The sequence below is a fragment of the Balaenoptera musculus genome, chromosome 18, assembly GCF_009873245.2.
Source record: "Balaenoptera musculus isolate JJ_BM4_2016_0621 chromosome 18, mBalMus1.pri.v3, whole genome shotgun sequence".
NCBI classification, from domain to species: domain Eukaryota; kingdom Metazoa; phylum Chordata; class Mammalia; order Artiodactyla; family Balaenopteridae; genus Balaenoptera; species Balaenoptera musculus.
The window spans coordinates 71,638,696-71,710,784 of record NC_045802.1 but is presented as its reverse complement, the minus strand read 5'-3'; positions in this window follow the sequence as shown (position 1 = coordinate 71,710,784).

Below are 72,089 nucleotides of genomic sequence, written 5' to 3'. Positions count from 1 at the left end.
AGCAGACGAAAATATTTTTCTCTTTAATCAACTGGTTGTAAAAAGTTCTCTGGGAGGCCATCTGAGACATTGATTTAAGTTGAGAGAGTGGTGGAATAAGAAGAAGCTCCTTGTAAACAAGAGTCACGGAAGGAACCAAGATGGCGAAGTAGAAGGACGTGCTCTCACTCCCTCTTGTGAGAACGGCAGAGTCACGGCTAGCTGCTGGACAATCATCGACAGGAGGACACTGGAGCTCAACAGAAAGGGTACCCCACATCAAAAGACAAAGGAGAAGCCACAATGAGACGGTAGAAGGGGTGCAATTACAGTAAAATCAAATCCCATAACTGCTGGGTGGGTGACTCACAGACTGGAGAACAATTATATCACAGAAGTCCACCCACTGTAGTGAAGGTTCTGAGCCCCACGTCAGGCCTCCTAACCTGGGGGTCCAGCAATGGGAAGAGGAATTCCTAGAGAATCAGACTCTGAAGCCTAGTGGGATTTGATTGCAGGACTTGGACAGGACTGGGGGAAACAGAGACTCCATTCTTGGAGGGCACACACAAAGTAGCGTGCACATCGGGACCCAGGCGAGGAGCAGTGACCCCAGGGGAGACTGAGCCAGACCTACCTGCTAGTGTTGGAGGGTCTCCTGTGGAGGCGGGGGGTGTCTGTGGCTCACCGTGGGGATGAGGACACTGGCAGCGGAGGTTCTGGGAGGTGCTCCTTGGCGTGAGCCCTCCCAGAGTCTGTCATTGGCCCCACCAAAGAGCCCAGGTAGGCTCCAGTGTTGGGTTGCCTCAGGCCAAACAACCAACAGGGAAGGAACCCAGCCCCACCCATCAGCAGACAAGCTGATTAAAGTTTTACTGAGCTCTGCCCACCACAGCAACAGCCAGCTCTACACACCACCAGTCCCTCCCACCAGGAAACTTGCTCAAGCCTCTTAGATAGCCTCATTCACCAGAGGGCAGAAGCAAGAAGAACTACAATCCTGCAGCCTGTGGAAAAAAATCCACATTCACAGAAAGATAGACAAGATGAAAAGGCAGAGGGCTATGTACCAGATAAAGGAACAAGATAAAACCCCAGGAAAACAACTAAATGGAGATAGGCAACCTTCCAGAAAAAGAATTCAGAATAATGATAGTGAAGATGATCCAGGACCTAGGAAAAAGAAGGGAGGCAAGGATACAGAAGATGCAAGAAATGTTTAACAAAGACCTAGAAGAATTAAAGAACAAACGAACAGAGATGAACAATACAATAACTGAAATGAAAACTACACTAGAAGGAATCAATAGCAGAATAACTGAGGCAGAAGAACGGATAAGTGACCTGGAAGACAGAATGGTGGAATTCACTACTGCGGAACAGAATAAAGAAAAAAGAATGAAAAGAAATGAAGACAGCCTAAGAGACCTCTGGGACAACATTAAACACAACAACATTCGCATTATAGGGGTCCCAGAAGGAGAAGGGAGAGAGAAGGGACCCGAGAAAATATTTGAAGAGACTATAGTCAAAAACTTCCCTAACATGGGAAAGGAAATAGCCACCCAAGTCCCGGAAGCGCAGAGAGTCCCATACAAGATACACCCAAGGAGAAACATGCCGAGACACATAGTAATCAAATTGGCAAAAATTAAAGACAAAGAAAAATTACTGAAAGCAGCAAGGGAAAAATGACAAATAACATACAAGGGAACTCCCATAAGGTTAACAGCTGATTTCTCAGCAGAAACTCTACAAGCCAGAAGGGAGTGGCATGATATACTTAAAGTGATGAAAGGGAAGAACCTACAACCAAGATTACTCTACCTGGCAAGGATCTCATTCAGATTCGATGGAGAAATCAAAAGCTTTACAGACAAGCAAAACCTAAGAGAATTCAGCACCACCAAACCAGCTCTACAACAAATGCTAAAGGAACTTCTCTAAGTGGGAAACACAAGAGAAGAAAAGGACCTACAAAAACATACCCAGAACAATTAAAAAAATGGTCATAGGTACATATCGATAATTACCTTGAACGTGAATGGATTAAATGCTCCAAACAAAAGACACAGGCTTGCTGAATGGATACAAAAACAAGACCCATATATATGCTGTCTACAAGAGACCCACTTCAGACCTAGGGACACATACAGACTGAAAGTGAGGGGATGGAGAAAGATATTACATGCAAAAGGAAATCAAAAGAAAGCTGGGGAAGCAATACTCATATCAGATAAAATAGCCTTTAAAATAAAGAATGTTACAGGAGACAAGGAAGGACACTACATAATGATCAAGGGATCAATCCAAGAAGAAGATATAACAATTATAAATATATATGCACCCAACATAGGAGCACCTCAATACATAAGGCAACTGCTAACAGCTATAAAAGAGGAAATCGAAAGTAACACAATAATAGTGGGGGAATTTAACACCTCACTTACACCAATGGACAGATCATCCAAACAGAAAATTAATAAGGAACACAAGCTTTAAATGACACAATAGACCAGACAGATTTGATATTTATAGGACATTCCATCCGAAAACAGCAGATTACACTTTCTTCTCAAGTGTGCACAGAACATTCTCTAGGATAGATCACATCTTGCATCACAACTCAAGCCTCAGTAAATTTAAGAAAATTGAAATTATATCAAGCATCTTTTCTGACTACAACACTATAAGATTAGAAATGAATTACAGGGAAAAAAAACGTTAAAAACACAAACACATGGAGGCTAAACAATACATTACTAAATAACCAAGAGATCACTGAAGAAATCAAAGAGGAAATCAGAAAATACCTAGAGACAAATGACAATGAAAACACGACGATCCAAAACCTGCGGGATGCAGCAAAAGCAGTTCTAAGAAGGAAGTTTATAGCTATACAAGCCTACCTCAAGAAACAAGAAAAATCTCAAATAAACAATCTAACCTTACACCTAAAGGAACTAGAGAAAGAAGAACAAACAAAACCCAAAGTTAGCAAAAGGAAAGAAATCATAAAGATCATATCAGATATAAATGAAAAAGAAATGAAAGGAACAATAGCAAAGATCAATAAAACTAAAAGCTGGTTCTTTGAGAAGATAAACAAAATTGATAAACCATTAGCCAGACTCATCAAGGAAAAAAGGGAGAAGACTCAAATCAATAGAATTAGAAATGAAACAGGAGAAGTAACAACTGACACTGCAGAAATACAAAGGATCATGAGCGATTACTACAAGCAACCCTATGCCAATAAAGTGGACAACCTGGAAGAAATGGACAAATACTTAGAAATGCACAACCTTCTGAGACTGAACCAGGAAGAAATAGAAAATATGAACACACCAATCACAAGCACTGAAATTGAAACTGTGATTAAAAATCTTCCAACAAACAAAAGCCCAGGACCAGATGGCTTCACAGGCAAATTCTATCAAACATTTAGACAAGAGCTAACACCTATCCTTCTCAAACTCCTCCAAAATGTAGCAGAGGGAGGAACACTCCCAAACTCATTCTATGAGGCCACCAGCACCCTGATACCAAAACCAGACAAAGATGTCACAAAGAAAGAAAACTACAGGCCAACATCACTGATGAACATAGATGCAAAAATCCTCAACAAAATACTAGCAAACAGAATCCAACAGCACATTAAAAGGATCATACACCATGATCAAATGGGGTTTATCCCAGGAATGCAAGGATTCTTCAATATATGCAAATCAATCAATGTGATACACCATATTAACAAATTGAAGGAGAAAAACCATGATCATCTTAATAGATGCAGAGAAGCTTTTGACAAAATTCAAACCCATTTATGATTAAAACCCTCCAGAAAGTAGGCATAGAGGGAACTTTCCTCAACATAATAAAGGCCATATATGACAAACCCACAGCCAACATCATCCTCAATGGTGAAAACTGAAACCTTTTCCACTAAGATCAGGAACAAGACAAAGATGTCCCACTCTCACCACTATTATTCAAAATAGTTTTGGAAGTTTTAGCCACAGCAATCAGAGAAGAAAAAGAAATAAAAGGAATCCAAATTGGAAAAGAAGAAGTAAAGCTGTCACTGTTTGCAGATGACATGATACTATACATAGAGAATCCTAAAGATGCCACCAGAAAACTACTAGAACTAATCAAAGAATTTGGTAAAGTAGCAGGATACAAAATTAATGCACAGAAATCTCTTGCATTCCTATACACGAATGATGAAAAATTCGAAAGTGAAATTAAGAAAACACTCCCATTTACCACTGCAACAAAAAGAATAAAATATCTAGGAATAAAACCTACCTAAGGAGACAAAAGACCTGTATGCAGAAAATTATAAGACACTGATGAAAGAAATTAAAGATGATACAAATAGATGGAGAGATATACCATGTTCTTGGATTGGAAGAGTCAACATTGTGAAAATGACTCTACTACCCAAAGCCATCTACAGATTCAATGCAATCCCCAACAAACTACCACTGGCATTTTTCACAGAACTAGAACAAGAAATTTCACAATTTGTATGGAAACATAAAAGACCCCGAATAGCCAAAGCAATCTTGACAAAGAAAAACGGAGCTGGAGGAATCAGGCTCCCTGACTTCAGACTATACTACAAAGCTACAGTAATAAAGACAGTTTGGTACTGGCACAAAAACAGACATATAGATCAATGGAACAGGATAGAAAGCCCAGAGATAAACCCACGCCTATATGGTCATCTTATCTTTGATAAAGGAGGCAAGAATATACAGTGGAGAAAAGACAGCCTCTTCAATAAGTGGTGCTGGGAAAACTGGACAGCTACATGTAAAAGAATGAAATTAGAACACTCCCTAACACCATACACAAAAATAAACTCAAAATGGATTAAAGACCTAATGTAAGGCCAGACACTATAAAACTCTTAGAGGAAAACATAGGCAGAACACTCTATGACATAAATCACAGCAAGATCCTTTTTGACCCACCTCCTAGAGAAATGGAAATAAAAACAAAAATAAACAAATGGGACCTAATGAAACTTCAAAGCTTTTGCACAGCAAAGGAAACCATAAACAAGACGAAAAGACTACCCTCAGAATGGGAGAAAACATTTGCAAATGAAGCAACTGACAAAGGATTAATCTCCAAGATTTATAAGCAGCTCATGCTGCTCAATATCAAAAAAATAAACAACCCAATCCAAAAATGGGCAGAAGACCTAAACAGACATTTCTGCAAAGAAGATATACAGATTGCCAACAAACATGTGAAAGAATGCTCAACATCATTAATCACTAGAGAAATGCAAATCCAAACTACAATGCGATATCATCTCACACCGGTCAGAATGGCCATCATCAAAGAATCTACAAACAATAAATGTTAGAGAGGGTGTGGAGAAAAGGGAACCCTCTTGCACTGTTGGTGGGAATGTAAATTGATACAGCCACAATGGAGAACAATATGGAGGTTCCTTAAAAAACTAAAAATAGAACTACCATATGACCCAGCAATCCCCCTACTGGGCATATACCCTGAGAAAACCATAATTCAAAAAGAGTCAGGTACCAAAATGTTCATTGCAGCTCTATTTATAATAGCCAGGACATGGAAGCAACCTAAGTGTCCATCGACAGATGAATGGATAAAGAAGATGTGGCACATATATACAATGGAATATTACTCAGCCATAAAAAGAAACAAAATGGAGGTATTTGTAATGAGGTGGATGGAGTTAGAGTCTGTCATACAGAGTGAAGTAAGTCAGAAAGAGAAAAGCAAATACAGTATGCTAACACATATATATGGAATCTAAAAAAAAAAAAAAAAAATGGTCATGAAGAACCCAGAACCCAGGGGCAAGACGGGAATAAATACACAGACCTACTAGAGAATGGACTTGAGGGTATGGGGAGGGGGAATGGTAAGCTGTGACAAAGTGAGAGAGTGGCATGGACATATATACACTACCAAACGTAAAATAGATAGCTAGTGGGAAGCAGCTGCATAGCACAGGGAGATCAGCTTGGTGCTTTGGGACCACCTAGAAGGGTGGGATAGGGAGCGTGGGAGGGAGGGAGACGCAAGAGGAAAGAGATATGGGAACATATGTATATGTATAACTGATTCACTTTTTTATAAAGCAGAAACTAACACACCATTGTAAAGCAATTATACTCCAATAAAGATGTTAAAAATTTAAAAAAAGAGTGAAAAACAAATAAATAAATAAATAAATGAAAATAAAAACAATCCATCGTTAGAGAATCATACATGTGCAAGTTGTATATAAATGCACTTATGTTCAGGCTTTTAAAAAAATTTCATGGGAAAGCATCTTTCTAGACATTTTTTCAAAGAATCTGTTGCACTAGACTTTGTCAAATATATGATTGAAACAAGTAATATTTCTATTCAACATATAGAATGCATGCAGTGTTATTTCCCTTCAGTGGTGGTCATCATATCTGACATTTGTGAATGTATTTTATTCTCTAAATGTGCAACTGATTGTCCATGAAGGATTTCAGCCAAACAGAACGTAGCAAAGTCCTCATCTCTCTCTGGCTACACATGGAGTTGTTTGTATCAGATATTTAAACTTGGTATCTAACTGTCATATTATGGAATTCAAGATCAAATAAGTGATTAATTATTCTTGATGAATGTACAAAAATAAAATAGCCAGATGCTGTCCCTGATAAAATGTTCATAAGTGGAAAAACATAAAAGGTGTAAAATTTGAATCAGATTATTCAAAACACACACCTAAACACATGTTCATGCACATGCTCACAGTTGATCTTGCAAGTTGCAATTTTCCTTATTTGTGACTATTCCTCCCACCCTAACTAGCTCTAGATGTGATTCTGGTTTAAAAAAAAAAAAAAGAAGTATACTTATTTTTAGGATGATTCGTAGGAACAAAATATACATGCATACTTGACTTTGACTTTTCAAGGACAGTGGAATATAAGAAGAAAGAAGGGAACGCATATTAATTCATTGTCTGGTAGTGTAACAGAAGCAAGCCTCTGAGATTTCAAACAAACAAACAAAGAAAAAAAAAAATCTGTCTCTGCTAAGCAATCTCAAAATACATACAGTCATCCCTCGGTATTGGTGCGGTATTGATTCCAAGACCCCTGCAGACACCGAAATTCAGGGACGCTCAATCCCCTCATGTGAAATGGCAGAGTACAGTCAGCCCTCAGTATCCCAGGGTCCCGGATTCAACCTTCTGTAGAACTCACTGAATCCCAGTGGAATCCCAAGGATACTGAGGGCCAACTGTATTCTGAAAAAAATCACCACCACCAGTCAAACCAAGACTGGGAAATCACCAGGTACCCCAAATCTAAGATGTGTTCCCAGGGAGCCGTATAAAGCTGCAGTATACTCGGTCACACAGATCAAACATGTCAAGGAAACAAATAACACTGCATGCTTTAGAGCACCCACTTTTCCAACAGACGCTTTCACTCCCTTTCTGTTCTTGAGTATGTGTAAGACATAAGAAAAAAGAAATATGTCTTCGTTCTCCTCTTCACATAGATAAGTGTACCTAAAGTATCTGTAACTCCATAAAAGTTTGCTTCTCCTGTGACTAAATTTGAATTCTGGCTTAATTTATCCCAAATCCATTCCATCCAATGATATTCATAGCCTGGCATTTGTACAACCAGATATAGTACAGCGGACATTAAGAATAGTTTCTAAATTAGATTATTTTTAATTTTGTATTTTGCCTGAGGATCCCTATAAAAATTTATAATTGTTATCATAGCAGACCAACATTCAAAAATAAATATTTAATAAAATCATCAACCTGAAAACAACTGAACAAAAATAACGACATAAAAATTGGCACCATGAAATCCTTTGTTTTAGAAGAGGTAAAAATAAGAATGAAAATGTTTCTCAATTTTTTTTTATTCAGGGTATTTTAAAATGTAAATGTAGTACAAGAGCTAGTTATCAAACTAGTTACCAAAAACATTTAGGAAAAGAACAGCAAACTGTTAAAGTAATCAGTGGAACAGTAGAGTATATGTTACAATTTAAATATATTTATACATTTTTATAATACAAATAATTTCCAAAGATATATAATTATATATAGTACATATTCTAACTATATATAATTGAATGTTTGGACGTTTAAGAAAAGGGAAGCAGAGTGATCAAAGCTAGTCCAAGTGCCAAATCTCAGCATGAACATTCTCTACCCCATTCAGTCTGGCATGGGTCACTGGATGTGAAAGGAAATATTTAGTTGAAGATAGAGCTATAAATCTGGGTAGGTAAAGACGACGGTTACTTTCGAATGCTAGTCTGAAAATTTCTGATTTTGTTAGTTAATATGTGGGTACCTATTTTATACACTATTAAAAGAAGTCAATCCTTACAAAATTTAGTTCTGTTTACTGGGGGTTTCACAAGTTAGATAAATATATGTGATCTAATTTTAGCAGTCAAAGGACACAAAAATTCATGTATATTAGTTATTTTGCTGTATCAAATCACAACATTTTCTCTCTGTACCATATTATACAACTTAATTATTCATGCTTCCTCTATCTTCAGTTAGCACCAGTTGACATGAATTAAAAGAATGAAGAATAGAAAATGAAAATATGTGATTTTGGAAATAATTTTCTAAACATATTGTGAGAGAATGAGACAATTCTTCATAAGGTTGTTAAATTATCCCTGAAGACAATTTCAAAAGAAAAGTAGTGGTAGACACAAAACTGGCAACCAAACACCATTCCCAAATTCCTCTTATGTTGCACCTTCTCACTAAATTAGGGGCTTAAAGAAGAATGCTTAACTTTCTTAGCCTCGTTTTCTGCTTAAGTATACATGAGACTGATTCCAACCCATAAAATGTAAAAGGACTTTTTCTAGGGGTGCTTCTGGGAAAACAAATAAAAAAGGATAGACAGATAAATGTAAGTATAAGAACCATACACACACTGCTCAGGATATGATACCTGGAGCTGCAGCAGCCATCTAGTGCCCATGAGATAAATGCCAACTAAAGTACAGTATCATTTGCCCTAAGAGTGTTTAGCCACTGCACCAATACCAGTAAAAGTCTGATGAACTGCTTATGTGGCAAAAATGAATCTCAGTTACTTCAGCCACGGTAAGTTAAGTGTCGCACGCTTTTTGTTTTGTTTTTGCTACTCCATTTGTTGTTGTTATTGTTACTTGGCCTTGAATTCAGTTCTGATCACTATAAAGTGTTTTTTGTTTCTTTTTTCTGCAAAGGTGCATCACTGAATAAAAGCAGAGTCTAGCATGAAGGATAACTGTAAAGAATAACACTCTTTCAGATCTATGAGCTCTGTACGCTTCTTATACTTATGTTTTCAACTTGTTTATTAACAATCCTTAGAATCAAATAAATAAAATATATAGTTATCCAGTGAAGGTTTCAATCCAGTACAATAACACAAAATTCAGAGATTACTTATGACATGAACAGCCATTGATTTTTAAGGTTTATGATCCAATTTATTGAGATGAGTTTGAGATTGTCACACATTTGAGACAAGACAAAGTCTGGCTCTTTTTGTTGCAAAACAAAAATAAAGACACAAATGTCTTAAAAATAATATCTTTTCAGACAAATAGGAGCTATTTCATATAGTTTAAAGGTTAAAACCACTAGTGTTGATGGTAACTCCTAGCTACATAAAGAATTTTGCTTTGAAGGCACCATAATGTCTAATGACACATATCTTTTGTAACTACAGAGAGACCTTTCAATGAGAATAAGAAGACGGCAAAATATCTCTAGATCTTTTCAAAAGAACCTTTGATAATTACTATTAAAAATTTTAAAGTGTCAAAAATTTTTTTAAAGTAAGACATTTTAGCATACACTCTTCTATTTGCTCATGTTATGTACAATTTTAGCAATTAACAGCTATACTCTAGCTGGTGTATGCCATCCTCTTTCATTTTAAATGAGTTTAAAATAATATCTACAAGCTACATCTTCTCCATCTTTGTAATCTTACACACTAGAGCCTGGCTGTTGGTGATGAAATTAAAAATACTGAATGTCTCTAAATGCATCTTTAGACATTAAAGAGAATGGAAAAAGCTCTTTAGTATGTAGTAATTCTTTAATATAATCAGGCTAAACTTCCTGAAAATTGTGGAGAAATGTAGCTCGATGTGAATGCAACTTTTCAGGTATACTAAAGGAAAAAATCGTTTGTGACTTGCCCCAAAAAGTATGATAGTTAGTGAAGAATAAAAAGTTCAAAATCTAAAGAGTAGTTTGTTCTGGAAGATTACACTTCTCGTTGGTGTTTTAAGGGAAAGACTCCATCATTCAGTAGTGCCACACTGATTAAACAGACTTCAAAAAGCAAGATGCGTTAAAAGGAATCTGTCGTTGCCATGCACTTTTTATAAGCAATTCAACTACTTAAAACTGTTTTCCAAAGTGAAGAATGCAGTGAGTAGAATTTCGTATGTCTGCGCTTTGAGTCTATTCTCTGTTAACCTCTCTCTGAAAAGACATGCCAGACATTATTTTCAGACAATTGTTCTGTTCAGAGGAACACTAAGAACAAATAAGCATTTGCACTTGAAGTGTGAAGAACATTTTAACAGCGTTAGAAATAATTTTTGCTTTGCTAGCTGCAGGGCTAACACAAATAACTAAAGAAAAACAGTCCAAAAACGTGGTGAAAAGATATTTAGATTTATCACTGAACTTTGTCTGCTGTTTCTCAGACCTTTTCTTTCACCAGCTGATAATAAATGTCATGTATCCTTCATAGTCAGGCCACAAAAGAGAAAGCATCTCGTCACTGAGGTGTAAGGCTCTTCATCTTTTCAAAAATGACAGACATTCCAAATAAAAGATTAAAGGTCTAAGTTGTTAATCCTTCTAAGTTGAAGAAAAGTTTCTAAAATTTAGATGTTTTCTCACAATGACAAATGATTGTAATATCACCAAGATGGATGTATTTTAGCTTCTTAAGTAGTAAGTGAAATTATAAATAATCTATATTAGGTAATATTAATTCATCCTAGTAACGATATGTTGAAAATCTACTAAATAGCTCAGTATTTTTTTAATTTAAGGATACCTGCTATTAAATTTAAATTTTGTAATTGATAAGACAAGTATACAAGCATAAGACAGTAATGCCCAAAGCAGAATATAATTAAATGCCTCACTCCACAAAGGGGGCCTCATATAATGCAATGATACAGAATAAGAGTTCTATGCTGATATATTCTAGGTTCCAATATTTCCATATTTCCTCTCTTGTCTGATTCTGACCTTTGGAAATTGACCTTATCTCTATGAACCTCAGTTGCATAAAATCTATTTTCTTGTCATTTGTTTATATGTGTTTCCTGAGAGATGCACCACAATAGTTTATGTCCCTGCCAGAAATCTTCCTTCCCCTTCCTTCCCTCCCATCATTTATTTTTCTTCTTTCCCTTCCTCTACCTTTTTTAGGGAAGACAGATGTCTGGAGTAGTATATCTGCACTCTTTTCCACTTAGCCTGAACAGCTTAAAAAAGAACTCCTTTAATTCTTGTTTTGTGTCCATTTTTAAATGAACACCTGTGCTTTGTTCCTCTGTCCTCTTGTTTCCTAACTGTATTCTCACACCCCATCCCAACCCCAGCCATTAAGGGCTCCAAAATTAAAGAGATTTCCCAAACAGGAGTGCTACAGAGTTTTCATTCATTGGGTGGATCTTCATTCCTAACTAAAAGCTTTCTAGAAATCCTGAAGTACACCTGAGTAAAAGGTCTCTCAGGAGTGCACGCTTCCACTCCAAAAGAACACCCTAAAAAGCAAAGGTTTGAGGGGAGATGGTGATGGACGTATATACACTTTGTGGTAACTCATTGAAATGAGCGCTTAAAACAAAATACATCAAATTTAAAACATGTAAAATCTAACTCAATCTCTTGCCCTACCAACCATCTTCCCAGATGTTCAAGACAGAAATCTGAAAACCACTTTGCCTCCTGCACGGACCTTGCTTCAAATCCTGTGTTCCCCTGTGCCTACGAAATGTCTCGTCTCCTACACAGGGGCCAACTCTACCCCCTCCCTCATGGTCGGGCCTGCATAATCCCTTGAGCATCTGATTTTAATGTTCTACCAACTAACCACACCCTCTGTTGTTCACTTTTCTAATTCATCCTGCAAATTACCATTTGAATCATCTTCCCTCACCCCACCCCCAACTATGACCTTTCTGTGCCTCGGCTTTCCCATTGCCAAAAATCCAGAGTAAGTAAGAAGGTGCTTTATAGACAGACTTCCGTTCACTCTGCAGTCTCTTCCTATGCTACCTCCCTTCCAATTTCCCCAAACACCCCCAATGCTTACCCCACGCAGCCCAAACTCCAGTCAAGTGAAACTACTTCTTAGTTCTGTCCATTCACATCTAGGCATCATTGCTCATGGTTGAAACGCACCCTGGGTGGCATAGGTTCCTAAGGTGCTTGACCATCCCAGTAAAGTTATTTGTTACTTCATTGTGCGGTTCCACACGACATCAATACTCCTTATGTGCATACATGTTTAACCATTTTACATGTCAGTCTCCCCATTAAGCTATAAGATCCTTGAGAGCAAGGCTGTATCTTACCTGCCTTAATATCTAGCACAAGACATAGCTTTGAGTTTCATTTGAGACATCTGTCCTATTGCCCCAAGAAAAGGATACCCATCTATCTTAAAGCAACAGTTTCCATGTCTGTCCCTCTTTCTCTCCCAGATACGCTTTATCTCCTTGACCTTAAGTTTTCTTTTCTAGTATTTCTAGCAGACTGTCTCCTTTCCCTCTTTCTCTTCATCCATCCTGATGATAAAGGCCACTGGGAAAGTTCATTTATATTATTTCGTGTTCAAAGTGATGATGATGATGACAGTGGTGACATTAGTATTAATGTTAATTCTTGGTTGTTCATTATTGGCTGAATTTAAGTACTATGTAAATAAACAAATCCCAGGGGCAAAAAATAAGTTTTCTTTTCTATATTAAAATCTGCTGGAGCTCTCCACCCTCCCCCAGGGCCCTTTCCAGTCACTCTGAGCCAGGAATCTAAATGTCCTGCCTGACAGAAAGAGGCTCAGAAAGCTTGTCCAGTCCGACGTCCTCCTCCTGCTTTGCCCCTCTTTGTCTGCCCTTTTGTTTGTTAGGATAATTTTCTTTCTAGCATATGCTCATTTTTACTTCATTACAAAAGAGTTAAGGCACACTAAAGATACCAAGAGTGACCCAATAAATAGGCTGGTACTCAGCACTCCGTGTGGGAAATATAGCCTTCCCAGGCTGCATGAAATCCCTCCCCTGATCTGATCCGATTCCCACCCCTCACTGAGTCTCTGTCCTAACTCTGATGATTATTCCTCCCAGGCATTTCTTTAAGCTTTTACAGCTTGTGTTTGTATACATAATTCCTCTAAGTATTCCGTTATGTTTTTAAATTATATATAAACGTTATCATGTAGCAGGTCTTCTGCCAACTCTCTCTTGCTGGATGTTGTTACTAAGATTCATTCTGTTCATGTGTGTAGCTCAAGTTAGTTTACTATCATTGTCATATGCAACTTCAATGTATTAATATATCATACTTTATTCTCATTTTGATGAACCTATTTGCAGTTTCTTTTATTTATTGTTATTATTTTTACAACGATTCTGCTAAGAATACTCTTGTATGTATCTCTTTGAGTACATCTGTAAAAGTTTCTCTAGGCTACAAGAGAAACTTGTATATACTTGTACGTATAATCGGTATTTTGGGAGGTAGATATTCTTACAATTTTCTCCACCACACAAAACTTTTCTACCAGGATTTTTATTTTAATTGTGTTGCTTACATAGTACATTCAAGAAAATGGGCATCTCTACTATATTAATATTAGGTGTTTCGTAATATGTTCCAATAAAATGCTGTATTTTTCTTCACACTGACTGTGTACAGCTTGGTTAAATCAAGTGAGTCCTAAGTACCAGATTTTTGTTGATTTTTAAAATCAACATCTTTATATAAAATTACATTTTATATTTTATATATATTTTAATTTCTGAGATATAGTGATAAATTTATGTTTCATATTGGTCATGTATCTAGCAGACTTCATCAACTTATTGATTATATTAACATTATTGGTCACTCTGATTAGTTGATTAGATTTTCTAAGTCAAATTACATCATCTGTGAGGATAGACTCTGTTTTCTCTTTCTTGCCAAGTCTTCTACATTTTACTTTATGTTTTCTTTCGCTCCGGTTAAGGTCTGCACGATCATATTGAAGAGAAATGGTAATGTCAGTCATCCATGTCTCGATCCCAGGTTTCACCAAAATACTTCCTACTTTTAACTCTATGTTTTAACTTTAAATATCATCTAGCTCTAGTTTCTGAGTAGGCACTAGTTAGCAGCTTAAGAAATATTTCTTTAATTTCTAGTTAATTCAGATTTGTTTTGATTTTTTTGAAACCATAAATATATGACAGATTTTTATGGAATCTATTGACTTGATCAAATGTTTTTATCCTTTAATTTATAAATGTTGTAGAATACATTAATGACCTCCTAATGTTAATCCACCCTTGAATCTCCGGAGCAAACAAGTTATTCATGAAATATTATGTGTTTCATATACTGCCAGGTTTTGATTGTTAAAATTTATTTCCCCTTTTTAATTTTTTTATCAGTGAATAAGAGTGCCCTATAATTACTTTTAAAAAGTCATCTTCTGATTTGGTGCATGAAATAAATTTGGAATAGTTCCCCTCTTTTTACTAATCTGTAAAAGCTTATGTGATAGGAACAACATGTATCTTAAATGTATCTAATAATTTACTGTGAAAACAATCCATTTTTCATTTTGAAGTTTACAACTTTAAAAATTGCAGTAAAATAAATATAACATAAAATTTAACATTTTAATCATTTTAAGTGTACAGTTTCAGAGTGTTAAGTACACGTTGTGCAACCATCCCATCATCCATTTCCAAAACTTTTTTATCTTCTCCATCTGAAACTCTGTACCAATGAACACTAATCGAAGGTAATGTTTTAAAAATACTGATTTTCTATTGGTTTTAGAGTATTGGTTTTAAACAAGAGAAACCTGCTGGACATGAAGAAATCATGAGGGAAAAGAATGGAGAGTATTTTATTTCTAATCATTTTATGTGTAAAGGAGGACATTTTACTTGCACAGTGTCAGGAAGGTCACCAGAATCCAGAAGGTTTCCTCCATAAGTAACTATTTTGCTTACCTAAGATACAGAAATCACTGTCAAACCCTGAGGAAGAGAGGGTTTCCCCAAAAGGGGCAGCTCCCCAGAAAGCCTTCTATAAGATATTCTACCAGAGTCATCAGTGGAATAGCGTCTATGACTTGGAAAGTAATTTGAGTTGGGAAAAAAAAATGTTTCATGTCGACCTAATTTAGAATGTTAAGATTTATACCCACTTCATATAAATTCTAAATATGGATTTCTTCTGATAAGATTTATCCCAACATCTGAGACAGAACTCTCTCCCTATATGGAAATTGCTGCTAGAAATCATAACAGGAATCTTGGGCCAGGAAAGGAGCTATTAATCTTGCATCAGCTTACAGTGGGAATATTTTTCTAAAGCCAATTCACAACCTAGCTACTTTGACACCCAAAAGGCAGCCCCTCAGTGTTGGGAACTTTAATATTATAAGTACTCATGTCAATCACACCAAGTCTCCAAAAGTATTATTCTTATGTACCTATTAATGTCCTCAGACTAGCTTAATTTTTTCTGGAGTACAATCTTGCCTCTACGTATGTACTCTACTTGAAATTCCAGACAGTTCTTAGGGTGGCAGTTAGGGACCGGAACCAGAAACTTGTTCTGTTCAAGCTGATACTGAAGCTGAAATGGAATCCAGTCTATTTCCAGGTTCAAGGGAAGAGATTTAGCTCAGAGATGTGTGGTGGAAATAGGGATTTACTGCAGAATTTTAGGTCTTTTCATCTTTCCTGGTACATCTTCACCATGGGGCTTTAATCTCTTCTTTGAAGTGAATTTGCAGAGAATTGGGCATACCTGTATCTGTATATTAGTCCAGGGTACATTCTAAAGACAAAATCATGTTTAGTATGACACATCGGTACTGTCGTTAATACAGATGCTTTGAAGAACACACACTTTAGTGCTAGGTTGGGAAACTATTTTTGTAAAGATCCAGATAGTAAATATTTGGGGCTTTGTGGGCCATGTGGTTCTGTTGCAACTACTCAGTTCTGCTGTTATAGCCCAAAAAGAGCCATAGAAAATATGTAAGTGAATGATCAGGGCTGGGTTCCAGTGAAACTTTATTTGCAAAGTGGACAGAGGGTCGGATTCGGCTCAACAGCCATACTTTGCCAACCTTTGTTTCCATATGAACTTCATCCTCACATCCTTACCTACTTGTATAAGGAAGCGAACTGGGAACCCACATATGTCTGTTAACCTCCAAATATTCCAGCATCCTTCCCAGGTTTACAATTTGAGTTTGACTTCGTTATCGCTGAATAAGATAATGTTTGAGATCTATCTCCTCCAAGCGACTTATTTAAAAGGGAGATTTTTTTATATCTAAGTGTAGGCTTTGAGGGATTGTTTCTGTTTTGATCTTTATTCTTTGACTATCTATCTATCTATCTATCTATCTATCTATCTATCTATCTATCTATCTATCTATTTATTTATTTGAGTTTTACCTCAAATACATCCACAGGGAGAAACACATTGTTGTAGAAGGCTCTAGTCATCCTGGCATGTTTTCTCCCTTGAAGATATCATAGCACTGCACGTGTGAAGACTGGGCATCATTGCATACTTTCTAGGTGCCTGCGTTGGGTGATATCTAGATCTTATTATATAACTTTTCCACAAGTGGTAAAATGGCACTGGTAGTGTTTTTTAAAAGTACACTCACAACCTGGATATCAAATCCAGATGACTTGGCCTGCAACCTTGTAAGGTCACGGTTCTCAAGCAGTGTTCCCACGGGCCCTGGCATGCTGCAGTAAACTCACAGGGGTGCCAAGGAATATTTAAATTTTCAGAGAAAGAACAGTGATACTCAATATCTCTTTATTTTTCTATCTATAACTCTACATTCCTGACATGTTCTTTTGAACCCTTTCACACCAGTCTTTCTTGAATTCAGTAAACTTTATTTATCAAATTCTAGGTTTTCTGTTATAGATCCTTTTTTTGTAATTCTAGAATTTCTATTATTCAGGTATTAACTTTTCTAAAGCTATCCATACTATCTCTTAATTTTTTTTCTCTCATCATTTCCATCTCTTCATCTTTTTGCTCTCTCTGAAATAAGTCATTGGGTTACTCCTCTAAATAATTTAAATTAGTTTTAGTATAGCCTAGTTGTTATTAGATTTATTTCAGCAAGCATCTTTGACTCTGGGAACTTAAGAACAGCCTTTCCCAGAACCAGACCTTCAGTTTTCTTCTAGGGCCAGAACTTCTGTATGAAGGCAGAATTCCTTGCCAAGGTGGGGAATAATCCTTTGGAAGTAATGGCTGGAAATTATATGATTTCACACTACACCATCTATCCTACACTCAACTGCTAGAACAGTCTTCATAAACCACCATTAATTCCACCATTACCCTGTTCAATAGGTAGTTTGCAACTCATTGTAAAAACGTTCAGATTAACTTTTATCCACGTTCCTGACTGTGATTCTTTTAACACCACCTGATTAAACATTTTTTCTTTCAAATCCATTTGCAAAATGAACCAGTTTGCAAGGCAGAAATAGAGACATAGATGTAGAGAACAAACGTATGGACGCCAAGGGGGGAAAGCAGGGGTCGGGGGGGCATGGTGGGGGGATGAACTGGGAGATTGGGATTGACATAGATGCACTAATATGCATAAAATAGATAACGAATAAGAACCTGCTGTATAAAACAAATAAAATTCACAAAAAAGAAAGAAAACTAAACTACATCATACCAACAAAAAAGGCTCTACACACAAAACATATGAATAAAAACCGAATAAAAATGTGTCCTTCCTCATACAGAATCTATTTTGTAGAAAACAACATAACTTGCAAACCTGGTTTTCAACCTATGAATTACTATATCTATCAAGATATAAAGCTGTCAGCAACAGAAAAGAGAAGGGCACATTCCAAATTTTTTCTTAATTATAGAAGTATGGTATCAGTTGTGGAGGCAAGAATTCATGTTAACACTCTAGGATCTGCCTAATTGATAAATCTTTTTACTCTTGTAGCTAGAAACTTTAGGGATTTTCCCTAATGAAATGGTTCGTCTTCGAGAAAGTATCCTTTCCAAACAGTATTGAGAAAAATGTGATGTTATAAATTCCCAGAAGAATAAACTAGCTCAGGTCCTGGCCAGTTTTGTTTCAGGACGAAAGTATGTAGAGGGGAAAGAATTTTGTTAAACTTTTCAGTTTCATATCAAACTACTGTCTTGAATGCCTTTACTGTGTAACATGGTATAGATCTACTTCAGTATTCAAGAAGCATAAATCCTCCATCTGGATTATATTGTAGGTGTGAAAGTTGAAAGACATGTACTTGGCAAAAACTTAAAATTACAGGAAGCTTTTTGAGTAAGTGAAAGGTGAGAAATTACTACAGTCAGAAGATCTGAATATCTGATTTCTTCATTTTGAATTTTACAGTTTTCTTTGTAGTGCTTGGAAGTTTAAATGAGTCTAAAATCACTATCATTTTATATTTATTTTTCAAAAAAAATCTTCAAAAACATTTTGCTTGCTAATGTAGAAGACTATTTCTTTATAAACATGTTATAAAATATACAGAAAAACTTGTATTGTATAACCTGCAGCATACTGAAGGTCAAAACTTAAAAGAAGAAAAAAATGGAAAACATAAGAAAAAGCAGACTTTAACAGGAATGTATGTCCCCAAAGCTACTTTCTTTAAATTTCAAAACTTTAAAGCAGAATGGCTAAGGCAACACCATCCTTAAAGCCAGAACTGAAGTGTCAACCCAAAGACAAGCTTCTTTGAGGTCCTTCTACTCCTCCATCACCACATATAATTACTTTTTTTTCTTGTGATGAGAACTTTTCAGAATTACTCTCTTAGCATCTTTCAAATATATGATATGGTATTAGGAACCATAGTCACCAAGCTGTACATTACATCCCTAGGACTTATTTATCTTATAACTGGAGGTTTGGTTTCCTTTTCTATACCCATAGTTGCCTCAGTGTTGTACAACTTTAAACAAAAAATCCAATTATGTCAAATATTTTTAAAATCCCTGCAGTGGGTCCCCAATGACCACAAGATTAAAGAGAAATTTATGACAAATAACTAGAAGAGCTTATGTGGATGACGTTTATATTATTGTAAATAATATAAACAAAACCTGATTGTGTATGACAATAATAACCTTATCTAATTCGTGCATGGAACACAAAACATAGTATAAACCAAAAATACTTGAAAATAGTTTATGATCAGAGAAAAACTGAGGAGGCATGTGCTGAGGAAGCTCTCCCAAGAGAAGGGGCCATAGGTGTATGGCTACCATACACCGCAGGCGCCTGCTGGGAGGAGCTCTCCAGAACCAGAAAGAAGAGCTCTTCTCCTTCAGGGTCCTTCCATGCTTCCACTACTGTCACTTAACACCATGCAATTTGCTAAGAGAAAAATGTCGTAGGACCGCAAACGGGGCTCCAGGTGTGGATTTGGAGCGAAGAGGCAATAGTTTACAACTGGCGCAACAATCAAAAAAGCCTGACCTAGTGACTACATGAATGAAAATACACCCAAGGAGGACACGCTTACTTTTGACTCTCAATGGAACATTTCTGAAAATTTAGTTACACACGTTTTATAGACTTGGACACTCAAGGAAAATATTTCTAAGACACTCATGAGTCAAAGAGGAAGTTATGGTGGACAGTTAAAAATATTTAAAATGGACAGATAATGGAAATATCACACATTGAAAATTCAGAATGCAGTTAAAACAGGTCTTAAAAAGAGATTAATGGCTTAGTTTTGAAAAGAAGAAAGCCTCAAAAGTAATGAGTTATGCATTTAAGTTATAAAGTTAGAAAAAAAAAAGTAGAAAAGATAGAAAATAATAAAGATAAAGGCAGAAATGGATGAAAATTTAAAAGTTAAATGGACAATGAAATAGAAAACAACGCATGGTTCAAGAAAGCCAAATGTTGGTTCTTCAACATACAAGCCTTTGGCAAGCTATTAAAATATATATTTTAAAGAGTGACAGAGATTAAGTAAGTTAGGGGTGACACTGGAGGAGGAGGAAAGGAGGGGAGAGAAAGATATGAAAGAGAAAGGGAAGGAAAAGAAGGGGGAGAGGAGGAGAAGAAGAAAAGGAGATGGAGGAGGATGGAAAAAATAAAGAGGAAAACAGCACTTCGGTGGATTTACCTTTTTTGGCATCAATAGTTACTAGAAAATTGAAGCACTTTGGATAATTTGGAAATGGCACTGGGGATGGACAAATAACTTAATGGAATGGACTAAAAGAGTCCAGAGGTTGATTAAATATATGTAGAAACTTTATTTATGAGTATCATTTGCAAATTAATGGGAAAATGATAGGTTAATAAGTATTGATGGACAGTTTTCTATGGACAAAGATAGGTTCATTAGTTTGTGTTATTATAAGGAATACTAAGAAACTTATATGAACTTTGTTTTCTTTGTATTTGTGGGTATATTTCTTCTTTTTTAGAAAAATAATTGTATTGAGGTATAATTTACATACAACAAAAGATATCCATTTTTAAAGAACAGTTTGAGAAATTTTGAGAAATGAATATACTCCGGTAACCACCACTGAAATCAAGGTATAGAATATTTCCAACAGCCCAGGTAGATTTCTCAGGCCGTCCGGCAATCAGTCTTGCCCTCACCACTGGCAACCTATATTCTTCTTGTCACTGAAGAGTAGTTGGCTTTTTAAAAAATTCATATGAGTGTAACCATATACGCATACTTGTTTCTCTCAGTATAATACTTTTTATGTTTATGTTGATGGGAGTATCACTAGTTTATTCCACCTGTGTAGACCACAAGTTGTTTATCCATGGATACATTAATGATCATATAAACTGTCCAGTATTTGGCTGATACAAAAAGAAATGCTACCAATATTTGTGTATTAGTCTTTGTGTGGTTATATGCTTTCATCTTCTGGGGGGAAATACGTGAAGCTAGAATTCCTGGGTTGTGTGGTGAGTGGATGCTTAACTTTATAAGAAACAGTTTTCTAAAGGACTTGTACAATTTTACACTCTTACAGGCAGAATATGAGAGTTCCAGTTGCCAGACATACTCACCAAAATTTGACATTATCAGTAATTACAATTTTGGGCAATCAAATGGATATTGAAAGATATCTTATTGTGGTTTTAACTTGCTTTATATGATGACTAATGGTAAATCAGCAAACATGAGCTTTCTGAATCTACTGAATAAAAATAAGAAGGTATTGCATGAAAAATGTACACCAAGCCAAATATCTGATATTGGGGAAAAAATATAAAGCTTAAAAAATCTTTTTAAACTAATAAAACAATTTCTTTTTCCGGAATAGAAGTCTTAATTCAAAAATGAGACTTGATTATTGCTAATGATGTAAATGTGGGGTGAAAATTCTGTCTAAAGTTGTATTAAAGCAAAGTGTGAGAAACCTATTTCTTTAAAGATGACGATCATGTTTTGTTTATTTCATAGTTCAACCAACAGTAATAATTAATGTGAAACAATTTAATGTTATAAATTATATAAAAATAAAGCATTTGGAATATTAAAATTAACCCCCCAAATCATGAAAACAACAAAACAGAAGCCAATTTGGAGGCTCTCATACTCATAAAATTGGGACAAGTTGAACATAAAATAATATTGATGACAATGAATTACATCACACTGAATTAAAAAGAAATCTATGAGTATATAGTAATATTCATTCAAAAAAAAGAAAAGAGAGAAAACAGAATGCCAACTAATAAATGTACAGGGAAAATTACAATTAGAATATCACTACATCGCAAACTCGGACCAAGATTATTCACTGAGGCTAATGCTACTGGGTGAAAAATAGTTGTGTAATCTAGAACATTCACATGGTCTCAAATTATCACCCCAAAAATAAATCACTAATTACAAAGGATAATGGGGAAAATACAGCCTTATGATGGCTACTTCCATGGTCATCCATTTAATCAAGTGGTCAAACTTTGCATCACTGATAGATACAATCATTAAGATGATGCCATAACTATATCACCTATATTTTTATTTTGTCATTAATGTTTAACATGTTTCTATCATGAAGAAATTCTCAGATAAATCCAGGACATTTTGCCTTGTCAGATTATGGGAACTTGACTGGGATTTAAAAAAATTCAGGGTAAAGAAAAACAGAAAAATTTGAGCAGACTGCTTTTAACCCAAAGTGAATAAAGAGAAATAACAATCAAATGTAATATGCAAATCCTAATTAGATCTGGATAGAAAATAAAGTTTCCATAGATATTCTGGGGATAATTCAGGGAATTTGAATATGGATGGCATATTACGTGATTTTTTCAAATTAATGTTGATAGTCTAATGTATAATATATTCTAGCTATGTAGGAGGATGTCATTATTCTTAAAGAGATGCGTCAGTTGAAAATATGCCTGTGTGTGTGTGTGTGTGTGTAAAAGAAACAGAGAAGAGAAAAAAGTAACAAAAGTTTCAAACTGTGACATTTCTTATTTCCTTAAGAAACTAGAAATAGAGCTACCATATATGATCCTGCTATCCCACTCCTGGGCATATACCCAGAGAAAAATATGGTCCGAAACGATACATGCACCCCAATGTTCATTGCAGCGCTGTTTACAATAGCCAAGACATAGAAGCAACCTCAATGTCCACTGACAGAAGAATGGATAAAGAAGATGTGGTACATATATAGAGTGGAATATTACTCAGCCATTAAAAGAATGAAATAATGCCATTTGCAGCAAAGTGGATGGACCTAGAAATTGTCATACTAAGTGAAGTAAGTCAGGCAGAGAAAGAGAAATATCGTATGATATCGCTTATTTGCGGAATCTGAAAAAAAATGATACAAATGAACTTATTTACAAGCAGAGACAGACTCACAGAGAATGAACTTATGGTTACCAGGGGGGAAGTGTAGGGGGGAGGCATAGTTAGGGAGTTTGACACATACACACTGCTATATTTAAAATGGATAACCAACAAGGACCTACTGTATTGCACAGGGAACTCTGCTCAATATTCTGTAACAACCTAATTGGGAAAGGAATTTGAAAAAGAATAGATACATGCATATATATATAACTGAATCACTTTGTTGTACACCTGAAACTAACACAACAGTGTTAATCAACTGTGCTCCAATATAAAATAAAAAGTTAATAAATAAATAAATAAAAATTATATTTGTTTTACTATTCTTTCTATATTCCTGTCAGTTTGAAATTTCTCAAAGTTAAAAATATTTCAAATAAATAGATAAACTATGCTGGTAAAATAAAGACTATAAAATTCTATCAGAATGTTAACACTATATTTAACAGCATAAATCAAGACGAACATTTGAAATAACTTAAAATAATATTGCCATAGTTCTATTACTGCCATGTTAATTTATGGTTGCACTAGCTAACATACTTCATTAATGTATGGCTGTACTGGTTGCAAAATATCTCCTGAAACTCCAAAACAAGTTTTTGGAAAACAAACAATGCAGTAAAAAGTTCATGCAATATTTATGAAGATTTAACTCATTTACATAAAATTTTAAAACACAAAATGTAAGAGTTTTGAGGATATTTTAAAATGTTTTTGTTTGTTAATCTAAGGTAACTAAAGAAAATATCTGAGATGATGTATGAAAATTTATTAGTAGTATTTGAGGAAAATTACCTTAATGAGACATATTGATATTACAGTTTGTCAGATTTTGTAAAGATTGCAGTCAGTGCATTGTTAATGAGGAAGTCTAAAATCTTAGCAAAAAAAATTTTTTTAAATCTCATTTTACTTGGCAGTATCTTAATCAGTATATGCAACTCTCTCCTAAGGATGCAGTAACAGGTAAAAAAAAAAAAAATCATCGACAAAATCTCTTCCAAAATTTTCTTGATAAACTTTATATTTTCTATTATACATCAAATAATCTATTACAGAGAATAAAATAACACTTCTGATGAGCTGGTAATTGATGTAATACAATTTGGGGGAACATTTGCACTCTGACAGACATCCTACAGTACCACAGCTCAGATATATATACAGGCAGACCTGTATATATACGATATTGCGGGTTTAGTTCCAGGCCACCACAATAAAGCAAATATTGCAATAAAGTGAGTCACTCAAGCTTTTTGGTTTCCCAGTGAATATAAAAGTTATGCTTACACTATACTGTAGTTTATTAAGTGTGCAATAATATTTTATCTATAAAAACAATGTACATACCTTAATTTAAAAATATGTTATTGTTAAAAACTGCTAACCATCATCTGAGTCTTAAGCCAGTCATAATCTTTTTGCAGTAGTAACATCAAAAATCACCGATCACAGATCACCATAACAAATATAATAATGATGAAAAAAGACTGAAATATTGTGAGAATTACCAAAATGTGACATAGAGACAGGAAGTGAGTGAATGCTGTTGGAAAACTGGCACCGACAGGGTTGACTCATCACAGGATTGCCACAAATTTTCAATTTGTAAGAAAAACAATATCTATGAAGCACAATAAGGCGAAGTGCAGTAAAACAAGGTGAGCCTGTATACTCTCAGAAATTATAGAATGGCAATAAACACTTGGGAAAAAATACAGTTCAGCTTCAACAAATGATCTCCAACCAAGGTTTTATTTTTCTTGGCTTTATAAGAAAGACATATTTCATTCTTACAGCCGATAGATAATTCAACTGCTAAGAGTGTTTGAACACATAAAATTAAAAGGAAACTGCAGAGGAAGTAATGACTATGGTAGAAAACAAAGAAATGAGCTCATAATTTAATTGAGCTGTGGTCACCTATGTGGCCTTTCTTTTATTTCATGGCATAATATTATACCTTAATCTTCTAAATTTAAGATACATTAATTCAGCCAAAGGTAGTGGACTTCATTTCAAACAAACGAAAATAATGCAATCTGATTTCACTTTAAACTTAACCTAAAACAACCCAGGTTTAGAGGTAAAAGACATCAAATTGGTATGCAAAAAGGTCTTTGAGATAAATTTAATATATCAAGCTCTGGGAAACACGGGTATTAAACACGAAAAAACATTTTTTAAAATCTCATTAAATATTTCTCACTGTGGATCAGAATTTGTTTCTTTTTTATTCTACCTTGAGGTCCTGAAAGAGTGAGCAAGCTAATATATGAATGACGGGATAATGATAACATTTTTATATCTCCCATCTCCAAGGAACTCAAATTCTTTATAGGAATGATCTCATTAATCCTCACAGCATCCCTGCAAGGTACGTAGGCGAAAACTATAATAACCACTTTATAAATGAAAATAGTGGGAAATTTTGCAGTTTCATATAAATGAAAAAGAAAAGTGGTACCTTTTAACATTGAGTATAGTAGTTATATATATAAGCTGGACTGCTACTTTATTAACTTTGAACATTCAGTTGCATTTTGAAATTATTTAACTCATTAAACAAAGTCTTACAAAAATAAAATCCATCTACATGCCACAAAGTTTATACTCTTCAATTGTCATTATATTTAACAAGAATATTTGAATTGTCACTGTGAGATTTCTCACCAGGCAATAATGTGAAAAATTAACAAAGACATAAAAGTGTGCAACTTTACACCATATACACAATGGACCATCAAAAATAAATGTTAAGTAAAAGAATATTCCAATGGATGGGACACTTTACTTCATGAGAAACCCAGGTATAATCACTACATACATAAATTTTCATCTCAGAGTAAATGAGATAACCATTTATAAGGTATGTCAAAATATTAAAATATATCAGATATCTTTAGATATACTTTTTAGTGTTGATTATTAAAATAATAAATCTCATAATGAAAAGCTTGGGAAATAAAAACATTATATAAAGAAATTTATAATTAGGAAAAGCATAAAAGTCACTCTTCATAATCCATTAATATAGAATAAACCACTGTAAAATACTGACATATTAAATTTCAGGCCCATACTCACACACACATTTTAGCACATATATAAAGTATATATTTTGCAATCATACTGAACATTTAATTTTGAAAACACATTTAACCTAACATTGCACGTATTTTTCAACTCCTTAAAAAATCAATTCTAACATCTGTATGGTAGTATGTCATACATGTGGAATATTTATGCATTAATATTAAATGTTTCCCTGGGCAGATAATAGGTTACATCTACTCTTTGTATTATAAGCAATGCAAGGATGAGTCTCTACAAGCATCAGTCCCTTATTTGCATTTCATGTTATTTCTGTAGATTGTTTCCTAAAGTGAATTGCATAGATAAAAGATGTAAACTCACCGGACCTTTTGGAATTCAAATCTCCAGACTGTTCTTGGAAGGCTGTATAGTTTACGTTCCCAATACACATTTGACTTTGTCTTCACGGGCATTTATTACTGTGGTTTTTCCTTTGAAGATATTCTGAAATGAGAAAATACAATCTCTCACTTTTAAAATTTTAGTTAGTTGGTTAGTTAGTTAGTTGTCATTGAGGTTAAACCTCCCACACACCACCCCTTATTTTTATTAAGCACTTGTGATTTCACATTTCTCCATGGTCTGTTTATTTCTTTTCCTCATTCTTCCATCAGGGTGTGTTTTTAATACATTTTTAAAAGAGTGTGTTGATTTATTAAGATAATATACTCTATTAAAACATCAGGCTATAAAAAGGGAGACAAAAAAGCAATAAGACCCTGCCAGCTAGAAGTCATCTGTGTAAGGCTGTGGCATCCATGCTTCCATAAATAAGTACACGTGTGGGCAGGGACACGTACTGATAATGAATGAGGATGCTGAGAGCCAGAGAATGAAATAATTTCATAATTATAAGATTACATTAAACATGCTTAAAATGTATTACATCCCATTTTAATTGAATGTAAGACAAGAAATACAAACTCAAGTGACACTGAAGGGATTCTGGAATTTCATATAAATGCTTCTTTACTACAGGAGATAGTCTTCCTTTAAAAATCTCTTTGAGACTGAAAGAAGGGATTCTGATAGCTATATTGAATTTGAAGTCATTGTGGTTTTATTTAAACCACATGGTTATATTCTAAATACTGTAAGGTTGATTCCATGCTATATATATGAGATTTTTATTAGTCATATATGTGTTTCCTTCTACCTCCCTATTCCACTGGCCTATTTTTATTGGTTGCATTATTTTTTCCTTGTCATGTTTTATTGCATTTACATCCTGCTCAAATATATAATTTTTTTTATTTAGATGGGTTTAATTCTCAGCATCAGTCATTTTACCACATCTCCTCTTTGCATACTTCTTTATTTTGATTCCTTTGTGGATTGGATGAATTTCATTATGAGGTTGCTTGTTTAATTGTCAGGGAAATAATCTTATGTTTGAAGTGTCTTCTACTTGATACTGGAACACCAGATTACCCGCATGTAAGATTGTGGACATATCTCAGAGTTGGTTGAAATTAGGAACAAACTAGATTTTTAAAAATATTCTAGGTTGCATATCCCTGAGGATTTTTGGATTTGTGAGACTCTCTGTATTTTGACTTTGTATTCAAAGACTTAGTACAAAATTGGAGGTTGATAGCTTCCCCTAGAATTTTTGAGGCAAACCTCCCCTATCATCTGGCCTTGAATGTTGCTGTAGAAAATTCTAAGCGTGACTTGATATTTTCTTCTATTTGATGACTTCTCCTCCCTAAATAGTTGTAGACATTTTTTTTCAGCCATTGAATTTACTTCCTTTTTCAGCATAAATTTTGGAGTTGATTATTGTCAGTTTTTCTGGGGATCTGGAGGGTTGATTCAAACTGCAGTTTCAGGTCTACCTACACTTCAGGTATTTTTTTCTGTTTTATCTTTAAATGTTTCTTTTTCATTTATTCTGTCATATTTGTAAGGAAGATACAGCATTGACCTGCTGACTCTCTAATGTCTGCCTTCTCTATTATCCTGTATAATATACCTGTGATTTTCCAGTCTCCTTTCCTCCAGCCTGTCCATGTACATAATTGCTTTAGCTCCTGTATTGTTTTCTGTTACTTCTTATGTGCTTTTTGTGTCTATAATTTTTTTTCATTTCTTTCCTGATATCTGCCAGCTTACCTGTCATCTCATTCTGTTGTCTTATAATTCCATACTTAAGCCCTTGTATTTATTACAATTCGATTTTTTCTCTCTCCTTTCTCACTTAAAGAGGAATTGTTGGAAAGTTCTCAGATAGAATGGAGAACAATTTTTGGAAATCTTATGTTTCTTTGAAAATTTATTTTCTTATATAGATCCTTTGGAAAATGTCTGCTGTTTCTCTTCCCTTTTTACATTTTCACCACTATTTATACATAGGCCCATATTTCTTCTTCTTTCACTCTTTTAGTTTTCAGTGTGATCATGAGGGACCATAAACTAAATATACCTCACCTTACTATTTTGAAATAGAAGTATTTTAGTGTTTTCTTTTCTTTGGTTGAATGTTATCTGGGTTTTATTTTCTCATTGTACTTCATTTTATATTTTATTGAATTGGAATCACCTTTATGTGAAAAGTAATTTTTAAGTTGTCAAACAACTCTTCAGGAACATTAAATATTTCATAAATTTTCCAAAAAGGTTGAGAAATTCAACATATAAAAGAAATACATTTCTATTACAGTCCTTCTGAAAATGATTTTAGAGTCCATTTCCCTTTAACCTTTGTTTCCTGTAGCATCTAGTAAAATTTATCTAAAATTTTTAACTAAAAAATCCTGTTGACATTTTATTATAAGTACTATAAACCAAAAAAGAAATGATTACTGATATACAAAGATCTTCACTGCATGAAAATCATGTGTGATATATAACTATTTAAATTCAACAATGAAAATAAAATAGATCAGTGTGAATGAACTAACTCGTATGGAAGAACTGTACTAATGACATTGGAGTACTTTTTTGATTAGATATTTTGTATCAATATTTATCATCAAAACAAAATACCAGAAAAGATAAGCTCTTCGCATTATTAGATCCCTTAACTACAATGTTAGAGCATCATTAAAAATAAAGATATTTAGCATAAATAGAATGTAACTATCATGTATATTTTATAATGAAAATAGTGCTGTTTTTAAAAAAAATTAGCTTTGATAAATTCCTTTTATTTGTTTAAGGTTTTTGTTGCAGTAGACATATCTTAGATTTTTTTTCCTAAAATCTGCTTTAATTTATATTTTCTGCCTCACTGAAGTTCTTTTTAGAAATCTGAAATTAATTTTCTTGAACTTATTTTCAACAAAATTTTCTTAAAACTTCAAAATATTCTCAGAATTTTAATTTGTAAATAAAATAATGCAAAAATCATGTCTACATTTAAATGCTTTTTTTATTTCTATAGATCTGGAGGGAAGACAACGATTATAACAGTTCTCCTTTAACTCAGCATTATTTTGGACATCCAACAGCTAAGTTTCAGAAGAAAATGGTGATGTGTTCTACCCTGGGGATTTTGGTGCTCCACAATATAGTGAAAGAATCTGCCTCTGTGTTAATTATGGCTTTGACATTGTTCCAGATGTACATAATACATGACGTGTAAGCCAGACGCCCTGTGTGTTCAGGCCTCCACCTGGACATTGCTGCTTGAGAAAATCAGAACCCCTTCGGCTGCAGGTGGGACATGGCAAGCATCCAAGATCTATCTCAGGGTACTTTTGCTGCCCTCTGGGGAGATGTGCAAGATCGCTCTTAGAGAAACATTTATGATTTCGTTAAAGACTGAATCACCAAGAGTCAATGGAGGCCTACTAACTGGCATTTAGAGATATAAATTTATTTTAACTGTAAATGAAGGTTTTTCTGTGTCCTTCGTCCCTAACCATTTCCGAAAAGTTATACATCCTAACAAAACTTTCTTATTATGCTTTCCACTTTTAAAGCTCCCCAATGGTTTTTCAGCTTCAGAAGGATATAGATTTCTACTAAGGAATTTCTGAAAACATTTTAAGAAATGTACATATCCCTTCCAATCTTTAATTTTACATAACTTCAACTCAAACTTCACCCAATGGCTCAGTAAATTTTTCATGGTTACCCCATCCTTCAAGAGCTCCAGAATTCTGACATTTTGCAGTTTGTTCTCCACTATGTTGATTACAGCATCACGCATGCCTTTAATCCAAATGCATTTTCCTAGCTTGTATATAAGGGAAAAATAAGCTCTTTGGCTTGAAGTTTATTATTTATGTTAATTATTTCTATAGCTATTTCCCAAATAACTATAACCACTTTATAAATAATTATGCTTGAAATATTTGAAATTATCTTCATAAATATAGTTTTAATTTGGGCAGAATGAATATTTATCTGCCAGCCTCTATAAATTAATTCTCTGTTTAGAGAAAACTCAGGAACATATATTGCTTCAACTAATCTTCCCCGTGTCACTTTATAAAATTCTAGAGCTTAAAACATACAACTTTTTTTGGCTACTTAAGATTCTATAATTCTGGTGATTTTTTTCATTCTGACAAAAAATATGAGCAAACCAGTCTATAAGTCCTGCAATGAAATATCTTCTTGAAAAACAAACCTATGCTGGAAAAGACTATTTTTTCATAAAAGGTAAATGCTAGAAAAATTTCCCATTTTCTCTTTATTAAAAAATCTATTTGTATTGGAATTAATAAAATCTAGAAAAATCTTACTGATACATTTTTGATATATTATTGTACTTATTCAATTGTATTAAGCAAACATTAAGAAAGCCAAAATTTTATGCTATTGATGCCTCTAATTATTCTATGCCTTAGTGAATGCATAATGAGCTTTTTCATTCTATAAAATTGATGCACGTCACCTTTCTTACTTTTAGCTTGTGAAGAACTTCTTGTTTCCTGTTATTAAAATTACAACTTCTGTTCACACACCACCATAAATGTATGTGCTTGGAAAAATTAACCAAAAAAAAGTTTTAAGCAAAACTAAGTGTAGATACAACTTTCAAAGAAAAGGGTTATTTTTATATCAGATATACTTTGGGAAATAAGCCTCTAGTTTACTATCACTGCTAAAATATAAACACTAGCACAGTTATGAAGTTATAGAATGAACTTCAGCTAGACTCTTATTAATAACTTAGTTGCTTAAAAAAATTTGCTTTTAAAATGTAGACTCTCAACTGCTAGGTTACAATTCATTATCCTTAATATCTTCCTGAAAAGACTGACTCCACTTTACTAGGGGCAATAAAGTTTTTTTTATCATTTCTCTCTCATTATTCTTCTGAAAGAAACCTTAATCACAGGCACGTAAAGTCCAATGTCTAGAATTCTCTTTTTCCTTACCGTGCTGTACATTATATTCCCAGGATTTATTTACCTCATAAGTGAGTTTGTATGTTTTGACTACCTTCACCCATTTTTCCCATTTCATTATTTTTATTTATTCTGGGAATTGAATATACTGATTATACGAAAATTAACAGATAAGCCAAGCATAGGATATCAGAGAATTCGAAAATTATTGAATTATAGAATTACAATTAACACCAAAACTCATACAATTCAAAAGTCATTTTGGAATTCTGAAGTCTTACAAAGACACCAGTATGAACACCACTTACAGCTCTATAATTATAGATGTTATAAAGCATTGGACTAAGTTTACACTGGCTGCCTGTGTATCTTATTTTGTACAATTTTTAAGATATATTTTTTAATATCTATACGTTGGGGTGTTTCATTTTGCAAAAGTTACAGTTCAGAAAAAAAAATCAGTTTTGTTGTATTTCAACTACCATGCATGAGTTCACCAAAAAAACTTCCTTTTTCTTGCATCTCTTCATGAATTGGCTATACCTTTTTGAGAGAAGGGGATTGTGTTTTTTTGTTTGTTTTGTTTTGTTTTTAAACAGCAGGTTGGACAAAGCAGCATGCCCCTCCTGCTCTCCAGGGCTGGGAGCAAGAAAGTACTGTACTTACTTGGAGGCTGAGGTAACTGAGAGGTGCCTCCCAGGACCTGCTGCCTTACCTTATCCACTGGGATAAAAAGAAACAGCTGAGAAAAGGAGATTGTTAACACGTCCTCTAGTGAAGGGTTTATATAGTGAAAGTGCCTTTATTTAAAAGAGCCCAATTTCCATGAACTGTGCCTATTATAGGGGCAAAAAATAAATTATAGTGACCTTTATCACAGCATGTAATAATTCATGCTGATATGCCTTAATTCGATATTTTTCTTCGTCTGTGGAAAAAACTATCCATGTATATCGAAGTTCAATTTATACATTTCAAAAGCATGATTGTTACAACTTGCTTCATTGTATTCCCATATAGTTAAAGGTTCCCCTTTGGAAATTTGTGACCAAAGTGTGATAATGTTGCTTCATTCGAACCTCATTTCCATAAACTATTTTAGAAAACTGAGTTTTGTGAAAATAGCGATTCTCTATAAACTTGAAAATAGCCTAGATAAGTTATATGGCTATTTCTATGTTTATGCTTCTGAGTTCCTTTCCTAAAATTTCTTTTCCACGGTAAGCGTAAAATCATCTCTCTTTGAATCTGTTACTCACCTTTCCAAGTCAGGCCCCGGCAAGCGTTCCCAGCGTCCTTTGAGCCAACAGGATGGGCCCGAATTCGGCTCAGAAGCAAAGGAAAGTTTTATTCTTTGCTCAGAGAATGGAGAGCTGCCAGCTCTCGCTCTAGAGCACACGCTCCCCAGCAGGCCGTGAGCGGAGCTGCTTTACCGCCATCAAGTCAGCGGGGAAGGAGGAAGCGTTCTGGCGGGCGGGCGCAGGCGCATTTGCTCACAGCCCCAGATCCCGTGCCGGGGGCAGCGTCTCTGCACACGGCCCCTCCGCCGCCATCTTGGATCGAGTGCTGCGCGCGCAACTTCCGCCCACGGCCCGCCGCGCTGAGGTGCCGGCACAGCCGTTTTGCATCAGGAGCTCTGGCCTGAAGGTCCAGGTGTGAGAGTTCTGCACGCTGCCCCCTGTGAGCAACGAAACTAGACTGAGCACAAAGGAAAAAAAAGGTTAGCCTTTTATTTTATTACCCAGATTCTATTTTTATTTCCCGAGAATTGTTAATGGGCTTTGCCGGGGACAAATCGTTAATTATTAAGAGTCTCAAGGTGTTTTAAATTTTACAAATACTACATCTCCAAGGGAAGTTTTATTGTATGTTTCAAAGTGTTTGAATTTCTTTCAGCACTCACGTCAGCTCTAAAGAGTTCAAATAAGGATGTTTTAAATTATCAATGATACTGAATTTATTAGGACTTAAATAATGTACAACATTAGCTTTTGCTAGAAGGATTCCACGTGTATATACTTGTTTCTTTGTAAATACAGCTGATTTTTAAACCCTGTACTTTGTTGACTTATGTGTGTATGTGAGGTTTCTTGACCATCTGTTTTGTGCTTTACACTCTGCTATATTCTGGTATAAATGACAATATCTGTAAGAACCTGACCTTGAGAATTTCACCCAATCTGCTAAGGAATTCAGAAAGAAATATATAAATGCAATGGAATGGGCAAAAAAAAAAAAAAAGAATATCTGACTCATCACAGTGTACCTTACGTGGCTTCAATGAAAAAGTATCCTTTGATTTAGATTTTCAAGACTGAGCTGGAGTTTGACATGTAAAGAAGATGCTGCAGAAAGTCCTAGTAGAGAAAAAGCAAGTGTAAACAGGCAGAAGTATGAAGACCTTGGCCCATTATATGAACAGCAAGAGATACGGGTTGTCTGGCTTGCAAGAACATAGTTGGTCGAACATTGTGGTAGGAAGAGTCATATAGTTTTATGTTAGATGTCACACTAAAGAGTTTGCACTAGATTGTATAGGAAATGTGGTAAAACTGAACAAATTTGTTGTCAAGAAGAGAAATTACCAGGTTTTTGTTCTGGGAAACTCAGTCTGGATATGACAGCAAGATGGTTCAGAAGGAGTAAAAGAAACTAAAAGTGAGTTACCGCAGATAATTCCAGGAATCTAGGTGGAAGAGAGGATGGCTTGGAATAGTAGTTACTAATGAGATGAGAAGGCTTCTCATAGATGTGGGGAAACATCTCGGAAATAGTAGCTATTCATAAGAAGGTTTCTTGTTCTTATGTTATTAAATAAACTGGAAGATAAATTTAATTCTTGATCCAGCTAACCCAGAGACACATGTTTTGGCAAATATTTTATGAGTATTAAAATACTTTTCCAAGTTTCTTCTATAAGTATCAGTAATATTATACAGGGGTGAATAGAGGATAAAGAGAAAGGTAGAGAATCTCATCTAGTGGAACAACTTTCTACTGCAACTTTGTCTCATATTTTTATATTAGTATTAGCTCTTGCTGATTTAAGATCTTCAATATTCATCCATATTAGACATCTTTTCATGCCATGCCAAACTGCAAACATCTGAAATTATGTTTGATCTAAAGTTTTTTTTCACAAAGCGCACTGAATCACATACTGGTCCAAAAGATACATTAAACATTAGCCTGGAAGTTCAGAAACAATAGTTATTCATTCAAGGTGCCTTGTCATAAGTCACCTGTGATTCAGTCACCTGTCCTAAGTGTCCTCAAATGAAAGAAGGTAAAATTTGCCCCAATCTTCTACCTTCTGATAGTACTATTATGAAACAAGAGAAGCACCAAAATGGATTGTCCATCAGCTGTAGACGGGCTCAAGGTGGTGGGAAGCTGAGTGAAGCTGAAATTTTCTTTGTTGAGCAGCTTATAGATGATGGCACCGTGACCTCCCATTGAGATTAAATGGAAGATAATTCTTCTGGGGGCAAGCCAGTCCATTGTAGAGGTTTATTTTGAGACTCTGAGAAGCATAAAAGACATATATTTAAGTTCTTTTGTAGGTAATTGTGTAGACAGTTGGACAGATCTTATATTTTTAAGATAGTTTTATATTTGTGTCTATGACTAGTCTACACAGATGCAATTGACACTGTTGTAAGTGTCCAAGAGGGACATGCAGAAACAAGGAACAAGAATATTGAGGGTGAAACCACACACAAAAAAAGACACAGTTGAAAAGTAGTCTTATGTAAAGTCAGATGTGGGAGCAGAAGAAAAAAGGAAATGACTTAAAACGAAGAAACGAAACAATTTTAGTAAATGCCTGTTGACCTGAGTAATACTGAAAATCAAAGATTCAACATTACTCTTCTGAAGCAAATGTTGATGCTTCTGTGGATAAAAAGTAGGCTTCTATATTCTTTGATCTCATAATTAGCACACATTCATTTAATGAGATTTATATGCAGAATTCTTGAATGGTAATAAATTGAAGGCTATACGCATATATAATACTCTTAATTAATGAAATAACATTTTAACCAACCGATAGCTAACAGCCTGTTTAGGATGAAAAGGTGTGTGACTAAAAATGAATTTGTTAACTTCATCAGTAATCAAATCTGAAAGATTGTCATGATAATAATTTTTTGTAAATCAAAAAATAAATGGAATAAGCAGGATATTACTGGAACCAAGATGAGGATCTCTGTGGCATTTGATTAACTGCCAGGAAATGACTGATTTTCCAGGAATCAAAATGAAAAAGGCAATCAGGTGGGTTTATAATATATAACACCACAGGTTCTGTGATATGTGTTATTCATAATTTAACCTTCTTGTGGTTAATTAGCATTGTGAATACTCAGCATATATTAATGGTTTACAAGTAAGAATTTACAAACATGCTACAGGTTCAGAGGATCTCAAAACAGCTCAAGGGACTCACATAGAACTTGGTGGTCTTTTAAAATAGCACACCTGTTATAATTAGATGCTGTCAAAAGCAATGATTAAAAAAGAAAGTCTTCAAATCTGTTATGTTTGGGTTTGGAGGACATCACCATTAGAGGAAGTTAGGAAAAGAGATCTTGAACGCCTCTAAGTCTTTCTTCCAGACAGAAAGAAAGAGAAATAAATAAATGCATGCTTGAAACAAATAAAAATACTGAACAAAGCAACTCCCAACCCTACAGAAAGTGGAAGCCCCTTCGGAGAATGACTAGCAACCATGAGCAGACATGAGAGGGCCACTTCATGCAATTGTCTTTTTATAAGGGTCTGATATCCCAAAATTCATGATTTGGAACCTAATCAGCGTCTGTTTACAACATTCACTACTATGGACTTAAACATTAAAAGTCCAAGTTCCAGTACTTTGAGATATCTTCCACATGCATACCTTGAATGTGGACATATAATTTAGCTATTTCTTAAAAGATAGTTTTCCCCTTGTTTTTTAATTAACTAGACAAAATAGAATTTTTTAGTATTTTAATGCCATTAATTTCTATTTAAAAAATCAATGGAACTATGATGATTTAAAAATCTACCTTTTTATTTCACTTTATTTTATTGGTTACAATGCAAAAGATAGGGGAGACACAGTTTAAATTTGGTTCAGCTTGTTGTCCTCAGAAATGGAATAGTAATCATCAAACTTACTGCCTGAGCAAAATGATTTCCAGAGTTACTGGCAGATCGTTCATTTGTAACTCATCATAATTTTCAAGCTTTCTTGTTAGAAACAACTAATTCTGAAAAAGCTCCCCTACACATCGTTTTTTTCTCTCTCCATCTCACTGGCTGGATTGCCGGGAGGCCACTATGGGTTCGGCTCAGTCTTTGGGACATTAATATTGAGGTTTTCTCATGTTGGCACGTGAATAAGCAGAATGTGCCCTCTGACCCACAACTCAAGAGTCTGCTTTGGCACCATCACAACTGGCTCTCAGAGTTTTTAGGGTGACGGAAGCTGTACCAGCCAGAGCACCAGCATAAAAGCTTGATAGGCTGTCCTTGACGCCCTGGAGCCAGCTAGCCGGCCCTTTTCTGTCTGAGATAGAACTTCTGTAAAAAGAGGCTGTTCCCACATGAGGTCTTCAAAACTTAGACTGGAACCAAAACATCATTTGATGCACAAAACTGCCTAGATCAACATCTTTATTGGTATTTTTCATGTTGCTTCGAAGATAAATGTAATGAATAGCATTTGTTTCTTTCTAATATGTGTGTGTGTGAGTGTATTTGTGTTTATGTGTATGTGCGTGTTTATATGTGTGTGTATATGTTGGTACATGTATATATGATTCTATATTCACTCATAAACACACACACACACACACACACACACATTCACACATTCCAGACAAACCCTAACCAACTGTTTTTTTATTATCCCATGTTTTGTAATTTATTTATGGCAAATAGTTTATCCATCTGGCCATCAGAAGAACTTTCATAAACTTGAGCATTTGACTGTACCATTACACACATTGCATTTGTGTTCAAAAACTGCCCCCCAAACCCTCTTTTCTTAATATTTCGCGTTGTATTTTTAAAAAAGAGATTCTATAATTATCTTCTTCTTGCCCAAAAGACCCATTACTAAAGTTTCCAGGTGAGTGTAGATTTTTGAAGCAATTTTTAAATTCTAAATACACAGTATCTTTTAACTTCAATGTAGAATTTTGGTTTAACTTTCAATATAAAACAGCTATGATCAACTCTTTGAAAATAACATATAATCCTGAGTCACCCTTCATCCCTTCTGTGGCTTGATTCAGTGAGCTGTGACCACAAACTCCCAAGGCATGGGGAAGTGTTGGAGAGAGTTCAACAAATAGTAATGGAATCAGAGCTTTAGAGCTGGAAGGTACATGTGGGAGCAATGCAATCCCCTAACTGCACAGAGAAGAATAGATGAAAGATTGGAAAAAGATAATGTTTTTAAAGAAAGAATTATTTATTGTGTTGAAAAAGAAGGTGAAAAGAGTACCTTGCCATGACAAATATATAAATAAAAATAGAATATAGATATGCCTGTGCCACACACCACACACGCAGTGCACACCACACACGTGCACACACACAATCACACAAAAGGGCAACATATACCCCTTCCTGTCCAATCAAAACAAATAGTGGAAGTATACTATGCTGTCAGCTGAGACATATGCAAATAGGTAAGTAAATACCCAGTGATAGGGGCTATTGTTCAGTCTATCTAAAGAAATTTTTAGTGATGAAATCTTTCTACTTCAGTGGCAAAAAAAAATTAGTTAATATTTGTATAGCAGTTTTTGGATTTCAAAGCACTTTTTATGTCTATGTCTCTCATTAAACTGACACAATGATCCTGTGAGATAGGTAGTAATACAGACATTTGCCATATGTGGAAAATAAAGATCAGGGAAAATATAGTTTAACAAAAATCCCAGTTAGTAAAAACCCTTACTGATAGAAAGGCAAGTTTAATACCCTAAGAGATGTGCATAACAATAACCTCCTTTAAGAGAAGTTGGGTTTAGAAGGATTTTCTTACAAATTAATCATTAAAAGTTTAGGTTTTCAAACAGTAAGCTTCAGTTGTTTAGGGAATACACTCAAGCATACACAGATAATCCACAGTAAATTAGTGCTGTCTGATGGAGGGAACATGGGTTTGGGCACAGGCAGGCTCATAATCAACTCCAGGATTAACATTTTATTCTTGGGTCTCATTGCCTATATTTATTTACCATCACTGAACATCAGTTATGCCGTTCATAAATAGTGGGAAATGCCTATTTCAAAGGAATAGTGTGAGGCTCAGATAAGATTATGTGTGCAACATGCCTTCTGCCAGCCCTTCCACAAATGCCATTCTGCTGTTTTGTGTGTTTATAAACAAATCTGCCTTCCCAGACAGACAGGGCAAGGATCTGATTTAGAGTTAGTAATGCAAACATTAGGTTTAGTATAACATTATAGTTGAAGGTTAGGAAATCTTTATTTTCTCTTCTTAATTAAGACGTGAAAATACTATATGTCCTTTATGAGTGACATATAAAACTTGCATGCCTCAAACAGTGACACATCAAAGTTATTCAAAAAACATTGTATTGAATATTGCCAAGTTTGCTACCGTACAGATACTGACTAGTGCCAAAAACTACAGTGTTGTGGCTTTCGCCCAGAACTCACTCCCTCAAAGGTCAGCTACAAAATATTGCTTCTGGACTATTATTGTAGGAGGAACCATATGTGTTGGACAAGGATTTCTTTTATTTATTTCTTTCTTTAACATCTTTATTGGAGTATAATTTCTTTACAATGGTGTGTTAGTTTCTGCTGTATCACAAAGTGAATCAGCTATATGTATACATATATCCCCATAACCCCTCCCTCTTGCGTCTCCCTCCCACCCTCCCTATCCCACCCCTCTAGGTGGTCACAAAGCACCGAGCTGATCTCCCTGTGCTATGCAGCTGCTTCCCACTAGCTAGCTATTTTACATTTGGTAGTGCGTGTGTCAATGCTACTCTCTCACTTCGTCCCAGCTTACCCTTCCCCCTCCCCATGTCCTCAAGTCCATTCTCTGCGTCTGCGTCTCTATTCCTGTCCTGCCCCTAGGTTCTTCAGAACCATTTTTTTTTAGATTCCATATATATGTGTTAGCATACGGTATTTGTTTTCCTCTTTCTCACTTACTTCACTCTGTATGACAGACTCTAGGTCCATCTATCTCACTACAAATAATTTAACTTTATTCCCTTTTATGGCTGAGTAATGTTCCGTTCTATACATGTGCCACATCTTTATGCCATTCATCTGTCGATGGACACTTAGGTTGCTTCTATGTCCTGGCTATTGTAAACAGTGCTGCAGTTAACATTGTGGTACATGAGTCTTTTTGAATTATGGTTTTCACAGGGTATATGCCCAGTAGTGGGATTGCTGGGTCATATGGTAGTTCTGTTTTTAGTTTTTGTTTGTTTGTTTGTTTTGTTTTGTTTTTTTAATTTATTTATTTATTTTTGGCTGTGTTGGGTCTTCGTTTCCGTGCAAGGGCTTTCTCCAGTTGCGGCGAGCGGGGGCCACTCTTCATCGCAGTGCGCGGGCCTCTCACTGTCGTGGCCTCTCCCGTTGCGGAGCACAGGCTCCAGACGCGCAGGCTCAGTAATTGTGGCTCATGGGCCCAGTTGCTCCGTGGCATGTGGGATCTTCCCAGACCAGGGCTCGAACCCGTGTCCCCTGCATTGGCAGGCAGATTCTCAACCACTGCGCCACCAGGGAAGCCCCTGTTTTTAGTTTTTTAAGGAACTCCATACTGTTCTCCACAGTGGCTGTATCAATTTACATTCTCACCAACAGTGCGAGAGGGTTCCCTTTTCTCCACACCCTCTCCAGCATTTATTGTTTGTAGACTTTTTCATGATGGCTATTCTGACCGGTATTAGGTGATACCTCATTGCAGTTTTGATTTGCATTTCTCTAAGGATTAGTGATGTTGAGCATCCATTCATGTGTTTGTTGGCAATGTGTATATCTTCTTTGGAGAAATGTCTATTTAGGTCTTCTGCCCATTTTTAGATTGGGTTGTTTGTTTTTTTGATATTGAGCTGCATGAGCTGCTTGTATATTTTGGAGATTAATCCTTTGTCCGTTGCTTCATGTGCAAATATTTTCACCCATTCTGAGGGTTGTCTTTTTGTCTTCTTTATGGTTTCCTTTGCTGTGCAGAAGTTTTTAAGTTTCATTAGGTCCCATTTGTTTATTTTTGTTTTTATTTCCATTTCTCTAGGAGGTGGGTCAAAAAGGATCTTGCTGTGATTTATGTCATAGAGTGTTCTGCCTATGTTTTCCTCTAAGAGTTTGATAGTGTCTGGCCTTATATTTATGTCTTTAATCGATTTTGAGTCTATTTTTGTGTATGGTGTTAGGGAGTGTTCTAATTTCATTCTTTTACATGTAGCTGTCCAGTTTTCCCAGAACCACTTATTGAAGAAGCTGTCTTTTCTCCATTGTATATTCTTACCTCCTTTATCAAAAATAAGGTGACCAAAAAAAAAAATAAATAAATAAAAAATAAGGTGACCATATGTGCGTGGGTTTATCTCTGGGCTTTCTGTCCTGTTCCATTGATCTATATTTCTGTTTTTGTGCCAGTACCATACTGTCTTGATTACTGTAGCTTTTTTTTTGTTAACATCTTTATTGGTGTATAATTGCTTTACAATGGTGTGTTAGTTTCTACTTTATAACAAAGTGAATCAGTTATACATATACATATATCCCCATATCTCTTCCCTCTTGCGTCTCCCTCCCTCCCACCCTCCCTATCCCACCCTTCTAGGTGGTCACAGAGCACAGAGCTGATCTCCCTGTGCTATGCGGTTGCTTCCCACTAGCTATCTATTTTACATTTGGTAGTGTATATATGTCCATGCCACTCTCTCACTTTGTCACATCTTACCCTTCCCCCTCCCCATCCTCAAGTCCATTCTCTAGTAGGTCTGTGTCTTTATTCCCGTCTTGCCACTAGGTTCTTCATGACCTTTTTTTTTTTTTTCCCTTAGATTCCATATATATGTGTTAGCATACTGTATTTATTTTTCTCTTTCTGACTTACTTCACTTTGTATGACAGACTCTAACTCCATCCACCTCACTACAACTGTAGCTTTGTAGTATAGTCTGAAGTCAGGGAGCCTGATTCCTCCAGCTCCATTTTTCTTACTCAAGATTGCTTTGGCTATTCGGGGTCTTATGTGTTTCCATACAAATTGTGAAATTTTTTGTTCTAGTTCTGTGGAAAATACCATTGGTAGTTTGACAGGAATTGCATTGAATCTGTAGATTGCTTTGGGCAGTATAGGCATTTTCACTCTGTTGATTCTTCCAATCCAAGAACATGGTATATTTCTCCATCTGTTTGTATCATCTTTAATTTCTTTCATCAGTGTCTTATAGTTTTCTGCATACAGGTCTTTTGTCTCCTTCGGTAGGTTTATTCCTAGGCATTTTATTCTTTTTGTTCCAGTGGTAAATGGGAGTGTTTCCTTAATTTCTCTTTCTGATTTTTCATCATTAGTGTATAGGAATGCAAGAGATTTCTGTGCATTAATTTTGTATTTTGCTACTTTACCAAATTCATTGATTAGCTCTAGTAGTTTTCTGGTAGCATCTTTAGGATTCTCTATGTATAGTATCATGTCATCTGCAAACAGTGACAGCTTTACTTCTTCTTTTCCGATTTGGATTCCTTTTATTTCTTTCTCTTCTCTGATTGCTGTGGCTAAAACTTCCAAAACTATGTTGAATAATAGTGGTGAAAGTGGGCAACCTTGTCTTGTTCCTGATCTTAGTGGAAATGGTTTCAGTTTTTCACCATTGAGAACGATGTTGGCTGTGGGTTTGTCTTATATGGCCTTATGGTGAGGTAAGTTCCCTCTATGCCTACTTTCTGGAGGGTTTTAATCATAAATGGGTGTTGAATTTTGTCAAAAGCTTTTTCTGCATCTATTGAGATGATCATATGGTTTTTCTCCTTCAATTTGTTAATATGGTTTATCACATTGATTGATTTGCATATATTGAAGAATCCTTGCATTCCTGGGATAAACCCCATTTGATCATGGTGTATGATCCTTTTAATGTGCTGTTGGATTCTGTTTGCTAGTATTTTGTTGAGGATTTTTGCATCTATGTTCATCAGTGATATTGGCCTGTAGTTTTCTTTTTTTGTGGCATCTTTCTTTGATTTTGGTATCAGGGTGATGGTGGCCTCGTAGAATGAGTTTGGGAGTGTTCCTCCCTCTGCTATATTTTGGAAGCGTTTGAGAAGGATAGGTGTGAGCTCTTCTCTAAATGTTTGGTGGAATTCACCTGTGAAGCCACCTGGTCCTGGGCTTTTGTTTGTTGGAAGATGTTTAATCACAGTTTCAATTTCAGTGCTTGTGATTGGTCTGTTTTTATTTTCTATTTCTTCCTGGTTCAGTCTCAGAAGGTTGTGCTTTTCTAAGAATTTGTCCATTTCTTCCAGGTTGTCCATTTTATTGGCATATAGCTGCTTGTAGTAGTCTCTCATGATCCTTTGTACTTCTGCAGTGTCAGTTGTTACTTCTCCTTTTTCATTTCTAATTCTATTGATTTGAGTAGTTTCACTCTTTCTCTCGATGAGTCTGACTAATGGTTTATCAATTTTGTTTATCTTCTCAAAGAACCAGCTTTTAGTTTTATTGGTCTTTGCTATCATTTCTTTCATTTCATTTTCACTTATTTCTGATCTGATATTTATGATTTCTTTCCTTCTGCTAGCTTTGGGGTTTTTGTTCTTCTTTCTCTAATCGTTTTAGGTGTAAGGTTAGGTTGTTTATTTGAGATTTTTCTTGTTTCTTGAGGTAGGATTGTATTGCTATATACTTCCCTCTTAGAACTGCTTTTGCTGCATCCCGTAGGTTTTGGGTTGTCGTGTTCTCATTGTCATTTCTTTCTAGGTAATTCTTGATTTCCTCTTTGATTTCTTCAGTGTTCTCTTGGTTATTTAGTAGTGTATTGCTGAGCCTCCATGTGTTTGTATTTTTTACAATTTTTTTCCTGTAATTGATACATAGTCCTATAGCATTGTGGTCGGAAAAGATACTTGATACGATTTCAATTTTCTTAAATTTACCAAAGCTTGATTTGTGACCCAAGATATGGTCTGTCCTAGAGAATGTTCCATGAGCACTTGAGAAGAAAGTGTATTATGCTGTTTTTGGATGGAACGTCCTATAAATATCAATTAAGTCCATCTTGTTTAATGTGTCGTTTAAAGCTTGTGTTTCCTTATTTATTTTTATTTTGGATGATCTGTCCATTGGTGAAAGTGGGGTGTTATAGTCCACTACTATGGTTGTGTTACTGTCGATTTCCCCTTTTAAGGCTGTTAGCATTTGGCTTATGTATTGATGTGCTCCTAAGTTGGGTGCACAAATATTTACAATTGTTCTATCTTCTTCTTGGATTGGTCCCTTGATCATTATGTAGTGTCCTTCTTTGTCTCTTGTAATAGTCTTTATTTTAAAGTCTATTTTGTCTGATATGAAAATTGCTACTCCACCTTTCTTTTGATTTCCATTTGCGTGGAATATCTTTTTCCAAGCTAATTCTCTTAGCTTTTGCTTGTCTCTAAAGGTTTCAATTTCTCTGTCAAATCTGAACGAGATCCTTGGTGGGTAGAGTAATCTTGGTTGTAGGTTTTTCCCTTTCATCACTTTAAATATGTCCTGCCACTCCCTTCTGGCTTGCAGAGTTTCTGCTGAAAGATCAGCTGTTAACCTTATGGGGATTCCCTTGTGTGATTTTTGTTGCTTTTCCCTTGATGCTTTTAATATTTTTTCTTTGTATTTAATTTTTGATAGTTTGATTAATATGTGTCTTGGCATGTTTCTCCTTGGATTTTTCCTGTATGGGACTCTGCACTTCCTGGACTTGATTGACTATTTCCTTTCCCATATTAGGGAAGTTTTCTACTATAATCTCTTCAAATATTTTCTCAGACCCTTTCTTTTTCTGTTCTTCTTCTGAGACCCCTATAATTTGAATGTTGGTGTATTAATGTTGTCCCAGAGGTCTCTGAGACTTCTTTTCCTTCTTTTTTCTTTATTCTGTCTGTGGTAGTTATTTCCACTATTTTATCTTCCAGGTCACTTATCCATTCTTCTGCCTCAGTTACTCTGCTATTGATTCCTTCTAGAGAATTTTTAATTTCACTTATTGTGCTGTTCATCATCATTTCACTTACTGTGCTGTTCATCATCATCATTATTGTGCTCTTTAGTTCTTCTAGGTCCTTGTTAAATGTATCTTGTATTTTCTCCATTCTGTTTCCACGATTTTGGATCATCTTTACTATCATTACTCTGAATCATTTTTCAGGTTGACTGCCTATGTCCTCTTCATTTTTTTGGTCTGGTGGGTTTTTACCTTGCTCCTTCATCTGCTGTGTATTTCTGTGTCTTCTCATTTTGCTGAACTTACTGTGTTTGGGGTCTCCTTTTCACAGGCTGCAGGTTTGTAGTTCTTGTTGTTTTTGGTGTCTGCCCCCAGTGGGTAAGGTTGGTTCAGTGGGTTGTGTAGGCTTCCTGGTGGAGGGGAGTGGTGCCTGTATTCTGGTGGATGAGGCTGGATCTTGTCTTTCTGGTGGGCAGGACCACGTCTGGTGGTGTGTTTGGGGGTGTTTGTGAACTTATTATGATTTTAGGCAGCCTCTCTGCTAATGGATGGGGTTGTGTTCCTGTCTTGCTAGTTGTTTGGCATGGGGTATCCAGCACTGTAGCTTGCTGGTTGTTGAGTGGAGCTGGGTCTTAGCTTTGAGACGGAGATCTCAGGGAGAACTCTCACCAATTGATATTACGAGGGGGCGGGAGGTCTCTGGTGGGCCAATGTCCTGAACTCGGCTCTCCCACCTCAGAGACTCAGGCCTGACACCTGGCCAGAGCACCAAGACCCTGTCAGCCACACGGCTGCCTTTCCATCCTGGAGTATGTCTTCCGGAGAAATGGGCACACAGAAGCGACAAAGCCTGTAACTCCTCCCAAGGCAGATGATGTCACCGGATATCGGGGTGTTCTTTGCCCGGGTCTGCGCATCACTGCCTGAGCTCCTGGCCCTGCCGCCGTCACTCCCCTAGGGTTTCTTTTAAATCATACATAAATGAGTGAGTAATGATCCTCCCACATCCAAAAAACCTACAGAAAACATTCCAGCTCTACAGTTCCTGTGCTACTATTATTGTATAGGCAATCATGTTCTATAAATAACAGATTAACAAGAATTTGATTAGGATATGTATGCACCTTAAATATAGCCTAGATTTAGATTATTTAAATTTTATTTTTATTATTTTAAAACTATACGTTGTCAAGTACCTTATGGTCATGCCATAGACGAGAGCAGGAATTAATATTTATTGAGCATCTACTATGAATTAAATATTATGTATTTATTAGCATTGAATGCTCATTTTATCATGTTTCAGTGTTCTAAATCTTAAATAGACTTAATAATTGAACAGCTACAGCATGAGGCATGCTTACTTAATGTTTATGTAACAACCCTTGATGGGTGTTCTCAGTAGAGTAGCTATTCTCCTCCAGTCTGTCATTCAGGAAGAGCTTCCATCTTGTGGCTGCTCCATCACCTACTGCCTCATCCTTATTTGAATCCAGTTAGAAGAAGAGAGTATCTCATTTTGAAGCTTTTTATGGCCAGACCTGCAAGTGGCACATGTCACTTCCACTCACATTCTTCTGGAAAGAACCTAGTCACATGACCATACTTAGTGCAAAGGATGCTGAGAAATGCTTTCTACCTGTGTGTTCAGAGAGGTACTTTGGGCTCTTAGTCATATGACCATACCTAGTGCAAAGGATGCTGGGAAATGCTTTCTACCTGTGTGTTCAAAGAAGGAATAACTCAGGCTCTGAGTGTTAAATAATTGTGGTAATGACCAGATTTTAGACACAGGTATATCTGACTCCAAAAGTTCACATAGTTTCTGCTTCTTGGGTTTGAAAAGATTTCTGTTTTTACTATTCTCCAGCTCAGAAGTCTTTGTATTTCTTTTCTCCTTCTTTTCTATTTTGAGTTACTGAAGAAGGCAGAATGAATAACTCTCCTAAATTCAGTATCTGTAGCCATAAAAGTTTCTACTATAAGGCTCTATTTCAGATCTGGTCTTCTAAGTGTGCATGAGTGGGGTAGGAACATATATACCAGCTTCTATGTCAAACGTTAACATGAGGGTTGCCCAAGACCTGAAATGCTTTGGAGCAACTTTCTTGCCTCAGAAAAATTCCAACATGCCCTAGGAGCAGAAATGCAAATATTCTATATAAAAATAAAAATAAAAATAATCCAGTAGTTAATTGGAAGTGTGAATTGTGGAAACCATACAAATGCACTTCTCAGCTTTACTTCAAGAGAGATCTGTGTGGGTGTGTAGCTCACTGGTACCAGCAGCCACCCCTCTCTATTGACCACCACATGAAATACCAATGCTGCAGTGGTGCTCAGGCGTCTCCAGTCAGAGGTGAGCATAGATAGGGCAATAGTGAAGGTTCACAGAACTCCTCTAATGGGAAACTTTGGCTCAGGAACTCCCCATAATGATGGCCAAACTCTCTTAGAACTGCTCCAGCATCTGAGAATCTTCCCACCAAATCTCCCTTTCTTCCCTTTCTTGTTTCACAACTGCCAAGCCTGCATTACAGGGTGAAACCTCTGCAGCCTCCTCCTGCTCTGCACCCTTTATTCTTCTCATGTGTTTCCCCCACTAAGTCTTGTGCTTGTTTAATCCTTTTTGAGCATATACTTCTCAGAGGACTCAAATTGGCACAAGTATAAATTGAACTACAAATATACTGAAAAAGCACTTATATGTACATTATATATACTCATATACAGTTATGTAGGTATGCAAATACACCCACATACACACACAAATGAAGACATGGTAGATAGATAGATAAACTCAAAAGTCAGCAAAATACTTGAATCAGAAAACTTTGAAATAATCCCACTAAAGTCTGGACCAAAACAACTGCCATCATTTAACACTGTAAATGAGGAACAAGGCAAAAATAAAATGAAAAGAATTACAGTTATAAAATTCCAAAGGAAAGAAGTAAAACAATCAATCTTAGTTGATATGATGTAGGCCTGAGAAATTGAAAAAATAATAAAATATTACTTCAGACAAAAGGAAAATTCAAAAGATGACATAAAACAAAATTTATATGAAGAAATCAGTTGCTTGTATACATACAAACAAAAACTAGTTAGAAGATATAACTGAAGGGAAAGCCCTATACAAAACACAATAGAATGATAAAACACCTATAAATTTAATAAGACCCCTGCAAGATTTATACAAAAAACTTTAAAACAGCACCAAAAAACAAAGAACAAAAATGGAACCAAAGGAAAGACACACCATGTTCTTGGAGAGGAAGACTCAGTGTTGCAAGTGTTAATTTTCTGTAAGTTTATTTGCATGTTCGACAGGTACCTAATAAGATGACAAAATTTTACTTTTTAGAACTCAATCACTTGGTTATAAAGCTAATATCGAGAAATAAACATAGTGAAGATATATCTGAACAAAATAGCAATGAAAATTAACTGGTCCTACTAGATATTTAAATATAAGGCATCAATAACAATGATGTGGTATTAGTACATAAATAGACCATCAATCAGAATTCAGAATCTACATCTTTTTTTAATCTTAATAAAGAAAGAAACTTAGTACAATGGAAAGATTGCTCCTAACTTATAAAATCATTAAGGGAAAAAAGACTATTCAACAAGTGGTCATAATAGATAGACATTTGGAAAAAATATAAAGTTGGATCCACCCACCACATTATACACCGTGATAAATTTCCGATGATCAAAGATTTATATGTGAAATTAGTAAGCCATGAACAGAAAAACATGACTGAATCCCTTTACAGTACTGAAGTAGGAAAAGTCTTTTAAACTATGACTTGAAACCCAAAAGCCATAAATGATGATTTTTATAAATTTAACTATATAAAAATCAAAACTTCCTTAATGTACAAACTTCATGCAAAACAAAGTCAAGGGGTGGTGGGAGGGAGCAGTGCTCAAACTTACCACAAGTATCAAACTTGGATATTTGGAGACTGACACAAAACCCAGTTGAAAGAACATGAACAGAGAGTTCACAAAAAAGAAAATACAAATGATTCTTAAGCACATGAAAAGATGTTCAGCCTCCCATAGAATGTGTGATGTGCTTACTAAAGTTTTATTGAAATAAAAATTTTCTCCAGGCATTTAAGGAAATTTTTATATTTTGATAACTCACTCATAGTGATGAGGCTATAGGGACACAGGCACTTTCCTACATCGCTGGGGTAAGTTAGCACCATCCTTCCAGAGGGCAGTTTCACAATGTCATCACTATCAAGTTGGATCTAAAACCCAGCAACTACATTCTGGGAATTTACCTACACAAATGTGAAGTGCAAAGTTATTCACCGAAGCATCCTTTATATGAGCATAAGATTGGAAATAAATGCTCATCAATGGGAAACAACCCAAACTATTAACTCCTTATAATGGAATGTGACACATATTAAATTTCAAATGTGGAAATATTTCCAAGATACTTCAAGTAAAGAGCAAGATAGAGAGTAGTATGTGTGGTGTGTGTAGCACACACACAAAATGAAAGTATATAAAAAAAAAGAATACACAGTGTACATGTTGGTGTGTGCATGTTGGTATATGCAAAGTGAAATTTTGGAAGGAACCATAAGAAACTAATGCTTTCTTGTGATTGTAGATGTGTGGTGGGGAGACAGCTGTGCAGGTGGAGGGTGAGAATGAAAGAGAGACTTTTCCTTCTATACATTTTACTTTTGATTTTGCATTCAAATTCTTTGATTATCTATTCAATTTCTTTAATCATAAGAAGAGTATCAGAGCAAGCAAAGGTTAAAATATATATATTCATTTATTCCAGAAATGTTTATTCAACAACTACAGTGTGGTAAGAATTGCAGCAGTCAATGGAGAATAAAAGGATGACAATTCCAGTACTTAGGGAGCATACAGTCAAGTGAAAAAAGCTGACAAGCAATCATGACCTAGAATTAAACTTGAGTGATTGAGGAAAGGAAGCTGTACCAGTAGAAACAAAAGTCAAAAGGGAAAGCCACTTTAAGAAATAATATAGTTGATGGGAGATGCTCTGCAATTTGATGAAGTGAAGGATTTATGCAAATTGAAAATTCCACCAGGGAGTAAATGAAAGATTGGCATTTAGAAAAGGTTGCAAAACGATTTTGAGCATTCTCTGGAGGTGGAAAGTCTAAGAAAGTAAATAGAGAAGGGAACCCAGAAGGAATGCTGGACAATGTCCACGTTTATTGGGTTTCAGACATCTTTTCCTTTTATCAAGTTTCCATGTAAGATTTTGTTTTTTAAAAGTAGTCTCAATAAAGGTAAGATTGAAGTCTTTCTCAAATGTAGCTTCAAAAGGGCTTAAAACACTGTAACAGTCTCTGGCAAAACTTCTAGGTTTTTATGATAATAATAATTAGAAAGCTCCACAGTCAGATATGTACAGCCCACGACATGATATTCCTGAAGTTGTGTATCTGACATCTGGTGAGATGTCTAGTGCCATTGTATGATTTATGATGCAGGAAATTTGAAGATTCCTTGGATACGATATAACTCAGGTAAAAAAGACACTTTGATTCAAATCCATTTTCTTTTATTTCTGATCATTCAGAGAAATCATTTCATGTTGCATATTAATTCTTCCAAGAGCCAGCTGGTAGAACACGAGGCTAATGAGGCCAAAGTTTCTGGTTCAATCTCTGTACTGCCGACAGGCCTCACACAGGGAAAGCTTTTTTGTATGCACTTCTATTCAAGTCCAGCTGTCTTCCCAGTTTGGCGTTGGGCACAAAGGGACCCAGGTGAGAGAAGGTGAATTCCTGATGAAGAATCATCATCCACGAAAAGTAGCAGAAGTTTCTAACCTCATTAATCTTAAATCTCACAACATGGCAGACTGTGGGCTCCACTCACCTACATTTGTCCTTGAGATTTTTTTTTACATGTAAGACACGATTATTCAAATAAGTATATCACAAATGATTCACTCAACCAAGATAAAGAGAAAATCCAAGGAGATGTCTGTAAGTGCAATTGAATTCTTCCCATGTCTCCTAGGCTTTGTTATTGTCAACCAGACCATTTGTATTGCTCCTGTTTTAAATCGGAACATAACTTTGCCGTGCAGGAAAAGAAACCTACAAACAAAAAATGCATTTTCAGACTCCATCACAAGTTCTGCCAAGCATAGAGTTTATAAGTGTAACAATGGCAGCTGTTCCAACTAGTAAGAACAGCTGGGAAAAACAGCACTAGAGTCATTATCTCTCAGATTATGATCCGTTGGAACAATGCCCAAAATATCAACACTGACACTGATGACAGCATTTAGCCTCTGATAACCCCTTTTAAGTTGGTGTTTCATTTTGCCAAAAGAAATGAACTATATCACATATTCATAAACAAACAAAATATCTCAGAATTATTTCAACAATTGAGGCATAAACCTGCTTTCTTTCAGATATTTTGAGCTGCTTGTATTCAATATCAGAATAAATATTAGTCACTCCATTCTCCTGAAAAATTAAAATAGAAAACAGATACACATTTTAAGTGAGAAGTATTCAATAATAGAATTGATATCTTATTCAAGTTATCCATGAAATATAGTCCAGTTGTGGTAGTTAGATACTTTCACAGTGAAAAATAGGTACCTGCAACGTCCAGATGACTGAGAATGGAGAAACATCTTGTCAACCTTACACTCTGTGGACGTGAATTAGGATTAGAAATTCACAAAGTGAGTTAGATTTAAGGGAAATCTTAAGGAAAACTTAGAACAGAGAACAATAAATTGGATCAAGGAAAGATGTAACTCAGAGTCAAGAAGAAAAGAGTCATAATCTCAATTAGAGTAAAAGCTGGAGCATATCATATTGTCATCTTGATCTCGGCTGCCGAAATTTAATGAATAAAAGTTTACTTTTTTCTTGCTCTTATGAACATCGTAGAACAAAAAATAATCAACCCAGACATCAGGTAGCTACAGAGATTATTTTAATGCCTGGACAACTGGTATAAAAGACTAGATTCTCTAAGACTCTGATATTGAGAGAAATAAAGTCTGTCTGGAAAACAGGAGAAAAACAGGTGCCATCTGTAATCCTTATATACCCCTCTGTGCCCTTAGAATTTTATGTTTAACAAAAAACACTTTCAATCAAATCCCTAGATAACTGATGAGGTTACAACAACATAGATGACATCATGACAATAAAAAAACAAGCATGAGTTTTAGAATCAGGCAGAACCCAGATTTAGCCAGTAAATCAAAATTACTAAAGTTTATCAAGTGTTTCCTATGTGCTCAGGAATCTTCTGCGGGCTGTACATGGATTATTTTCTCATCAACTCCCAACCACCCCATAATTTTGTATTATTATTTATTCCCATTTTATAGATGAGGGACATCAGCCACAGAGAAATTGAATAATTTGGCCAAGGTCATAGAGACAGTAAATGGCAGAGCTAATCTGTAAAATATTTCATTTCCCCAAAGTATCACTATCTGAGTGACTCTAAGAAAGTCACTATACTTCTTGTCATCTCACTTTGCTTTTTTATACAATACGACTAAGACTTACTTACAAGTGTTAGCATGTGCTAGCATCAAAACCATGGATTGCTGCATAGTAGTGGTTCAAGGCTAGTTGACATCATTATGACCACCATTCAAGATTTTCTGTGGAGGACTTAAGAAAGAAGAAAGGACCAATACCCTTCCCAAATATCTAAAATGTGGAAACTTACTCGATTAGCTCTTCATTGGTAGGTGAGGGACTCTTGTAAAGTAACATGTTTACCGTAGTTTTGAAGAATAGCTACTTGCTTTGAGCTTCCAGATGTAAGCCTCATGCTGTGACTTTTTCCTCCCTACACATTAATAAAATAAACTGAGAAGTTCCGCACATCAGAGGTGCTAATGAGAGGAGACAAAAGTCAGGGATGGGGAAGAGGTTGGATGGCTACCGTTTTTTAATACTGCTGTCTGCATAGATCCGAGAGCCCTAACTTTCCTCACTAAATTTTACAAAGATTTCTTCCTGACTAATGGGCCCCTGACCTCCCTTTTCTTAGAGCATTTACTTTAGAGAACTTGCCATTGTAAATTCTTTCTATGCTCTTGGAGATGTAAATGTTCTCCCAGCCTCTTGCCAATTCTATAGCCCAGGAATGTCTTTCTCAAGGACCTGGAAGCCATCCCTTTGAAATGTAATTAGAAAAGATCACACCTCTCTCTCCAAGTCTCCGAGGGAGGGTAGAAGCACCAATTAGGAAACACAGATGCCTAATCACATTGATGAAACTCCTCCCTTCTGTCCTCAGCACATTCACACTGGCTCATGCCAGCACTTAAAAACTCTCCCATTTAGTACTTCAGTAGAGTTGAGTTCAGTCTCTCTCCTATTGCAGTAATGTTGACCTCTATTGCAGTAGTTTTGAATAAAGTCTTCCTTTCCTGATGCAATTTTCATCGACAGTGGTGGGCTTAACAATCACAGAGGTGGGCAGACACTAGACAGGAAAAGGGAAGAAGAGTGTGTAAGTGGATTTTTCTGATGAGAAACAAGAACCAAGGATGGTGCCAACACACCTCCCTGTGAGTTCTTTATGTAAAAGCATCAATACCTCCATTACATCGTGATTGGGTCATGAAAGGAGGCATTCCTAAGTATGCAGAAATCTTGGGAAGGACTGAAAAGGAAAGGGAGAAAGTATGAAAAATAAATGACAGCTTTGAAAAAGAACAATTATAAAATGTATACTCAAAAAGCATAATAATAGACTTTTATGCAAATTAAAATGCATTTAAATGCAAATTCAAGGCATATTTTTATGCAAATTCAAGTGTGGTACTCTTGCCTATTTCACATATTTGGCTGTGACCTTCTAAAGACCTTAGCAACAATTCCTATCTAATGTCTTAGAGCAGTTAGGTACAGGAGAGGTCTATTGCAAGCTAATCTCCAAGTGACTGGGTGAAGTTTCAGGAGAAAGAAAGGTAACTTCCTAATGATCTGAAATACTCAGCAGAGGGCAGATAAGAGAACTTTCCAAGGGCAGCTCCCAGGTTTGAGGGGTTAATATGGATTTCAGAGCTCTTGGGAACCATTAAAACCCAGTGTCTACCCAGAAGCATTAATGAGCCCTGGGGTGCAGACCTGACCTTCCTTGGGGCTGGAGAATCTTTGGAAGCCCCTACTTCACCTTGGAAGAATGGGCAATTGTCAAGTCTGTTCCTTCAGACATAAGAGCTTCAGGTTAGGACTCAGATAAATTTATGTTAAAAGTTTAGTTGGGGACGAAGAGAGAGAGTGGCATGGACATATATACACTACCAAATTTAAAATAGATAGCTAGTGGGAAACAGCTGCATAGCACAGGGAGATCAGCTCCGTGCTTTGTGACCACTTAGAGGGATGGGATAGGGAGGGTGGGAGAGAGACGCAAGAGGAAGGGGATATGGGGATATATGTATGCGTATAGCTGATTCACTTTGTTATACAGCAGAAATTAACACAACATTGTAAAGCAGTTATACTCCAATAAAGATGTTTAAAAAAAAAAGTTTAGCTGTGAGATCCTGGGTGAATAAAAGATTTAATTTCTCTGAGCCTCAGGTCCTCAACTATGACAGAAATAAAAATCTTTAATAAAAAGGGTATGGCAATGCTTCATATTATATCTAGTACAGAGAAGTCACTAAATATAGACAGTCACTATTGTCACTGTTATCATTATCATTATTGTGATTTTCCCACTTTTTATTCTCAACTACCAGTCTTAAAAGCCATTCCCCACTTGGCTGTAGGTTCCTGAATGTGTGTTTGTGTGTGTGTGTGTATTCTTCAGGTACCTAAAGTGTAATTATACATGTCAGGTATTAATTTCAAGTAGCTAAGTCCTGGATAAACTAATGTCCACTGCACAACATTTACTAAAATGAAGTATATACAATATTTGATCAATAATTATTTTGGACTCACTTTTCAAGTCTTGGGTTGTATTAGTTTGCTAGGGCACTGTGACAGAGTACCACAGACTAGGTGGCTCAAACCACAGAATTTATTTTCTTACAGTTCTGGAGCCTGGAAGTTCAAGATCAAGTAGTTGGCAGGGTTGGTTTCTCCTGAAGCTTCTCTCCTCGGCTTGTACCTGGCTGTCTTCTCCCTGTGTCTCCACATATTCTTGTGTGTCAGTGTCCATTCCTGTTTCAATAAGTCACATTAGATTGGGGTCCACCCTAATGACCTCATTTTCACTTAATTTCCTCTGTAAAAGATCCTATCTCCATATACACTCACATTCTATTGTGACTTTATATATAGGAACAGGGGGTTAGGACTTCAATATATGAATTTTGTAATGGACACAATCTAGCTCATAACTGCCTTGCTTTCATAAACATCTATTTTATATAGTTTTCTTACCTCATCCATTATATTTTTCCATTATTTATAATTTTTTATCTGTATTTAATTATTCAGACACCTTTTGAACCTAATCTAATATAGAAAGAATATAGTCCAGGTACTTGATTAGGAATCTCTCAGTCTCTTAGGATAGAAGAGGCTGGGATCTTGTATAAGAATACATGATAGAAAAATTAAGTTTGTAAATTCCTGGAGAGTGTGGTCCAAGTATTGTATTTCTTCGTAAATCCCACGACGCTCATGCAGTACAACAAACTCAGTGAATCAATGAGTGAGTAGGCAGGAGTCAGGTAGCAATAGCTGATGTAATCCTGCTTCTTCTCAAGGCACACAAAGTAACCATGTTGTCTACTGAAGACTCTTTAGAGCCGCCTGCCTGGGAAATCTTCAATATGAGAAATGGCCAAGGATCTCTGTTCATCTACAGAGTAACTCGAACTACATCTTGAGATTTTCCAATGTTTCCAGAGTTCTATGAGCATTCCTCCAGAGGTGGGAAGATTATTTCAGAGAAGTAATTTGACAAGGTCCTGAGCAGACTCTGGGGAGAAGAAAGACAAGAATACCACACAGTTGAAATGATTGAAAGCAAGAAATTTGATAATAAAATTTGGCAGGTCATTGCGTTTCTCCTTTACGAAGACCAATTTTGTTCACTTTGACCAAATAACAGGCTTAATCCACAGTCAAATAGGTGATCTACTTAACGCCAAAATGATTGCATCTTCAAGTAATGGAATAAATTAGCCTCTCTGATACAGGTAATCTCCCAACATACTAAGAACTGGGCTCCGTCTACAGAGAATTCGGTATAAACGTGTAATTGCCCATTTCAAAGAGAAAGCTGTCATCTATTTTTTTTTTAATCTGTAGCTCTCCTAACTCCAGAATATATACCACTTATAATTTTCAAACCCCTGTTCATTCATTTTCCACTTTTTTCCATTTTAAAACTGAGTATTTCAAAAAAATTCGATGAGATAATGATAAATAAAATTAGATATAGATATAGACAGATAAAATCATTGAAACCCTAATCTCTCTACGAAGATTATTGTTACCCACATACATCTTAGTTCACTGTTCATTATTTTGTTTTTGTTTTTAACAAAGACAAAGGAAGGAAGAGGAGACGATCATACATTTCTAAGCATTTTATCAGAGCATGAGATTGGAGGTTGTGTTACAGTCCCTAGTGGAAACTTGTTTTCATCACAAACCACCTCACAGTATGATATAATTTATCACGATTGTCATTCTAGGCCCAAGAGAGAGCAGAAATAGAATCCTAGAGACTCCGTGTTGTCATTCTAGGCCCAAGAGAGAGCAGAAATAGAATCCTAGAGACTCCGTGTGGAGAACCTAGCTGTTGAATGTAGAATGCTAGCTGTTGGCTACTTATTCTCACAAATCATTAAATGGCCCTAATTTCCCAATCTTAACCCTAAAGTTGACTGGAATGTACATCAATCTATAAATATTTAGGAAAAAATTATTCAAGTGCATAAGTATGCTTCCCAAACTGAACAACCACATACTATGTGCACTTCTAATTCTTTATATAGACTAGGCACTGTACAGTTACTTTTTTCTTTTTCCTTCCTTCTTTTTTTTTAACCTGCATTTTATTGCCCCATGAGCATTTAGACTTCTGTCAGAAATGTTGACTTGAACCAAGATTTTATCTTTAATTTGAGAAAGGGGAAGGATGTAATGTCTTAAAAAGAAGGAAATGCAGTCAGTTTCTGCAATTAGCAATATTGAAGTCAGTTAGGATGCCTTGTGGAAATCTCCAGTAGATTGGGGGTAAGTTAGGATGACAGCAGGCAGAAGAGGAAAACAGTGCTTGACAATTTGGGAATCCTTTTCATGTGACACACTATCCAGTAGGCAAGCATTTTGCCTTTCTTTAAACTCAGATAACTTGCTTTTGTTTTGTCTGATTTTGATCATTAGCACAATGACACACAGAATTGTCAGTTAAATTAACTTCAGACTGAACACAGGCCTACTTCCCACCTCATTCTAGTTAAGTACTTTCAGAAAGCCCATCTCTTCTTGGAGTAACACTGAAACAAGAATTAGAAAGAAAGATTCCCAGACTTAAACCTCTCCTCCTCTCTCACCTGCTATTAAGCACCATGCCAAGGGGGGGGGGGGGAAAGCAGGGGCGGGTGGTGGTGGGATGAACTGGGAGATTGGGATTGACATGTATACACTAATATGTATAAAATAGCTAACTAATAAGAACCTGCTGTATAAAAAAAAATAAATAAAATTCAAATCAAAAAAGAAAAAAAAAGCACCATGCAGTTAAATTTAAATCATTTGGCCACATCACTAATTACGTTTGGACCTCAAGTCTATCTCTCCAACCTCTCCAACCCATCTTTTCCTGTAGATCAGACCCTGATATTCAAGTCTCTACTGGACAGGCCATCTGGTAAAACATAAGTACATATTCACATCTCTGAATAGAAAGGCAAAGGTCTTTCCTCAAAGTATGTTTTTTTTTCTTTAAAAAAAAAAATTGTATCATTATGTACCCAGTTGTTCGGTTCATATACCTGGGCGCTAACTTTTTCTTCCTTCTCTTTTTCAACTGCAGCACTTAACCAGTTACCAAGTTTTCTGAATTCTCCCTCCACAACATCTCTCCAATCTGTCCATTTTCTCCTCCCCAGCACCTCTCAATGCAGACTTCAATCATCTCTCACCTGGATTATTGCAACAGCTGCAAAACTTGCCTTTCTAGACCACTCTTGCACATTCATCCCATGATGCAGCTAGTTATATTTCCAAAGTGCAAATCTCTTTATTTCACTTCTTTGGTTAAAACCACATGCTGACGCCACATCATCCAAGAATGTAGTCCCAATGACATGAGATGGTAACCAAGGCCTTCATGACTTGTCCCTGGTGAACCTCTCCAGCCTCATTTCCTCTTAGAAAGCACTTACTGCAATCAGGGCTAACTTCTAAATCCCATCTTCCTCTATCCTAATAGCTCCTTAAGAGCAGGCATTCTGTCTTTTTAATTATTGTTTATCACTGAATCCTGCGTATATAACGCAACACCAGGACCATTGAAAGATAGTGCTTTATAAACCGCTGAGAATGAATAAAAAGATGGCAGAGGAAGATGGCTTAGGAGTCAATATCACAAACCAGCTACTCAAAGCTGTGCTGCTGTTGCTTCAGGGAGATCCTGGGGAAATCACTTACCCTGATTGGATAGCTTTAGTGTCTTCACCTTTTGTAGTGAATATTTGGTGAGGCAAACCCCACCATCTAACTGAATGATGTTGACATGGTAACAAGAATTCTATCCAAACTTTTATTTTCCATTATTTAGATGTTACATAAATTCAGTCATTTTCAACCATAAATAGAAATGCAATTGTTACAGGAAAAAAAAATGTCACAGGAAAGGACTAAATTGTAGTAGTTCTTGGAGTTCTTCGTTCTCATTTCTAAGTTCTTGAGATGGAAAATGAATTAATGATTAGATATAAGAAATTTAGAAATCATCCTATTTGGACTTTAGAAACCATTGGTTTTCATATCTGTAAAAAAAGAAATCCTACACATCCTAAGTGGTACTTGCATTCTCAGTTAAATATGTTTTTAAAAATACACAAACATGGTTATGAGGTACATAGGTAAATTAGACTGCTGTAGTCAACATTAAGTTATAACTCTGATTTCATAATTATTTTTCTTATAACGTAATTGATAAAAGCTACTTACATGTTCAAATAGACATTGACTGTGAAAGTCTAGAGGGGCCACGATCAGACTTACATTATTTTCCCAGCCAAAAAAAATCTCCTATCAACCAAAATTAATTAATCTATTGTTTTGGAATCTGTCATGTTTATTAGATTGAAAATGTTAAGGAATTGAAAAAAATGTAATTTTCTAGAGCAAGATTTCTCTACCCCCCCACTACTGACATTTGAGACCAGATAATTCTTTGTTGTGGGCTGTCCTGTGCATTGTAAGATGTTTAGTAGCATCCCTGCCTTCCACCCGTTAGATGCCAGTAGCACCCCCTTCTCTCCCAGTTTTGACAACCAAAAATGTTTCCAGACGTTGCCAAACGCCCCCTGCTGGACAGAATAGTCCCCACTGGAGACCTCTGTTCCAATTTTTCAGTTTTCTAAGTGAAAACTAATTGGCTAATGAGCCAATTAGTAATTGTTTAAGGCACTCAATGATATTACAGAACTTAGGAAAAGAAAGGGAAAGGAATGTATGTAATGTCATACCTGATGGTCCAATAAAAATATTTCTAGAGAGGGGAATTTTTAAACAATCAAGAATATGAACCCAAACTGTGCAGAGACTCAGGCCTGGGTTAATCCTAGCAGTTCCACCTGTAAGCTCTTAGGCCAGATCTTTAACATTTTTTATCCCTCATTTCCTTCCATAAAGTATGAATAATAATAATTCTCTCATAAAGTTGATATGCAGATCAAGGGAGCTAAAACATGAAAAAGGTCAATGAAGAAACTAGCACATAATGAACATTAAGTAAATGGTGGTTTGTATTATTCATCAAACAAAACATTTTTTCCAAAAATAGTTCAAAATAATAATTTATTTTACTCTGTTGTTTACAGAGAAAATCTGTCTATCACAAATTAAACGCCGCTAAATAAAGGGAGTCAAACTCTCCCATGTCCAGGCTGCAAAACAGCCCTTACAATTTCAGGTATTTAGAATTAGCACAGTGATCTTCTTAGCCTCAGGTTTTAAGAGGTGGTGTAAGCTAATAGTTAAGAACAGGAACTTTAGAACCAGACAGATCAAGAAAAGTAAACTTTTTGTCCTGTGTGATTTCTTATGCATCGGGTGTGAATTAAACTAAGCAAATTGTTAAGTTGTACTTTTACTTTTGAATTTACTTTCTACCGATAGGGATTTGGAGGCAGCTCCATGACAAGATAAAAAGAAACTGATATTTAAGAAACATTTAGTTAATGAGGTTTTCTGGCACTTCAGAAACAGTAGAAAAGGAAAATAGTAGGATGTGATAGTTAATTTTATGTCAACTTGACTGGCCGTCGGGGTCAAGATTAAATATTATTTTTGGGTGTGTCCGTGAGGGTGTTTATGGATGAGATTAACATTAACGTTTGAATCTGCAGATTGAGTAAAGTAGATTGCCATCCCCACTGTAGGTGGGCTTCATCCAATCCCTGGAGGGCTTGAATAGAACAAAAGTCAGAGGAAGGAGGAATTTCACCCCTTTATCTGTCCCACCCTTGAGCTAAGACATTTCATCTCATGTTCTCCTGCCCTTGGACTAGGATTTGTTACCCTCAAACTCAGACTGGATTATATCACAGGCTTTGCTGGGTCTCCAGCTTGCAGATAGCAGACTGTGGGACCTCTCAGCCTTCATAATTGTGTGAGCCAATTCCTTATAATGAATACATATTATATTACACACACACACAGTTCTGTTTCTCTGAAGAACCCTGAGTAATACAGAGGAAAATGTATTATTTTAGGAAAGTAAGGAGAAGGGGGGAAATGAACATTTATCCAGTAGCAGGTGCTATACCAGCTACTTCTGCAGGGGCTCTCTCACTTAATCCTCACCATAACACGCTGTTGGCTTCATTTTACAGAAGAGCATCAGTTGGGTGCTGTAACTTGCTTGATAGCACACAGTTAGTAAATAATGGACTACGGATTAGCAGAGGAATCAGTCTGACTCCAGAACCTCTGTCTTATCTGCCACCTCGGGCACTTAGGTGTATTCTGGCCCTCAGAGCTACAGAGAGGTTCTGTATGTCCAGCTACTGCTGACTTTACACCAACAGGATACTGTATTTTATCAAGTAAGATTATTGTAAGAAAAAGCAATAGACTAGGGTTCTACTCACAAAGATCATCTAAGGCAAGTAACCATATTGTTATTTGTTCCATCAGTTGACTTGGGATACTAGCCTGTTTATGAAGACTGTATATATTATTCTATAAGAAAGATTAAGAACAAGGATGAATATTACGGTCAAGAATTTCTTTAAAAGAATAAAAAATTCTAAGATCTCAAACATTTCTAAAAATCAAAGGAAGAGCTATCTCTACAGAGAGTCAGGGTGTCAAATAAAGTGATAAATTTCTTGTGTGGTGGGGGTTGGCTTGACTTCTGAATGTTAATAGGTTTTGTTATATTGTGGAAAAACTTATGACACCATTATCTTATACAAAAGATCTACCCAATCTGTAAGATATTCTATTAAACAAAAAAGTTACCTGAATTCACAATCCAGGCAAAATGCGCTAATGCAGTCGAAAAATAGTTGAAAATGCCTAATGAATAATCTCTAGTCCTGTCCTCTGAGCATTGTATTTCACAGGTGCTCAGCATACTTTTGAAATGAGCCATGCTTTCCAAAAAATGGCATGTGCTTTGTTATATTAAAACAATTCAAGAAGCATATAGCAGCTCCTGAGACAAATTTCTTGGGAAAGAATAGAGTGAGTTTTAATATTCGTGCACAAATATATTTTCACTTTATGATATTTATTACTTAGACTTAACTAATAAAAAAAGTCAAAAAATTTAGAACCAACTGAGGCTTTGTAATTTGACTAAAAGCATGTCATTCTACGTGGTTTGTAGAATGAACTGCTTTCAGGCTGATACCCTTTAACGTTCACCTTTGTTTGATAAATTTGCCAACAAAATCCCTCAGTGAAATCTCCCTAAAGTACATTAAATAAATAAAAGTTACTCAAGGTACAAGAAACTAATAAAATCTTCTGCTCATTAGTTTAAGAGGATGTCACTAACTGACCTGGAGTAGATCATTTCATCAGCTCTGAAATCTTTAACAGACTAGTAAAGTAAATCATAAATAAGTGCATGTAGTGGAGGTATGGCTTTTTAAAAATACATTCAATGAATTTTATTTTTATTTCCTCAAATGTGCTTTGAGTACTCAGTGAGAGTAAAGATTGTCTTCTGAGGTGTAGGTAAATTTTAACAGTACCTATATGCTTAACATTTTCATGGCAGTACCCTGTCCTGAATCTGGCCTTAGTTTTACATGCTAAAAATCATGTTTGGTGTGAAAAGTTTTACAAAACACAACTCAGGGTTTGTTTCATGTGAATGCATGAGGAATTTTATAAACAAGGATTCTGTTTGATATGGCATTTTAAAAATATGGTCCTGCATTTATTTGAAGGTCTTCCCATTTAGAAGTGGGTATATGTTCCCTCTTCTTGAACCTGGGTTTGGGGACGGCTTGAGCCACAGAAGACGGCAGAAGTGATGCTGTACTGGCTTCTCTGTCCACATCTCAAGACATTGGCAGTCCTTGATCACAACAACTGCTACGTGTGAGAAGCAGCTCTGGGGAAGGCCCCACCTGGAGGGGACCTGAGAGCAGCCCTAACTCACCGAGCACGTGAAGGAACCTCCTGGACGCCGGTCTCCGTGCACTGAGCCACCTGCCGAGGCTGACGCGAGTGGCACACAGGTGAGCTGTCCCCACCACACCCTCGCGAAAATGCTGATTTGATAGCATACTAAATTAACAATGCTGCTTTAAAGATGAGTTTGGGGATAATTTGTTACCCAGCAGTAGTTAATCAGAACACGTATAAAGACCAACAGGAGACCAACAGGTGCTCTGAGCAATTATTTTCTAGAGAAGGGCAATAAACTCAGACTGTCACGGCCAAAGCCGGGGGAATTTCTTACTTTTGTCACAAATTCTGTCTCCATAACTATCCATGGTCCAGGAGAAAACCAGAAACCCCTGACCCTGAACCACAACACTTGATGGTACATTTGGGATGTATATACTAATGGATATGCACATATATGACTTGGGAAGGATAGATAGTAAGTTCCAGAAAATTTACTGCATTTCCTTTTCTGCTTAAAAAGTAGATATAGACCATCTGCGACATAGATTAGGTAATCTAGCCACGTGAGGGAATCTGAATCACACCTTGAAAACAGCAGCACATCATCTACCTACAGAGAAGAATGTGGTAGATCTACACCAATCCCCCAGCCCCATGTCCTGATAAATTGACCGTCTGAGCCGCTGAGCAGAAACCGGAAGAATAAATGGACCTCCCAAAATATACTTCTCAACACCAGCTGCACATGAGAAGTAAGAAAAAAAAAATTTCTGTGGCTCTACCCCAGAACAATTAACGTATTGTAATAACAATTAACAATTAACATATCTGAGGTGTGGCCAGATACCAGTACTAAAACACAGCTAAACAAACCCAAAAGGCTAAGCAATTCTAATAGGTATCCAAAGCTAATGATCACTAGTCCAGCGTCTCTACTTACAAGTTCTTTCTTCTATTTCCCAAACATGCCTTGAAGTGAAGGGAAGTGGCAGTGAGGCTGGAGAATGCACTGAGTTTCTTCTTTCTCCCTCACCTTTCCCTAAGCCTGAACGACCCTCTGCCTTAGAGAAGACAGTCGGGCAAATGGAAGGAAAACAAGGAAAAAAGTAAAATGAAGAAAAAATGGTAAATGATAAAGACATGAAAAAAACAGTGCATCTACTAATAGGTATACAAAAAAGAAACCCCGTAAACTGATCTACTGTCAAAAGACTTGAAAAATAAAGAAGCCAAAAGTAACCAGAAGTTGTCCCTTTCTACATATCAGATTGGGAAATTTTAAAAGAATGGATTATATTTAGTATTGGTGAGGGAACGGGGAAATAAACTCAAACACTATTAGTGGGAAAATAAATTGGTAAAAACTTTGTGGAGACAAAATCCAGCAATCCTACTTGTGAAGACTCTGTCCTACAGAAACACTGGCACACACACACAAATATGTGTGCATAAAATACTCACTTTCAAGTTTTAACTAAATATTAAAAGTTGAGAGTAACTCAGGTATATATCAAAATAGGAATAATCAAATAAACTGTCATTCTATACTTCTAGGGAATATTATATAACCATTATAAAGAATGAGATAGATTTATAGGTAATGACAAATACAGATCTCCAAAACACAGAATTAGAGAAAATAATAAATCACAAATTATTACATACAGTATGTTGTGCTTACCTAAGTATAAAACCAGTATAATGTGTGTCTGTATGTGTGCACATATATTTGTGTATATTTTATATATAACTATTGAAAATCACTTGGAAGATAATCTAAATAACAAAAGTGGCTACCTCTGGGTATGGCAGAGGATTGGAAAAAAGGTAAGGAAAGATTATTCATGTGCTGCCTGAGTAACTTTTTAAATATTTTTTTCAATGAAAAGCTAAAGCCTTCAAAACTGAACTGTGACAGCATCTTTGCTGGGGTTAAGAAATTGTGTGTCTGACCTGTTCAGTTTTCACATCTAACAATGTCTCCTCCAGCCCACCTCACTTGAGGTGTCATCAGTTACCAGGGCTCGTACACAGTCTGCATGCCCCAGTTGCCTCTTTCATTGCTAGGATTTTGCAAATTTGACACAACTGTGACCCATTTTCTACTATTTTCTAAGAAAAATCAAGTTTTGTTTCATCAGTGTGCTCATTTTCACCACTTGCTTTTGAAAGTAATTTGGTTATTGCTGCCTACACAGAGAAAGTTGTCAAATAAGTCCCTGGAATACGTGTACAATGTCAAGCTTTTTGCACCATTGTTTCTGCCTACCAATAGTACATATGGTCATGGTGACATTTCCATTATTATAATTGCTAGTCAATAAAAGAAACAGAGACATTGCATTATCCAAGATCATTATGCCATGTGTATGTCTATTTCATTTGTATTCAATGTTCTGGAAAGGGTGTATTTATAGACTAACTCCACGCTGAAATGAGCTTTGAAAAGATTATATTTGTAAACGTTCATCATCTGAGAAGCATTTATTGAGCCCCTTCTATATGTATAAATATGTTCTAATTGTTCCATAAAGATTACACACAAAGAAGTACAATCCCTGACCTCAGGCAAGTTTGGATTCACTGAAAGATGTAAGATTACTGATATCTAAGAGGCAACTCTTCATTGAAATTTAATTGTTGTTTATTTAAAAAGTATTTACTGAACTCTTATTATGGGCTGGGAAGGAGCATAGGTCCTTGGAATACATAGGGGGATAAAACAGAAAGAAATTAAAGACTCTCTTCCTTCTCATAGCTCATATTGTCCCGGGGGAGGCAGACAATGAGAAATAAGAAGCTGTAATACCATTTAGATTATGTAATATATTAGGAGATTATTAGCGCTACAAAAGTGGGTGGAAGGAGGAATTGAGCGTTGGGCGTTCGGGCAGGTGGCGGCACTGCGGTGCCGTGGGGCGTGAGGTGCAATTTCAGAGGGAGTGGTAAGGGAGACACCCAGTGGGAAGGTGCATCTGAGAAGCACCTGAGGGCCCTGAGGGAGTCAGCTACGCAATTCCAGGCTGAGGGGACAAATGAGATGATGTCCAGGGGCAATTATATTCCTGGCATGTTTGATGCGCAGCAGGCAGGCCAGTGCTCTGAAGTAAATAGTGGTCATGGAAAACCAAGTGGGTGTGAAACAGACGAGTCCGGATGATATAGGGCCTTGTGAGCCATTGCAAGGATTTATACCTTTAATCTGAGGGAGAAAAAAAAAAAAACTTGATTTGGGCAGAGAAGGGACATCACATGAAGAGAAGCTCAAAGGGATCACTGTGAATGCTCTCTTAGTGACAGACCATTAGGAAACAAGAGAAAAATTATGGAGGCCAGTTATAAGGTTGTTGGAATAATCCAGAAGAAATGTGATGCTCTTTAGGCCAGGGTGGTAGCAGTGGAAGAAGAGAAGAGTTTCGGATTCTAGACATATATATTATGGATAAGTTTAACAAGATTCCCTGGGAAACTCGTTACTGAGTTTGTAATGTCTACTAGACATTCAAGTGTGGATAGAATGGGGAGCACATGATATACATGTGCTTGAATTCTGAACTGACATCTGGGCTCTAGATACACATTGGGGAACCATCAGCATATAGATGCTACTGCAAGCCTTATAACTGGATAAAATCATCAAGGAAGTAAGTCTAGCTCTAGAAGAGAAGATGACCAAGCATAAGCCCTGGGCACTCTGACGTTAAAAGGGCAAGGAGAAGAGAAGGAACAAGCAAGAGACAGAGGAAGCGCAACAAAATATAAAAGGAAACAAGAGTAGGGTCTCCAGGAACCAAGTGAAGAAAGTATTTCAACAAGGAGGAAGTGATGAACAACTTTTATTCTGTCAGTTTGCTGAGTAAATAAGACTGAAGAGTCACCATTGCCTGTAGCCAATTGGTCCCTTTGACAAGAGCCGTCCAGGTGGTGTGGAGAAGCCACATACCTGGTAGTGATTGTCAGGGAGGAGTAAGGAGGACTGTTTCAAGATGGTGTGTTAAGTAGAGGGCAAAGAAATGAGAAGGAAATAGGGAAAAGGCAAGGGACAGATATTCTAAAGATATATTTCTATGCTGATGGGGATGATCCAGTCAAGAGGGAAAGAATGATGCTCAGGAGAGAAGGTAGGTATCCTGGAGCAGTGCCCTTGAACAGACAAGAAGAGGTAACCTCTAAGGCACAAGTGAAGGGATCAGCTCTGTGTAGGGGGCAAGGGGAGCTCATCTCGTACCAAGAGGGGAAGAGTGCAGGGGTACACGGCTGGTAGGTGGGCTCAAGTGGTGATCCAGTCTGTGGAAGTTCTCTTCTGATTACTTCCTTTTTCTCAGTGTGGTAGAACTCAGCGTCATCAGTAGAGAATGAGACTGTGGGAGGAGATGATAGAGCTTTAAAACAGAAAAAGAAGACAAGAAGGAATAGTCTACATCTGTAGAAAGATGAGCTCATGAACTAGGAAAGTAGAGTTAGATTGTCAGGCAGCATTAAGGCTGACTCGGGGTTCATGGTTATGGATTTACAATGAGACTAGTCATAAAGGAATAATTACCCACATTCAGAGTGATTCTTTTCTTAACAATATTTTCAACCCCACAAGTTTCTAAGTCTCCAAATCTTATGAAGCCTCTCCCTTGCAATTGTTTTCAGAGTCTGCAACACAATCTTTCCAGCATACACAAAGTTGACAAATCTTCAACTTTTGAAAACTGATTTTGTTTCGGAAATAGCGAAAGTCTTTTGGAGCCAAATCTAGTGAATTAAGTGAGTGATCAGGCTATGTAATTCTATTTGGGGTCCCAAACGAGGTGTGATTACAAAGTGATGAGACTAATTTCCTTGAATGACTCATAAACTGGCTCTGAAGAAAATAGTAAAGGAAGAGTTACACAACTTGGAATTAAGGTCAACCTAATCAGGAAAGGGCTTCTGGAGAGAGTGAGTTTTAAACTGGGCTACAGAAGGGATGGAAAGGCAGTGGATTGGCAGACATGAGGAATGACCTTAACAGGTAGTACTTACATTTCTACAGATATTTTAACTTTAAAGTTTTGATATTATTTGCATGTACCGCCATTCATCCTTAAAATAATTGTGTAAAGTAGGTAGCATGGAATTGCTGCATTATAAAGAAATAAGATTCTTTACCCCTTGACTACTCCATTCATAAATGAGGAAACCAGAGTCTTCAGAATCTAAGAAACTTGTCCAAAATTACAGAAATGGTGAGGAAAAAAAAAAACAAAACAGCGAAAACCTATGCCTCCTGGTCATAACTCGGAGCTCTCTCTCCCAAATTGTCATGGTCCTCAAACTTTGATAGAGAAAGAGCATCAGAATTCCTGCACCTTGATTTCTCACTGCCCATTGTTGTAATATATGCACAGAGAAAGCAAAGTAAAATATTTTCCTCAGTAAAGGCTCTAGATCAGTGGCTCTTAACTGAGGTGATCTTGCCCCCCAGGGGGCATTTAGAGACAGGAGTCCAGGGGCAGGCAGGGAGCAGGGTTGCTCCTGACATAAAGACAGGGATAAACTCCTACAATGATAAAGATCCTTCAGTGCACAGGACAGCTCCACAACAAAGAATTATCTGGCCCCAAATCTCAGTAGTGCTGAGGTAAAGAAATCCTGCTCTAGATTTACATCTAGATCTAGAAGTAATGGGTATAGTATTTGGGGACATGAAGGTGTCTTATTAATAGTTTCTATGTATATAGTCCTTATGTAGAACATACTGAAACTAGAAAGCATTAGTAGAAACTGGTGCCTAGGGTTCTGGGTTATCAAGAGGTATTTGAACATTAGTACGTTTGTAAATTTATCACTGAAGAAAGAATCCATCACATGTAGTTATTTTTCAAAGAATAACTTCTGAATTTTTCAATTAGACTCCCTGCATATAATGACATTCTTATTTAGACTCCAAGACATCTGAGCCAAGGTATAAAAAGTGTTTACAGAAGATGGCATTGGTAGAATCATCTACAGCAACTGAAGAAAGAAAGGATAAAGGCAGACACGTCAATTAGGAGAAAAACACAGGTCTTCACTAAAAGTCTAAAGATATTTATAAAGAAGAAAATGTCACTTGAAAAAGTCAGGGGCCCATGACTGTGTCAAGTGTCTATTTGAGAATTTGAAAAATATGTAAATATAAACAAAATCCCAAACTTGGGAACATAAGATTACAAACACTATTGGAAGCTTCCTAAACTGAAATTGGGCATGTTTCTTACCAAATTGTTCTTTTATGTACGTTAAGAAACATTTTCCACAGAAACTTACAAACATGATAAACACATAAATGACTTCCATAAGAATAATAATGGATAATGACATTTAATATTTTGAGATACTATTTTCTATTAATTAAGAAAAAAGGTTTTGTCCCTTTCTAGATATATTGGAGTTAATTTTCAGTTTATGAATCCTTATTAATATTGATGTCTTTGGTAATATATTTTATAAATGAAATATATTTTAAAAAGCAGCAGCAAGAGAATTTGTTTCCCAAAGTTGTATTTCAGAACTCACCAGACTGTGTGCCTGTTGAGAATCGATTTTTCCCTCACTTTGTGGTCTGTACGTGCAGTTTTTATTTTCCAAGGGGAAACACCTGCAATCAATTGATGAACTGCTGTTTGTGGACCCAACTGTCACTGGGGCCACGCAGTAGCAAAAGCCTCATTACCAGGACAGGAATGTGCCTGCAAAGGTATCACGGAGATGCAAACTGTGGACACATATATTACTGTCTTTGCAGATTCTTCTTTCAAAACCAAGCCCAACATTTAGAACTAGCCATCCTGAGCCCTAGCCGATGAATATTACCATTTGGTAGTATGTTAATGGCTAAGACACGTTCATATTCCTCCTTTGTCAGATCACACTAATTTTCCAATTTCTTCTCCCCAAAATAACAGCAAAAAACTTCACTCAATCTCCCAAATGGTATTGAGTCTGAGCGTCTGTTCAATTTAGGTATTGCTTTCAATAATGTTCTGCATTGTCACAGCTGGTATGTACCCTCTAAGGCAATTTCTTTAAAGAAAATATGAGAAAGAAAGGGGTTCATCTTGCAGAGTTATAGCAAATTCTACACATTTGCTGTTTGCACAAAGTTGGTTGGTGCAATTTACATTAAAATATTTCCCCCTTCAGACATAAGAAGACAGGGGAATAGTAAAACAAAAACAAAACAACAAAAGACTATTATTTATAGAACACCTCTTCCCCCCCCCCACTTTTCCTGTCTCTCCTCCCAATTTCTATCCCATTTAACCTCATTTTTAAAACAGCTGTAGAGAAAAGTTAGTGAATATGATTGGGACTTTGTAATTCTAATAAAAACGAAATCTTTTCTTCTAAAAAAAATTAAATAAAAAATAATAAAATATTTCCCACTTCTTATATCAACTCATAGTATGGTTGCACATAAAAGAATATAATTTTGGTGCTATAAGTGAACTAAGACATCATCCTGTATAATACACTCATTTTCAGAAAAGAACACGAGGCCCATATGCTACCCACATTCTAAAGCTCACTTAGCCAATTAGTGACTGTTGTTAACTTGAATCTGGGTCTTTTTTATTTTGCATAGTCCTGTGGCCTATTTTGTTTTATTCAGTGGCAAAGCTGAAGAGTTGATTAGATGTCAAGAATTTCCTAATCTGGTCAGTTTGGAAATGATATAACTTCACATATACCAACTCAATATGCACTAAATACCCAATAACCTCCAAAAGAACTCAAGTGTTTGCATGATCCTCAAAGGACTTTTTTCAATGGATAAACTTTTATTAAGCACTACCATGGCTCTGGTGTCTCACTCAACACTAAGTATACTGTGGGGAATAAAGGAGAGCCCCTACCCTCAAGGAATCTGAAGATTAGAGTGGGAAACATATGAAAGTACGTGTAGACATACCTCATTTTATTGTCCTTTGTTTTACTGACCTTCCCAGATATTGTGTTTTTTACAAATTGGAGGTTTGTGGCAACCCTGTGTAGAGCAAGTCTATTGACACCATTTATTCAACAGCATTTGTTCACTTCCTGTCTCTGTGTCACATCCTGGTAATTCTCACAACATTTCAAACTTTTTCATTATTATTATTGCATTTGTTATGGTGATCTGTGATCAGTGATCTTTGTTGTTACTACTGCAACTCGCTGAAGACTCTGATGATGGTTCACATTTTTTAGCAATAAAGTATTTTCTAATTAAGGTAAATACATTTTTTACACATAATACTATTGCACACTTAATAGAATACAGTATAGTGTAAACATAACTTTTATATGCACTGGGAAACAAAATTTATGCTACTCTATTGTGATATTTGTTTTGTTGGTGTGGTCTGGATATGAACCTGCTATATCTCCCAAGTATTCTGTAATTGCAAGATAATGTGATAAGATGTTAAAATAGATGTGATAGGTACAGTGGCCACAGACAGGAAAGGATGTTCAGTTTCATCTATGGGGTTAGAGATGTCTTCACATCAGTGATGTCATGTATTTGAATGGCTTTTCTAAGAAATGTATTTTGTTTTATTGTTTTTGCTTTTTTCTAATTTATCATTCTGTGTCCAGGTATAATACATAGGCTCTTTTAACACTAGGTTATCTCTGAAAAAATAATGTGAATAATATTTTAATAGGGCAATGTGGCACTTTTATTATTTTTTATTTATCATGCAAATAAAATAACAGCAAAAGAAATAAAAATATAAACGCTTCCTCCCACTTCCCATTCTCTAAATTCCTTACCTTCGGTACTTACCGAAGAAGACTTTCCTGTTATGCAAGAAAAAGTAACCCTTATTGACTTTGTTGAAGATATGGATCACCAAGACCTATTATGAAAGAACATACAGAGCATAAGGAGGTAAAAAGAAGGAAGTACCTTTGAGGGAAGGAAGGGTGATGAGAGACTGTAAGGATTTCAGGGTATGTGGAGCAGGAACTGGGAGATAAATGTGAGGACTTTGCTTTAAATGGAAGAGAATCACTGTGAGACCCAGGAAAGGAAGACCACTGAATGTGCAGAAGCCCCATGGGAACTAGTCACCTCCTTCATCCTATGAGCCTTCCCACTGCAGCTCTGAGGGTCCAGGGAACTCTCACTGTCCCTTCTTTTGTAACTGGTAAAGATTTTCCTTTGTCAACTCCTGGCATCTCACTTGTAATTATCCACTAAGAGTGACGCTCGTCCGTACCTCATGACTTTGCTCCAAGATAGTATGACTTACTGGTGTGGGCAGTCCCATTCCCCAACTTGAGCACCACACTTCACATACACCCAGGACACTATATTCCTGAGGGCGATGGACTAAATTGTGTCCCTCCCAAGTTCATATATTGAAGCCATAACCCGTGTTATGCTATTAGAGGATGATGCCTTTGGGAGGGAGGTAGTGATAGATGAAGTCATGAGGATGGGGCCCTCATGATGGGATGAGAAGCTTAATGAGAAGAGAAAGAGATGGCCATCA